The sequence below is a fragment of the Muntiacus reevesi genome, chromosome 6 (assembly GCF_963930625.1).
Source record: "Muntiacus reevesi chromosome 6, mMunRee1.1, whole genome shotgun sequence".
In the NCBI taxonomy this organism is placed as follows: domain Eukaryota; kingdom Metazoa; phylum Chordata; class Mammalia; order Artiodactyla; family Cervidae; genus Muntiacus; species Muntiacus reevesi.
The window spans coordinates 93,203,679-93,275,767 of record NC_089254.1 but is presented as its reverse complement, the minus strand read 5'-3'; the positions used below and the strand labels follow the sequence as shown (position 1 = coordinate 93,275,767).

Below are 72,089 nucleotides of genomic sequence, written 5' to 3'. Positions count from 1 at the left end.
CTTAAAATGAGATAAAAAATAGCACACAGTACAAACACGAGTTGAGAAAGGGGTAATCAGAGTTAAAGTATTTTAGAGTTCCTATGAGACCCCATGAGAGCCACTGACATTCAAGTGTTTTTGACTGTAATCCACAGTTAGAAATTGCTACCCAGTGCACACACATATGTATATGACTGAAACAAAAATTTCACAAAATAATACTGGTTGAATGTGTTATATGCTGATATTTTCTAACCTAATTAATTTCACTTTTTAAAATGCTAATCATGTCCCATTAAGTTGATTTCATGACCCATTAAATGGATTATAATCCACCATTTGAAAAAAATTAGTGTAAAAAGCATGTGGTAACACCCAGTGAAGGCTTCCCTGGGGGCTCAGCTACAGAATCCACCCGCCAGTGCAGGAGATTCGGGTTCCATCCCTGGATCAGGAAGATCCCTTGGAGGAGGAAATGGCAACCCACTCCAGTATTCTTGCATGGAAAATCCCATGGACAGAGGAGCATGGAGTGTTACTGTTCATGGGGTCATAAAAGAGTCAGACATGACTTAGCATCACAACAACAACAAAGAAGAGAAAATAAGAGAAGAAAGGGTCTTGAGCAGTTCAATGTTGACTACAATGCTGTACCACAAGCATCAGCAGAGGATGAACTGCCAGTATTTTTCAAAATCTTTTGATGATCTCACCCTATTCTAGGATTGGAATCTCTTTAGGGCAAAATGTTTCTACTAATGTATTGGAAACCTTTTGAAAAATCCTACATTTGTATAGTATTCAATGAATTGCCAAGATAATGTTCTCTTGAGTTATTCAGTATGGATTTCTACAGCTAATGGAAAGCATTTCATATCCATGAACATTGCAGAACAGTCTCCCTCACTTTGAGGAAATCAGAAGATCTGAGTGGTGGTCTTATCCCTTGTTACCTTAGACAAGTCATTTCATTTCTCCTGGTTTCAGTTCCCTTATTTGTAAAATTGAAGGGAAATTTGTTTTTCCTAAAAAGAAATCTGTATTCACTCTAACAAGTCTATGGAGACCCCTGATTTCATGCACTTACACATAAACATGTACAAATGCATTGCATCTAGATGAAGGAAATTTAATGTAGACTCTCAGGAAATACCAAAAAAAAAAAAAAAATTGGCATTAATCTATTTTAAAATAGAAAGTGATATATGGAGCATATTTTTATATATTTTCAGATATAATTGTAAATTTATAAGACATTCATACTTTTTTCTTAATTAGTTGTTGATTGGGTGTGGTGTGTTTTAGTTACTGCCACTTTGGGAGTTTTACTAAGTTAAGAAAAGGGATTACACTGGTCTGAGTATGTACCAATAAACATACCCATATTCCATGGCAACTAAATGGCTCCTGTTTTTCCAGTTAGTGCAAGGTACCTCAGGGAACAATATTTGGTAAACTTTATTTACACATGAGATACACGTGGCTGTTTTTACCACCACAATTATTTGTTTGTTAGTTAGTCATTATAACCTTCCATTGTCTCCGATGAAGTGTGACTAAGAGATTTGGTGTCGGCAGTCTACCACTGTCTGGGAAGATTCCTATGAAATGAAACAGTGGAAAAGACACTCCCCATACCAGCTGTACTAAACTATTTTTAGTTCACCAAAAGCATTTTGATAATTTTTGCTTACTGTCTTTTTTGAAAAGTCATTCTTTGTGTGTGGAAAATTTCAAACATAGATAAATAGCATAGTATAATGAACCCCACTAATTCATCACTCAACTTCAACTATTAATGTTCTAGCACTCGTTTCATCTGTACCATCCACTACCAACTCCTCCATTTGATTATCATTATTTTCACAGTTTTTAAGATGAGATTTACATACTGAACAATTTTAACAACTAGACATACTTGTGTACTCACACCCTTACAAGATCTCCTGAATTTCCTGAAAAAAAGAGTACTCCTCCCTTCCCAGATGGTCCCCCTGCTTCCACAAAGCAACCACTAACTTTGTTTGACCTTGGTTTTGCTTTTTCTGTTTAAGTGGAAACATACAATTTTCTACATTTTTTTTGTGCCTAGATTTTTCTCTCAGCATTATGTTTATGAGATTCAGTAATGCTATTGCATGTATTGGTACAATAATTCATCCTTTTTACTGCCAAGTGGTAATATACCACAACTTGTTTAGCCATCCTCTTGTTGATGGATTTTGGGTTGTTTTCGATTTGGGGCTATCATGAATAAAGCTGTTATAAAATTTTTATTTTATATGTATATGTATTATACTTTATATGTATATGTATTTTCACTTATCTTGGATAATTACCTGTGACTGCAATTGCTGGATCACTGGGGTCAGTTCAATTCAGTTAAGTCAGTTGTGTCTGATTCTTTGCGACCTTAAGGGCTGCAGCATGCCAGCTTCCCTGTCTATCACCAATTCCTGGAGCTTGCTCAAATTCTCATCCATCGAGTTGGTGATGCCATCCAATCATCTCATCCTCTGTCACCCCCTTCTCCTCCTGCCTTCTATCTTTCCCAGCATCGGGGTCTTTTCCAATGAGTCAGTTCTTCACATCAGGTGGCCAAAGTATTGGAGCTTCAACTTCAGCATCAATCCTTCCAATGAATATTCAGGACTGATCTCCTTTAGGATGGACTGGTTGGATCTCCTTGCAGTCCAAGGGACTCTCAAGAGTCTTCTCCAACACCACAGTTCAAACTCTTCAATTCTTTGGCACTCAGCTTTCTTTATGGTCCAACTCTGACATCCATACATGACTACTGGAAAAACCATAACTTTGACTAGATGGACCTTTGTCAGAAAAGTAGCATCTCTGCTTTTGATTATGCTGTCTAGGTTTGTCATAGCTTTTCTTCCAAGGAGCAAGCATTTTTAATTTCATGGCTGCAGTCACCATCTGCAGTGATTTTGGAACCCAAGGAAAAAAGTCTCTGTTTCCGTTATCTTCCCATCTATTTGCCATGAAGTGATGGGACCAGATGCCATGATCTTAGTTGTTTGAATATTGAGTTTTAAGCCAGCTTTTTCACTCCTCTTTCACTTTCATTAAGAGGCTGTTCAGTTCCTCTTCACTTTCTGCCATGAGGGTGGTATCATCTACATAACTGAGGTTATTAATATTTCTCCTGCAATCTTGATTCCAGTTTGTGCTTCATCCAGCCCAGAATTCCACATGACCTATAACTCTGCATATAAGTTAAATAAGCAGGGTGACAATATACAGCCTCGATGTACTCCTTTCTCGATTTGGAACCAGTCCGTTTTTCCATGTGCAGTTCTAACTGTTGCTTCCTTACCTGCATACAGATTTCTCAGGAAGCAGGTCAGGTGGTCTGGTATTCCCATCTCTTGAAGAATTTTCCACAGTTTGTTGTGATCCACACAGTCAAAAGCTTTGGGCATAATCAGTATGCCCAAAGTCAGTAAAGCTTTGGGCATAGTCGGTATGCCCAAAGTCACTAAAGCAGATGTTTTCTGAAACTCTCTTGCTTTTGCTATGATCGAAGAGATGTTGACAATTTGATCTCTGGTTTCTCTGCCTTTTCTAAATCCAGCTTGAACATCTGGAAGTTCTCGGTTCACATACTGTTCAAGCCTCACTTGGAGAATTTTGAGCATTACTTTGCTAGTGTGTGAGATGAATGTAATTGTGTGGTAGTTTGAATACTCTTTGTCATTGCCTTTCTTAAGGATTGGAATGAAAACCAACCTTTTCAGGTCCTGTGGCCACTGCTGAGTTTTCCAAATTTGCCGGCATATTGAATGCAGCACTTTTACAGCATCATCTTTTAGGATTTGAAATAGTTCAGTTGGAATTTCATCACTTCCACTAGCTTTGTTTGAAGATGCTTCCTAAGGCCAACTTGACTTCAGACTCCAGGATGTCTGGCTCTAGGAGTGATCACACCATCATTGTTATCTTGGTCATTATGATCTTTTTTGGTCATAAGCCATTAAGATCATAAGCCTCTTATCTTTATTCATCAGGGGGCAGACAGAATGAAAACAACAATCACAGAAAACTAACCAAACTGATCACATGGACCACAGCCTTGTCTAACTCAATGAAACTATGAACCATGACATGTAGGGCCACCCAAGACGGATGGGTCATGGTGGAGAATTCTGGCAAAACCTGGTTCACTGGAGAAGGGAATGGCAAAACACTTGTGTATTCTTGCCTTGAGAACCCCATGAATAGTATGAAAAGGCAAAAAGATATGACAATGAAAGATGAGCTCCCCAGGTCAGTACGTGCCCAATATACTACTGGAAAACAGTGAAGAGATAACTCCAGAAACAAGAAACAGAGTCAAAGCCAAAACCACCCCCCACCCCCCCCCACCCCCGTTGTGGATATGACTGGTGATGGAAGTAAAGTCTGATGCTGTAGAGAACAATATTGCATAGGAACTGGAATGTTAGGCCCACAAATCAAGGTAAATTGGAAGTGGTCAAACAGGAGATGGCAGGAGTGACCATCGACATTTTAGAAATCAGTGAACTAAATGGACTGAATCACTGGCTTAGGATATGTTTATAAGAAACTACCACGTTCTTTGCTAAGGTGGTTATACCATTTTACTCTCCCACTAGGAATACATGTGACCTCTAATTGACTTCTAACTGTTCCACATTCTCACAATACTGGGTATTGTCTGTCTTAAATTTTAGCTGTTCCAGGGAGTACAGAGCACGGAGCTGTGCTCAGTTGTTCAGTTGTGTCCAAGAAGTTGTGACTTTTTGCAACCCCAGGGACTGTAGCCCGCCAGGCTCCTCTGTCCATCGGTATTCTTCAAGTAAGAATATTGGAGTGGGTTGCCATGCCCTCCTCCAGGGGATGTTCTCAACCCAGGGACTGAACAGGGTCTCCTGCATTGCAGGTGGATTCTTTACCAGCTGAGCTACCAGGAAAGCCCGAGTGTAGAGTAGTTTGTCAGTTTAATATTTATTTGAATTTCCTTAATGACTAGTGTGGAGCACATTGTCAGCGGCTTGCTACTTTGGCCTAATGTATTTTTCACATGCAGTTCTCTTGCCCACAACACTTACTGCCATTCTTGTCTAGTTAACTACTTATTCCTTATCCTGTGAAACTGAAAGTGTTAGTCGCTGAGTCGTGTCTGACTCTTTACAACCCCATGGACCATAGTCTACCAGGTTCCTCCATCCATGGGATTCTCCAGGCAAGAGTACTGGAGCGGGTTGCCATTTCCTTCTCCAGGGGATCTTCCCAACCCAGGGATTGAACCCAGATCTCCCACATTACAGCCAGGCTCTTTACCATCTGAGCCACCAGGGAAGCTCTCCTTATCTTACACTTCCCACTAATAAAAGGAATCCTTCCTCCGGGGAAGTTAAGAAAAAAGAAAATCAGCTTCATGAGAACTGGTTTTCTAAAATCAGTGTCAACCATTGTCTTTCTGGAGTGCCCTGCAATGTTAGGCCTGGGGAGGCTGTCCTTTCCTGCACCTCCCTCTTTTTCCAGCTCAAGGACTACAAACAGCCCAAGTCTTAGTTACACATTCAGTTTGATTTTAAGAGGTACAAAAAGCTCATATAGCTGGGACTTACTTGGAGACTGAGGCATATCATAAACTCTAAGAAGAAAGTACTATGTGGAAGTTATATTGAAGAATGGTAAGGACCTCAGCTTCAATCTTTCCCTTTGGAGGGAAATAATCCTGTGGCTGTCAAGCCTGTACAGTAATAGGATGGTTCAAATCTACAGCATGAGAAAGAAATATTACTTTCTTGGAATATAGGCATGAAGTTCCTGTTGATGAGAAAGGCACTGTATTCTCTTGCTGGCTGTGCTCTGTAAAACTCTTCCTCTGAACTGTTTCCAGGGTCTTCTAAGAAGATAGGCAGAAATTTTCTCAAGCCTCCCTTAGCCTGACCTTCAGGGACTGCCTGGGGGTTGAGGAGAAGAATGCAAAGATCCGTCTGGGAAGAGAATAGGGCTGCTACCAGAATGGTTACAGTTTATACTTTCCACATCTTGCCACCTTTGGTTGCTGATCTTTTGGTTTCCTCCCACTAAGAGGAAGCTTCAGTAGTGTCTGTATAGTCAGTTATGCCTCTGAAGTAGATACTTTTGGCACCACTCATAACGCCTTGGCACTCAACATTCCTGTACACACTGATAGCTTTCTGTTGCACATACCTGCCTCCCTTTACCCGAGAGCTTTCTTTGACCACAGGAGCATGCTGGGTGCCAGGCTGACTGGAAGTGCCGGGGAGTTAACATCTCTGGGAACAGCCCCCAAGCTAATGACAGATGGGAGTCAGTAGCCAAATTCTCCATCGTTCTCCTCCTCTGGGTGGGACAATTCTCAGGCGTGCTCTCCTCCTCCCATGGCTGCGCAGTAGAGATGAGCCCAGGGTCCCCACCACAGTCACATACTCAATACTCCTTTGTTGGCTGCCTTCCTTTCCCTGGCTCCTTGTGCCTTCCTCCTCTACTAATGCTTCCTGAGGTCACCTTCCAAATAAGCTAGCCTCAATCCTAGTCTCAGGGTCTGTTCCGGAGAAACCTGTTCTAGGCTAGTTTAATATCAAGCATACTAATAAAATTATATTAAAATAAACATACTGTTAATAAATCTTCTAACAATTTAAATGCTTCACTTCACATCCAACAAAAGACCTGGAATTCTAAAGACCTAGAATTCACTTCTTTTGAGTTTACCTGGTGAAAGTTTGCTGCTGGGAGCCGTGTGTAATGCCAGGATTCGTTACCTCAGGAGGAGAGGATTTCCATCCGGGGTTAGAGATGAGGCTTGAATATTTGGAGCTTTTTGTGTAGCAAAGTTTTATTAAAGTATAATAGAGATAGAGAAAGCTTCTGACACAGACATTAGAAGGGGACAGAAAGAGTGCCCCCTTGCTAGTTTTTAGCAAGGTGTTTTATGTCTGTTTAGAAAGCTATTAGTCAGATAAGAGACAACCTCAAGGCTGAGGGAGTTTCACCAGGCCCCTCTCCCACAATATGCAATTTTGAGATAGGATAGCATGAGGTGTGTCATCCCCCAGCCGTAAAACAATTGACAGGAATACTGGTTTGTTGAACCATTGGCAGCCCAAGGTTTGAGGAAAGAAAAAAGTTAGTCTTATGTGGAACCTTTCTGAAGAAAGGCAAATTCCAGAGGAAGGAGCCAAGATGGCGGAGGAATAGGATGGAGAGACCACTTTCTCCCCTACAAATTCATCAAAAGAACATTTGAACGCTGAGCAAACTTCACAAAACAACTTCTGACCACTAGCAGAAGACATCAGGCGCCCAGAAAAGCAGCCCATCATCTTCAAAAGGAGGTAGGACAAAATATAAAAGATAAAAAGAGAGACAAAAGAGCTAGGGACAGAGACCTGTCCTGGGAAGGGAGTCATAATAGAGGAAATTTCCAAACACCAGGAAACCCTCTCACTGGCAGGTCTGGGGGAAGTTTTCGAATCTCGGAGGGCAACTTAACTGGGAGGAAAAATTAATAAAACCCACAGATTACATGCCTAAAAGCAACTCCCAGCAGAAAAGTACCCCAGACTCCTGCATCTGCCACCAGCAAGTGGGGGCGGATTGTAGAGGAGTGGGTGGCATTGCTTAGGGTAAGGACCAGGCCCGAATGCCCTGAGGGCAATCAGAGGGAGCTAACGTGAGATAGCAACTTAAACTGTGGGATAGCAAGAGAGAGAGAGAAAATTAACCGGCCTGAACGCCCTGCAGGCCCATTCGCAGAACAAAGGGACCGAGCAATTCCAGAGAAGAGCTAGCCGGCAGTGGACCGACCCATCCCCGGCCAGAGGCAGGAGGCAGCGGGGAGGGGAAAGGGGCAAACTTGGCGCCAGAGATGGCACTCCCTACCAAACTGCAAACAAGCCTCCAGTTTCTAACCAAAGACTTCCTGAGATGGTTGACAACCGCTGGGAGGGTTGCGGCTAGAGGCCAGCTCCACAGAACAGACACAAGGCGCACCTGACTGGCTTGGGTGGAAACTGAGGCTGGGACCGCGGAGGGGAGAAGGTGCACTGCACCCGGGGAGAGTGTGCCCGTCAAGCTCCTGGCTGCCTGAGTGGCTCGGGTGGGGAAGGCACAAAACGCGGGCCCAACCGAGTCGGCGCTTTTGTGGAATACTCGAAAACTGGAACCACCTGCCATGCAGGGCCCGCTCCACATAGAGCAGCCGGGAGCCTGAGCAGTATAGATGGGGAGAGCACACACACCCGTGAGCGGGGCACACCCAGTGTGGCCGGGACACTGCGAGTGCTCCCCACACAGGCCAGTGATATCTGTCTGCAGCGCCCCTCCCTCCCCGCAGCACGACTGAACCAGCAAACCTAAACAAGAGACCACCTCTGCCCGCCTGTCTCAGGGCGGAAATTAGACACTGAAGATACCAGCAAACAGAAGCCAAATAAACAAAGGGAATGGCTTCAGAAGTGACTCCTGCAACAGATTAAAATCCCTGTAGGTAACACTGACTACACCAGAAGGGGCCAAAGATACAGAGAAGTGTAAGCTGGAACAAGGAGCTATCTGAAACTGAACGGAACCCACACTGACCGCAACAGCTCCAGAGAAATTCCTAGATATATTTTTACTTTTTTTTTTAATTAAAAAAATTTTTTTTCTTTTCTTTTTTTATTTTTTCTCTTTTATTTTCTTTTAAAATCCCCTATTACTCCCCCATTACTCCTTAACTTTCATTTTCATATATTTTTACTATTTTTTTCATTAGGAAAAAAATTTTTTTTCCTTGTTTCATTTTTTTCTCTTATTTTCTTTTAAAGTCCTCTATTACTCCTTAATTTTCATTTTCATTTCACTATAACCTTGCAAAAAAAAAAAAAAAGGTGAAGCCCTATTTTTAAACTGAACTTCATATATATTTCTAAAATTTTTTGTGTTTTTGTTTTTAATATTGTATTTTTTTTGGGGGGGTTATTTTTATTTATTTTATTTTTTATTTTTTATTTTTCAGTGGGTTTTGTCATACATTGATATGAATCAGCCATAGAGTTACACGAATTCCCCATCCCGGTCCCCCATCCCACCTCCCTCTCCACCCAATTCCTCTGGATTTAATATTGTATTTTTAAGAGTCTAACCTCTACTCTAGATTTTTAATCTTTGTTTTTCAGTATTTGATATTTATTTTGGACATTTAAGAATCCAATATTCAGTACCCATTTTTACTCAGGAGTGTGTTGATTACTCTCTCCCACTTTTGACTCTCCGTTTTCTACCTCAGAACATCTCTATTTCCTCCCTTCCCCTTCTCTTCCCAATCCAATTCTGTGAATCTCTGTGGGCGTCTGGTCTACAGAGAACACTTTGGGAACAGAGAACTGGGTAGATCTGTCTCTCTCCTCTTGAGTCCCCCTTTTTCTCCTCCTGCTCATCTCTATCTCCCTCCTCCCTCTCCTCTTCTTCATGTAACTCTGTGAACCTCTCTGGGTGTCCCTCATGGTGGAGAACCTTTTCACCATTAACCTAGAAGTTTTATTATAAATGCTGTATAGTTGGAGAAGTCTTGAGACTATTGGAAGAATAAAACTGAAATCCAGAGGCAGGAGACTTAAGCCCAAAACCTGAGAACACCAGAAAACTCCTGACTACACGGAACATTAAGTAATAAGAGACCATCCAAAAGCCTCCATACCTACACTGAAACCAACCACCAACCAAGAGCCAATAAGTTCCAGAGCAAGACATACCACGCAAATTCTCCAGCAATGCAGGAACATAGCCCTGAGTGTCAACATACAGGCTGCCCAAAGTCACTACTAACACATAGACCCATCTCAAAACTCACTACTGGACAAAACTCACTACTGGACACTCCACTGCACTCCAGAGAGAAGAAATCCAGTTCCACGCACCAGAACACTGACGCAAGCTTCCCTAACAGGAAACCTTGATGAGCCAATCGTCCAACCCCACCCACTGGGTGAAACCTCCACAATAAAAAGGAATCACAGACCACCAGAATACAGAAAGCCCACTCCAGACACAGCAATCTAAACAAGATGAAAAGGCAGAGAAATACCCAACAGGTAACGGAACATGAAAAATGCCCACCAAGTCAAACAAAAGAGGAGGAGATAGGGAATCTACCTGGAAAAGAATTTAGAATAATGATAATAAAAAGGATTCAAAATCTTGAAAACAAAATGGAGTTATAGATAAATAGCCTGGAGACAAAGATTGAGAAGATGCAAGAAATGTTTAATAAGGACCTAAAAGAAATAAAAAAGAGTCAATTAAAAATGAATAATGCAATAAATGAGATAAAAAAACACTCTGGAGGGAACCAACAGTAGAATAACGGAGAGAGAAGATAGGATAAGTGAGGTAGAAGATAAAATGGTTGAAATAAATTAAGCAGAGAGGAAAAAAGAAAAAAAAATCAAAAGAAATGAGGACAATCTCGGGGACCTCTGGGACAATGTGAAATGCCCCAACATTCAAATCATAGGAGCCCCAGAAGAAAAAGACAAAAAGAAAGGCCATGAGAAAATACTTGGGAGATAATAGCTGAAAACTTCCCTAAAATGGGGAAGGAAATAGTTACACAGGTTCAAGAAACCCAGAGAGTCCCAAACAGGATAAACCCAAGGAGAAACACCCCAAGACACATATTGATCAAGTTAACAAAGGTCAAACACAAAGAACAAATATTAAAGGCAGCAAGGGAGAAACAACAAATAACACACAAAGGGATTCCCATAAGGATAACAGCTGATCTATAAATAGAAACCCTTCAGGCCAGAAGGGAATGGCAGGACATACTTAAAGTAATGAAAGAGAATAACCTACAACCTAGATTACTGTACCCAGCAAGGATCTCATTCAGATATGAAGGAGAATTCAAAAGCTTTATAGACAAGCAAAACTTGAGAGAATTCAGCACCACCAAACCAGCTCTTCAACAAATGCTAAAGGACCTTCTCTAGACAGGAAACACAGAAAGGTTGTAAAAACGTGAACCCAAAACAACAAAGTAAATGGCAACGGGACCATACCTATCAATAATTACCTTAAATGTAAATGGGTTGAATGCCCCAACCAAAAGACAAAGAATGGCTGAATGGATACAAAAACAAGACCCCTATATATGCTGTCTATAAGAGACACACCTCAAAACAAGGGACACATACAGACTAAAAGTGAAGGGCTGGAAAAAAATATTTCACGCAAACGGAGACCAAAAGAAAGCAGGAGTCTCTATACTCATATCAGATAAAATAGACTTTCAAATAAAGGCTATGAAAAGAGACAAAGAAGAACACTACATAATGATCAAAGGATCAATCCAAGAAGAAGATATAACAATTATAAATATATATGCACCCAACATAGGAGCACCGCAATATGTAAGGCAAACGCTAACGAGTATGAAAGAGGAAATTAATAGTAACACAATAATAGTGGGAGACTTTAATACCCCACTCACAACTATGGATAGATCAAGTAAACAGAAAATTAACAAGGAAACACAAATTTTAAATGACACAATGGACCAGCTAGACCTAATTGATATCTATAGGACATTTCACCCCAAAACAATCAACTTCACCTTTTTCTCAAGTGCACACGGAACCTTCTCCAGAATAGATCACATCCTTGGCCATAAATCTGGCCTTGGTAAATTCAAAAAAATTGAAATCATTCCAGTCATCTTTTCTGACCACAGTGCAGTAAGATTAGATCTCAATTACAGGAAAAAAATTATTAAAAATTCAAACATATGGAGGCTAAATAACACTCTTCTGAATAACCAACAAATCATAGAAGAAATCAAAAAAGAAACCCAAATATGCATAGAAATGAATGAAAATGAAAACACAACAACCCAAAACCTATGGGAGACTGTAAAAGCAGTGCTAAGGGGAAGGTTCATAGCATTACAGGCTTACCTCAAGAAACAAGAAAAAAGTCAAATAAATAACCTAACTCTACACCTAAAGCAACTAGAGAAGGAAGAAATGAAGAACCCCAGGATTAGTAGAAGGAAAGAAATCTTAAAAATTAGGGCAGAAATAAATGCAAAAGAAACTAAAGAGACCATAGCAAAAATCAACAAAGCTAAAAGTTGGTTTTTTGAAAAAATAAACAAAATTGACAAACCATTAGCAAGACTCATTAAGAAACAAAGGAAGAAGAACCAAATTAACAAAATTAGAAATGAAAATGGAGAGATCACAACAGACAACACTGAAATACAAAGGATCACAAGAGACTACTACCAGCAGCTCTATGCCAATAAAATGGACAACTTGGAAGAAATGGACAAATTCTTAGAAAAGTATAACTTTCCAAAACGGAACCAGAAAGAAATAGATCTTAACAGACCCATCACAAGCAAGGAAATCGAAACTGTAATCAGAAATCTTCCAGGAAACAAAAGCCCAGGACCAGATGGCTTCACAGCTGAATTCTACCAAAAATTTAGAGGAGAGCTAACACCTATCTTACTCAAACTCTTCCAGAAAATTGCAGAAGGTAAACTTCCAAACTCATTCTATGAGGCCACCATCACCCTAATTCCAAAACCAGACAAAGATGCCACAAAAAAAGAAAACTATGGGCCAATATCACTGATGAACATAGATGCAAAAATCCTTAAAAAAATTCTAGCAAACAGAATCCAACAACATATTAAAAAAATCATACATCATGACCTAGTGGGCTTTATCCCAGGAATGCAAGGATTCTTTAATATCTGCAAATCAATCAATGTAATACACCATATTAACAAATTGAAAGATAAAAACCATATGATTATCTCAATAGATGCAGAAAAAGCCTTTGACAAAGCTCAACATCCATTTATGATTAAAACTCTCCAGAATGCAGGCATAGAAGGAACATACCTCAACATCATAAAAGCTATATATGACAAACCCACAGCAAACCTTACCCTCAATGGTGAAAAATTGAAAGCATTTCCCCTAAAATCAGGAACAAGACAAGGGTACCCACTCTCACCACTACTAGTCAACATAGTTTTGGAAGTTCTGGCCACAGCAATCAGAGCAGGAAAAAAAGTAAAAGGAATCCAAATAGGAAAAGAAGTGAAACTCTCGCTGTTTGCAGATGACATGATCCTCTACATAGAAAACCCTAAAGACTCTACCAGAGAATTACTAGAGCTAATCAACGAATATAGTAAAGTTGCAGGATATAAAATTAACACACAGAAATCCCTTGCATTCCTATACACTAACAATGAGAAAACAGAAAGAGAAATTAAGGAAACAATACCATTCACCATTGCAGCAAAAAGAATAAAATACTTAGGAGTATATCGACCTAAAGAAACAAAAGACCTATACATAGAAAACTATAAAACACTGATGAAAGAAATCAAAGAGGACACAAACAGATGGAGAAATATACCGTGTTCATGGATTGAAAGAATCAATATTGTCAAAATTACTATATAACCCAAAGCAATCCATAGATTCAATGCAATCCCTATCAAACTACCAACGGTATTTTTCACAGAACTAGAACAAATAATTTCACAATTTGTATGGATATACAAAAAACCTCGAATAGCCAAAGTAATCTTGAGAAAGAAGAATGGAACTGGAGGAATCAACCTGCCTGACTTCAGACTCTACTACAAAGCCACAGTCATCAAGACAGTATGGTACTGGCACAAAGACAGAAATATAGATCAATGGAACAGAATAGAAAGCCCAGAGATAAATCCACGAACCTATGGACACCTTATCTTTGACAAAGGAGGCAAGGATATACAATGGAAAAAAGACAATCTCTTTAACAAGTGGTGCTGGGAAAACTGGTCAACCACTTGTAAAAGAATGAAACTAGAACACCTTATAACACCATACACAAAAATAAACTCAAAATGGATTAAAGATCTAAATGTAAGACCAGAAACTATAAAACTCCTAGAGGAGAACATAGGCAAAACACTCTCTGACATAAATCACAGCAAGATCTTCTATGACCCACCTCCCAGAATATTGAAAATAAAAGCAAAAATAAACAAATGGGACCTAATGAAAATTAAAAGCTTTTGCACAACAAAGGAAACTATAAGTAAGGTGAAAAGACAGCTCTCAGATTGGGAGAAAATAATAGCAAATGAGGAAACAGACAAAGGATTAATCTCAAAAATATACAAGCAACTCCTGAAGCTCAATTCCAGAAAAATAAATGACCCAATCAAAAAATGGGCCAAAGAACTAAACAGACATTTCTCCAAAGATGACATACAGATGGCTAACAAACACATGAAAAGATACTCAACATCACTCATTATCAGAGAAATGCAAATCAAAACCACAATGAGGTACCATTACACGCCAGTCAGGATGGCTGCTATCCAAAAGTCTACAAGCAATAAATGCTGGAGAGGGTGTGGAGAAAAGGGAACCCCCTTACACTGTTGGTGGGAATGCAAACTAGTACAGCCACTATGGAAAACAGTGTGGAGATTTCTTAAAAAACTGGAAATAGAACTACCATATGACCCAGCAATACCACTTCTGGGCATACACACTGAGGAATCCAGATCTGAAAGAGACACATGCACCCCGATGTTCATCGCAGCACTGTTTATAATAGCCAGGACATGGAAGCAACCTAGATGCCCATCAGCAGATGAATGGATAAGGAAGCTGTGGTACATATACACCATGGATCATTTGAATCAGTTCTAATGAGATGGATGAAACTGGAGCCCATTATACAGAGTGAAGTAAGCCAGAAAGATAAAGAACATTACAGCATACTAACACATATATATGGAATTTAGAAAGATGGTAACGATGGCCCTATATGCAGGGCAGAAGAAGAGATGCAGAAGTACAGAAGAGACTTTTGAACTCTGTGGGAGAAGGTGAGGGTGGGATGTTTCGAAAGAACAGCATGTATATTATCTGTGGTGAAGCAGACCACCAGCCCAGGTGGGATGCATGAGTCAAGTGCTCGGGCCTGGTGGGCTGGGAAGACCCAGAGGAATCGGGTGGAGAGGGAGGTGGGATGGGGGACCGGGATGGGGAATACGTATAACTCTATGGCTGATTCGTATCAATGTATGACAAAACCCACTGAAAAATAAAAAAAAATTAAAAAAAAAACAACAACAACAAAAAAAGAAAGCCCAGAGGTAAAACCACGAACCTATGGACACCTTATCTTTGACAAAGGAGGTAAGAATATACAATGGAAAAAAGACAACCTCTTTAACAAGTGGTGCTGGGAAAACTGGTCAACCACTTGTAAAAGAATGAAACTAGAACACTTTATAACACCATTCACAAAAATAAACTCAAAATGGATTAAAGATCTAAATGTAAGACCAGAAACTATAAAACTCCTAGAGGAGAACATAGGCAAAACACTCTCCAACATAAATCACAGCAGGATCCTCTATGACACACCTCCCAGAATATTGGAAATAAAAGCAAAAATAAACAAATGGGACCTAATGAAAATTAAAAGCTTTTGCACAACAAAGGAAACTATAAGCAAGATGAAAAGACAGCCCTCAGATTGGGAGAAAATAATAGCAAACGAAGCAACAGACAAAGGATTAATCTCAAAAATATACAAGCAACTCCTGAAGCTCAATTCCAGAAAAATAAATGACCCAATCAAAACATAGGCCAAAGAACTAAACAGACATTTCTCCAAATAAGACTTACAGATGGCTAATGAACACATGAAAAGATGCTCAACATCACTCATTATCAGAGAAATGCAAATCAAAACCACAATGAGGTGCCCTTACACGCCAATCAGGATGGCTGCTATCCAAATGTCTACAAGTAATAAATGTTGGAGAGGGTGTGGAGTAAAGGGAACCCTCTTACACTGTTGGTGGCAATGCAAACTAGTACAGCCACTATGGAGAACAATGTGGAGATTTTTTTTAAAACTGGAAATAGAATTGCCATATGACCCAGCAATCCCACTTCTGAGCATACACACCGAGGAAACCAGATCTGAAAGAGACACGTGCACCCCAATGTTCATCACAACACTGTTTATAATAGCCAGGACATGGAAGCAACCTAGATGTCCATCAGCAGAGTAATGGATAAGGAAGCTGTGGTACATATACACCATGGAATATTACTCAGCCATTAAAAAGAATTCATTTGAATCAGTTCTAATGAGATGGATGAAACTGGAGCCCATTAAACAGAGTGAAGTAATCCAGAAAGATGAAGACCAATACAGTATACTAACACATATATATGTAATTTAGAAAGATGGTAATGATAACCCTATATGAAAAACAGAAGAAGAGACAGATGTACAGAACAAACTTTTAGACTCTGTGGGAGAAGGCGAGGGTGGGATGTTTCGAGAGAACAGCATCAAAACTTGTATATTATCTAGGGTGAAACAGATCACCAGCCCAGGTTGGATGCATGAGACAAGTGCTCGGGCTTGGTGCACTGGGAAGACCCAGAGGGATCGGGTAGAGAGGGAGGTGGGAGGGGGGATCAGGATGGGGAATACATGTAAATCCATGGCTGATTCATGTCAATGTATGACAAAAACCACTACACTATTGTAAAGTAATTATCCTCCAACTAATAAAAATAAATGGAAAAAAAAAGAATGATATTTTCTGGGAACTGAAACAGAACTGGGGAAAATCTGGTCATTTGTGGAACTATTGGGATATATATATATATTGGTTAGCTATGGTCCCCCCTATTCTATGTAACAAACCACTCCAAAACTCAGTATCTTAAGATGATAATCATTTAATCTCGCAAAACTGCAGGTCAGCTGGGCAGTGGCTCTTCATCGTCCTTAGATGAGTCACTAGTTAAGACACGTTCTTCTCACAACGATGACAGAGGTGCAAGAGGCAAGTCCAACTACTCAAGCAAGTGTGAAGCCCCTGTTTGTGTCACATCTGCCAAAGCAAGTCACATGGCCAAGGCCAAGGTCTAGGGGTGAAAGGGAGAGTGGGTAAATCTTTTTGAAGATCTAACACAGCAGGTAAACTGCAGAAAACTCACTCAAAGGCAGGTTACAATTTGTTCAATAAAATGGAGGAGAATTTGGGTTTGTTTACCTCTTATGCATCAAAAGTGAACTAGAGTGACTTTTTTAAATAGCAGGCTAAATTTCTTGGCATCTTGAAAGTTTCTTTTTTTTCTTTTTAAATTTATTTATTTTTGGTTGGGCTGAGTCTTCATTGCTGCATGGGCTTTCTCTAGTTGCCGTGAGCAGGAGTTACTCTTCACTGTGTTGTAAGACCTTCTCACTGGGTTGGCTTCTCTTGTTTTGGAGCACTGGTTCTAGGTGCTCAGGCTTCAGTAGCTGCAGCCCTCTGGCTCAGTAGTTACGATTTGCGGGCTTTAGTTGCATGCAGAATCTTCCCAGACTAGGGATTGAACCTGTGTGTCCTGCATTAGTAGGCAGATTCTTATCCACTATACCACCAGGGAAGTTGTAGAAAGTTTCCTAATGCAGAGATGATATTGCCTTAGAAACAGAGGCATTTGGAGTTTCCAAGTATTAATGTTATGGAGATTCAATATTATGTTATTGTTATGGAGATTCCATGATCTGTTCATGACTAAACTGGGATTACCAGACTTGACACCTGAATCTAGCCTTGTCTATTTTTTTTTTCCTTGCAAGTTTCAAATACCAAAAGAATTACTCTCATTGTGAATCCTGGAATGAGAATCAGCACATCCTACTGAATATGCTTGCTAGTAATTCCATAATCTGGATATCCAAAAAAAAAGGTCAAAGGGTCTAAAATGAATACTTCATTATCTGCACAGGCTCTTCTTAATTAGTGACTGATTTGTACTTTCAGATTTATTCAACTTGGAAGGGGTTAAAGTTGAAGATTCTAATAGCTCTCACCAGTTTAATATCTACTAATCTTTTTAGCCCAGGGAGGCGGGCAAGTGCATCCCTTGCATAGGATTGAAATGGAGCAAAATGTCCTTAATTATCTTGGTCATCTTTGGGAAGGAAAGCATTGTTTAAAATGGTGAACCCAGCAAAGAAAAAACAGCTAGAAAATCAGCAAGAAATCTTCATTATTCTGCTAGCACAGTGTGTCAACCCAATGAGTATTTATAAATGATGAGTTAATTTCAAAAGAAACTTTAGCTTGGTATTCTAGCTATCAAGGGTCAGTATAGAAATTGACAGTAGAGAGATACCAATATAGCTTGCAGTCACGGCAAACCATGCAGATGAGATGATACTGGGACTGCATTTGAAGAATAAATCAGACTGAATAGATAAAGGAAAAGGAGAATGAACTAGGAACCAGAGTGTGAGTAAAGTTTGGAGTGAGGAATGAACAGGATATGTGGAGTAGTCTGTAGGAGATAGTGAGAAGACCATCTTGATCAAGACGGGGAAGTTGTCATGAATTAGGTGAGACAGAGATTGTACTACCAGGTTATGAGGGTCTTAATAGGCAAAGGCATTTCGATGTTATGCGGTGGATGTTGGAAACTGTTGGATTTCTTGGTGGGGAAATTATTTTAGTGCAAACATCTCTGGTGTTTTCCTTGTGACTCTAGGACAGCTTTTGACTTGATAGTAATGACTGTGGTTGATGAAAGAGGAGATGATTCATGTGTATTTTGACTTCTTTACAAATTTGTTTTGAGCCTGAATCACAGGAAGAGTCTGAAGCCTTTTCCCATGATTTTTGTTGGCAGCAGCTGTACGTTCCCATGGGAACGCACATACTTACCTGTCCAAATCTTCCTCTTTTATTTATGTCCTCAGCTTTGTTCACTTGGATGTTTTCATCTTTTCTATGGAGCATATTCACACAAAAGCTTAGAGCACAGCCGAGGATTCACATCTTCAAATGCATAAAACTCCAAACCAAATATGATGGAAGGAGGCATTTGGATAGACCGTGGAGTGATAATGTCACTTTGAAGACCATCTTCGGTAAACATTTTAGCTTTCTGCAGTGATCAGGTGAAGGAAAGATGGCTCAGTGAGCTTCTTTGGTAACTAATTCTGGAAAGCCTTTGCTAAATTCTAATCCAAAATAGAAAGAATCTCCCTTGCTTGTGAACTAAGCTTGCAATGCTGGGGGTAACACTGCCCTTTTCATTTCCTGGAGGGAAGTTCTCCTCTGATCATAACAAATCAGCAAACACTTACTGAATTTTTCACTCATAGAGGACACATTAATTTCTATGTCACTTTGTTCCTTTGCCAAATTCCAGTGGCTTGAAATACAAAATAGATGAGGTTAAATAAGAGCAGTTGTATATTTTTGAGAAACTCTGAGTTTAGCTACTATAGATTTTCTAAGCTATTGCTTTCTTTAGTTCATATTTAAAAAAAAATTTCTACTGAGCTAGTTTCCAGACTAAGTGCAGATGATTCAGACATGAATAACACTTCCTCTGGAGTGTTTCAGGTAAGACAAATACATAACAAATAAGCCATAATAAAATTTAAAGAGTCCTTTGAAGTGTGTGAGTTCTGTGGTAATGGTGAAGAAAACCACTCTGTGGTTCCAGGGTGGCTGTCACAGAGCAGAAGCCATTTGGGCAAGCCTCAAACGGGGAGCAGGGGCTCCCTAAGTGGAGTAAGAGCACTTAAGGTGAGAACAGAATGAGTAAAAAACACCGGAACATCAAAGTGCAGTGCTGGCTGTTATTTTTTTTCATTCCAGAAGACATGGGTCAGAAATCCAGGGAGAGACAAGTGTCTGGGAGTTTGCCCTCCTCAAGGATGCTCTTCTCAGCTCAGACATGCTGCAAGCAGAAATTTCAGGGCTGCAGAACCAGGCTGATTAAATCATAGGTCAGGACTTCCCGGGGAGCAAAAAATTTGCAAACACTTTCATAGAGATGGGACAATGGTCTCAAAATAACTGCAGGTTCCCCAGACTATCAGGAAATCTGATTTCTGGAGGAGGAACCATATTCTTCTAGAAAGAACCTAAAGGAAATGCCCCAAGGTTTTAGGAACTTTGAGTGGTCCCAGCCTCCTTCTATAGCCCTTTGTGGTTTTCCTGACCACGCACTCTTCCCTTTATTAAATTGCGAGTTCACTCCCCGTGTTGGTTTCCTAGAGCTACCACAACAGGTTACCACAAACGAGGCTTAATACAAGAGAAATGTATTATCTGGTAGTTAAGGAGACCTGAAGTCTGAGACAAGGGTGTCAGCAGGAGTGATTCCTTATGAACACTCTGAGGAAGAATCTGTTCTGTGCTGCTCCCCTAGTTTCTGGTAATTACCAGAAATCCCAGCACTCCAGCCTCTCCCTCCACCTTCAGAATGCCTTCTTCCCTATGTCTCTGTGTGTCTCTAAGCTCCTTCTCCCCTCCCTTTATCTGGATACCAGTCATTAGCTTTGGGGCCCATCCTAAATCCAGGATGCTCTCATCCCAAGATTCACAATTACATCTGCAGAGATCCTATTTTCAAGCAAGGCTGCATTCACAGTTCCCAGGAATCAGAACCTGGACATATCTTTTGGGGGAACAGTATTCAATTTACTATGTCTTCCCCTTTTATAGCCCACATCTGATGTCTTCTGAGCACTTGTTTATGAGATGTTAGACCCTGTGCAGAAACTGGGCACTGGGAAGGAAAGACACAGCATCATAACTCCCACTGGCAAAGAGTAAAACAGAGGTCCAGATTATCCAGCTCTAGATCTCCAAGAGTTTTCTTACTAGAATCTTAGACCAGAGGCTCATCCAAGATGTGAGCACTAACTGCAAAAGGTTCAGAGTAAAAATTTCTATTGGAAAAATGTGGGGCTACTTCAAACACACCATTTTTTCCCTCCTTTTTTTTTTTTTTTTACAATCTCTATGGTTGTCATATATTCAACCTCTTGTGAATGAGAACAGACTATTTACAACACTAACAGTTAAATGGCAAGTTGGGTTCTGATCCCTTAGCTAATCAGTAGCTACACAGTCTCCCAGAGCCAAGAGGCTCAGCAAGGAAGATCAGTTCACAGCTTTTATTGAGGGTAGAGGGGTTCGCTAATTGTTTCCTGCTAAATCCCTGATGAGTTTTTGCAGAGCAACCCTTTCTAAATGGATTAAGTAAAGCTACTTCTGCTTTGCTTCCCCACAAATCACTTTTTTTGTTGTTGGCTTTTAACGTATTCCCAAGAATTTTGGAATTTAGGATGACTTTCCCAAGAAAATTTTATTTCTTAGCAAATTACTATTTAATGTCTTCCAGGAGCAAAATTACAGGTTTGGGATTGTAAATAAAGCCTACTCAAGCTTGGTCAAATCTAATTTCTCCTACGCCATGCCTGCATGCAAGCAGCTGACCACGGCTGGAGAAAGACTGCCCCGTGCTGACTGCTCCGACTTTAAATTAGTGATCACTAAGCTCAAGCGGTCTTTAGGTGCTACTTGGCCATTTCTCTCCACATGTCTCAGCTACTCCCAATCCTGAATGACTATTTCACACCTTCTTCTCTCTCCGCAATTCTTCAACAGCTCTTTCTCCTCAGTTCTCAAATAGCAAATGACTTCCTTGTTTCTGTGAAAAATACTGCAATTCAGAAGAGAATTTCCACAGACTCCCTCGCTACCCACACCCATGACCATACCCTTTGCCTCTCTCTGTTACTCTAGAATGTGTGCTCCCAAGGAAACTCCCTCCAGTTGCGCCCCAGTACCACTCCCTCTCACTTACTGAGGGCATCACGTCTGTCGTTTTCCCTCCTAGCCCTGCATCACCAGCTTTTACCTCTCGACTGGATGTCCCGTCAACCTGCAAGCCTGCTGCAACACTTACCATCTTAAACACATATACCTCTATTTTGACACCCCACCCCACCCTCCAGACACTGTTCAGTGTTTCTACACAAAACTATTTGAAAAAGTTGTCTATACAGGCTGTGTCCTATCTCTCTTTTCTTTTGAGCTCACTCTGTCCTGAACCACACCTCCAGAATTGATCCTGTCAAGGTCACCATGGCCTGCAAATTGCTGAAGCCAATGGGCAATCTCCAGTCCTCACTTTAGTTGGCCCTTCTACAGTATTTGACACAGTTACTATCTTCCTCCTGTTAGGAGCACTTTTTAAAAATGTTTTATAACTTTTAATTTTATATTGGATTATAGCCCATTAACAGTGCTGTGATAGTTTCAGGTGGATAGCAAAAGGACTCAGCCATACACATACATGTATCCATTCTCTCTCAAGGGCTTCCCTGATAGTTCAGCTGGTAAAGAATTCACCTGAAATGCAGGAAACCCATTTGATTCCTGGGTCAGGAAGATCCTCTGCAGAAGGGATAGGCTACCCACTCCAGTATGCCTGGGCTTCCCTTGTGGCTCAGCTGGTAAAGAATCTGCCCGCAATGCGGGAGACCTGGGTTCAATTCCTGGGTTCGGAAGATCCCCTGAAGAAGGGAAAGGCTACCCACTCTAGTATTCTGGCCTAGAGAATTCTATGGATAGAGGAGCCTGGAAGTATAGTCCATAGGGTCGCAAAGAGTCAGACATGACTGAAGCGACTTAGCACACACACTTCCAGGGGAACCCAAACTAAGACGAATACTAATTATGTGTCAGCGACTCTCATATGTATATCTCCAGTTCAAACATCTCTCAGATTCCAAAATCACTATATTCAGTAGCCTTCCCCCGCAGCTCTGTGTGGATGTCTAATATCCATTTCACACTTAATGTGTCTCCAAGTGAGTTCCTGATTTCCCCTCCAAACCTGCACTGCTGAAGTTGAGGTCACTCCTTCTTTCACCTGTACATACAACCCAACAATGTTGTTTGTTGGCTCCACCTTATGTTCAAATCCTACCTCTCCTGTACCTATTGAGCCCTCATGAAGCTGCCTTCCCTGTTTATTGAGATAATGTCCGAACTGTTTTCTCTCTTGGCCTCTTGCCCTGTTAAGGTTTCTTTTGCTCAGCAGCCACAAGGATCCTTTTAAGCCAGAGTCAGATCATGTCACTCTGATCAAAACTTGCCAATAACTTCATCTCAGGGCAAAAGCCAAAGGCTGTCATATGGCGTAGAAAGCCCTCTGTGGTCTGCTGCCTGTCTTTCCCTCTGATCTCATCTCCTACCACTCTCCCGCTCTTTCTGCTTTAGGATCAGTGATTCCACGTGCCCCTATACATGCTCCTTCCTAGGACCTTGGCACTTTCCCCCCCTGAAATCTGGAACATTCTTATTCTGAATAACTGCATGGTTTGCTTCTTCTTTAAAATCCCTTCTGAAATGTCAGAGGGGCCTTATTTAGAAGGGCCTTCTTTGTGGAGTGTGAGGTACATGTTATCTGATCATGACCTTGCCCGACTCTGCTTTCTCCTGCATGCTGCTTTTCTCACCCTCCAGTGTTAGTTGGCTTCTGGTTGGATTCAGTCAACTCAGGAGACTGGATGGCTAGAAGAAGGAAAAGAGAAAGTGAAGTCGTGTCTAACTCTTTGCGACCCCATGGACTATACAGCCTGTGGAATTTTCCAGGTCAGAATACTGGAGAGGGTAACCTTTCCCTTCTCCAAGGGATCTTTCCAACCCTGGGATCAAACCCAGGTCTCCCACATTGCAGGGGGATTCTGTACCAGCTGAGTCACAAGGGAAGCCCAAGAATACTGGAGTGGGTAGCCTATCCCTTCTCCAGTGGAAAAGAGAGGGAGGGATATATTCTCTGACCTCAGGCTGCATTTCCAGGCAGCAGCAAGTCTCTCTATGGCTCCTGTTCCCTTTGAACTGGCTTCTAGCCTCTTGCAGGTCTTCCAGCCTCCAGGATATGACAGCACAGAATCCTTGTGCCCCCATCATAGGAATGGTAGTGGCTTCCAGCAGTTGCTGATTTCTGGGTTCCTTTGCTGTTACTTATTTGGCTTCTCAGATCTTCAATATCCATATAACCAGTTCTTTTCATTAAACTTCTATCTTTTAAAATGCTCAGACCTATTTCTGTTTTATTCATTGAATCCTGACTGAAAACTTATATCAGTTTCTGTTCCAAAAGGAAATGTGTAATTTGAAAAGATTTTAATAAAAAGGATTCTTTACATAAGTGTTGGTTTGGTTTTAGAAAAACAATAATGGGTGTACAGTAACTGCTGGCTAGTCACAGAATCTACAAAAAAAAAAATTCACACACACACACACAAAGCTACCAAATCTAATAAATGAAGCAAAGTTGCAAGGTACAAGATCAACACTAAAAAATTAGTTGTGTTTCTACACACCAGTAATGAACAATTTGTAAAAAAAAAAAAAAATTAAAAAAACAATTTTACTTACTATAGCATCCAAAAGAATAAAGTATCTAAGAGAAATTAAAAATTTGCACACCAAAAACTATAAAAATTGTTGAAAAAAATAAAGAATACTTAAATAAGTGGAAAGACATGTTCTGTGTTCATTGATAAATGACAATCAAGATGGCATAAATTTTTTTCTTTTTTTTTTCTTCATTTATTTTTATTAGTTGGAGGCTAATTACTTTACAATATTGTAGTGGTTTTTGCCATACATTGACATGAATCAGCCATGGATTTACATGTGTTTCCCATCCAGATCCCCCCCTTCCCGCCTCTCTCCCCATCCCGTCCCTCTGGGTCTTCCCAATGCACCAACCCTGAGCATTTGTTTCATGCATCCAACCTGGGCTGGTGGTCTGTTTGTTTCAATGCTGTTCTTTTAGAACATCCCACCCTCGCCTTCTCCCACAGAGTCCCAAAGTCTGTTCTGTACATCTGTGTCTCTTTTTCTGTTTTGCATATAGGGTTATCATTACCATCTTTCTAAATTCCATATATATATGCGTTAGCATACTGTATTGGTCTTTATCTTTCTGGCTTACTTCACTCTGTATAATGGGCTCCAGTTTCATCCATCTCATTAGAACTGATTCAAATGAATTCTTTTTAATGACTGATTAATATTCCATGGTGTATATGTACCACAGCTTCCTTATCCATTCGTCTGCTGATGGGCATCTAGGTTGCTTCCATGTACTGGCTATTATAAACAGTGCTGCGATGAACATTGGGGTGCACGTGTCTCTTTCAGATCTAGTTTCCTCGGTGTGTATGCCCAGGAGTGGGATTGCTGGGTCATATGGCAGTTCTATTTCCAGTTTTTTAAGGAATCTCCACACTGTTCTCCATAGCGGCTGTACTAGTTTGCATTCCCACCAACAGTGTAAGAGGGTTCCCTTTTCTCCACACCCTCTCCAGCATTTATTGCTTGTAGACTTTTGGATAGCAGCCATCCTGACTGGCGTGTAATGGTACCTCATTGTGGTTTTGATTTGCATTTCTCTGATAATGAGTGATGTTGAGCATCTTTTCATGTGTTTGTTAGCCATAAGATGGCATAATTACGCAAAGCAATCTACAGAGTCAATGCAATCTCTATAAAAATTTTAAAGATGATTTTCACAAAAATGGAAAATCTAATTCTCAAATTAAATGGAATTTAAGGAGTCCCAGATAGCCAAATTAATATTGAAAGAGAAGGATAGAGCTGGAGGACACACATTTCCCAATTCCAAGACTTTTATAAAGCTACAGTACTCAAATCTGTATTATTGGGATAAATATAGACAGATAGACCAATGTAATAGAATTTAGAATCCTTAATAAAACCCATACATCTATGGCCAGTCTATTTTAGACAAAGGTACCAAGATCATTCAGTGGGGAAATCTCTTCAACAAGTGGTAGGGAAGTAATTTGATATCCACATGCAAAAAGATCAAAATTGGACCATATACATCACACCATATACAAAACTTTAACTAAAAATGGATCAACAATCTAAGTAAAGAGTTAAATCCATTAAACTATTAGAAGGGTATAAACCTTCGTGACCTTAAATTTGGCTAGGGACTGGGGTAGGACATCAAAGGCGTAATAATAAAAGAAAAATATAAATTGGACCTCATAGAATTAAAAAACCTTTGTGCATCAAGTGACATTATCAAGAAGTGAATGACCAACATATTTATCATTTATCATTTATGTTGCTAATGATACAACATAACTTATTTGGGATAATTTATTTGCTAATGATACAAATAATAAAAATCTAATATCCAGAATATACAAAGAATCTTTACAACTCAACACCAAAAGACAACCTAATTTAAAAATAAGTTAAGGACTTGAGTAGACATTTCTCCAAAGAAGATATACAAATGGGCAACAAGTAAATGAAAATAAGCTCAGTATCATTAGTCATTAGGGAAATGCAAATCAAAACTGCAATGAGATACCACTTCACACCCACTAGGATGGCTATAACTTTAACATATTAATAATCAATGTTGGCAAAGATGTAGAGAAATTGAAACCCTCTTGCCATATTGGTGGGAATTTGAAATGGTACAGCCACTGTGGAAAACAGTTTGGTGCTTTCTCAAAAAACCAAACATAGAATTACCACATGAAGCTGCAATTCCACTGCTGGGTATATACCCCAAACAATCAAATGTACTCAGATGCATGTGCATACATGTTCATAGCAGCACCATTCAGAAGAGCCAAAAGGTAGGACAGTCTGGTTTCCATCACTGAATGACAAATTGGAGATAAACAAATTGTGTCATATTCATATAATGGATTAACATTCAGCCATAAAAATAATGAAGTTGATACATGTTACAACATGAATGTACCTCAAAAACACTATGCTAAGTAAAAGAAGTCAAACACAAAAGGACACATTATGTGATTCCATTTATATGAACTATCCAGGACAGGTACATCCACAGTGACAAAAGGCAGGTTGGTGGTTGCCCAAACCTGGCAGGAGAGGGGTTTGGGAGAAACTGCTTATTGGGTTGGAGTTTCCTTTTGAGGTGAGGAAAATGTTCTGGAACTAGAGAGAGGTGATAACTGTACCGCAGCATGAGTGTATTAAATGCCACTGAATTATTCTCTTGGAAGGGGAAAATATATATTTGTTAATGTAAGATAGGAAGAAGGTTGGATGAGGGGTAATATAGGGATAGGAGAAAAAAAGGGTTATTATGGGATTATATGAAATCATCTGTGTGAAGTTTTTGAAAATTATAAAACACTGTAGAATTTTTCAAATCAATTAATAAAAAATAAATAAATGAAATATATAAGTACTGGGCTGTAATAAGAAATCATATGTTCTAGGGATTTAGTATATTCTCCTGAAAAAAAAAAGGTTTTGAGTCTAACATGCTGGAAACTTAACAGAAACTAACACTGGTAAGTTATATGACTTGTGGCTCACTTTTGTTAAGAAAACTAGAGTGTATGTCTTTGCTATGGTGTTTTGTTTTTACTATACTCTGCTGCTAGAGTTTGATGTTTTGAGCTTTGGTCTGACAACTGTATGACAATGCACTGCATTTATTTGTTCACTTATTGAAGAATTTTATATTGCGATAGGATAGAATGGAGAAAATTAATCTAACAAGATGGAACATAACAGACATGAGAAGTCCTTCCCTCAGATCTAGAACAACAAACATCCATCCAAGATCTGGCTTGAGGAAAAATGGTTTAACAGTATCACACGGGGAAAAATAAGGCTCTGGGGTTTCCGTTGGCTAGGAGCTGAATATGAGTCAACATCAAGTTGTGGCTTCTTAACAAAACAAAACATAGCAAAACAAAACCCTAAAGACATCTTAGCTTGGGAAAACAGAATTGTAGTACCTGGGCCAAGATAAATCGTTTTGTTTCTCCTTCACTAATCAGCCCATACCTGGGGACCTGAGTACTGCCCCAGGCATTGCACCACAGGGGGACAGCGTCAAGCCACAGGTGTCCAGAGGAAAGGGATAGGAAAGTGCAAGGCTGAAACCATCCACTTGAAGTGTGCCTGCAAGAATGGGGAATATAGTGAGGGGTGTATCTGTGCTGGACAGGGAGATTCAAGGAGGGAGTTTGGAAGAGATAAATTACTTACTCTGTGCCACCCCCTTCTATATAAAAATGACCAAAGGGGAACTTAATATTGAGTGTCTCCTCTGGGCCAGTAAGTGATAACCACTTTACATGTGTTGTCACATTACTTCCCTGCACCAACTCTCTGGGCTTCCCTGGTGGCCTAGGTGGCAAAGAATCTGCCTGCAATGCAGAAGACCCAGGGTTTGATCCCTGGGTTGGAAAGATCCCCTGGAGAAGGGAATGGCTATGCACTCTAGTATTCTTGCCTAGAGAATCCCATAGACAGAGGAGCTTGAGGGTCTACAATCCGTCGGGTTGCAAAGAGTTGGACACAACTAGCTGACTAATACTGCATTTTCACCAACTCTCTGAGACAGTTATTGATGTCTTAGCAGCATTCTAATAACTTGCTTCCATTTGAAGATCAGACATATGCTTGCTAATGTAAGCATAGTCTTTTGATACTGGGCTCCAGTATTCAACTTGAAGGTCAAGCAGTCAACTTCAGAAGAAGGCCCTTTGCTCCCAGGGTCTGACACAGTGGTGTATCATTTACTTTCTGTACTCAGACCAAGAGCAGACTGGGGCAGGGCAGTAAGTGGACGTTAAGGAACAAAGGGTTTATCAGAAGTTGCCAAAGCTAGAAACGGTGCTTGAGTAAGAGGCACTTGTCTCTTTCCACTTCTGCTATTGCTGGCTGGTAGTCAGAGTAAGATCTTTAAGGTTTTCTCTGTTTGCCAAGTCAATCCCCCCAAGTGTATGATATAGCTAGTCGCCCTACCCTTCACTGTCTTCTTCAGCAATCAACTGTTCATTGGTTCCTTAGCAGAGTCTTACTCCCACTTGCTTTATCTTAGGATTCAGCTTCTAAATAAGAGCTTGAAGATCATACTCAGGAAATTATTTGAAAAATACTGGGGAAAGTATGTGAATTTCAGTCAACCGCACCTATGCTTCCATGTGAAATGTAAGTCCTGCTACCTGCTGTCCAGGGCATTTCTTTTTTTTTTTTCCTAATTCCTCCTTCTCCCACACACCACCTATGGTAACTACAAAATTGATCTCTTCTTTCTATGACTTATTTTTAAATTAGATACCCCATAAAGTGAGATCATACAGTATTTGTCATTCTCCATTTCACTTAGTATAACGCAGGGCATTTCTGAATGTGGTGTGCCTAATTCAGGCAATGAACACATTACAACATCACGGATGCTTTCCCACACTAGGAGGATATGAATGAAACTGTGAAGTACCAGGAATGGGGAGATTTTTCACAATGGCCATATGTTGAAGCAGTCACTGAAAGGTTGAAAACAGCTTTATAGCTTGGGAAAACCAAGTACTTGAAACTATATCTTGTTTAAAACTATAGCTCAACCAGTTCCTAACTGTCCTCTCCACTCCTACCTCCTACCACTCCTGTCATCTCCACTTCTATATCCTACCATCACCATTTCTGATTTTCCAACATCCAAACTAATACAGCCAACATTTAGTAGACAACTGTGGTATATGAGAATCCTTAGAAAAAATGGAGCAGCCCACATAGTCAACAAAAGAGTCCAAAATGCAGTACTTGTGTGCAATCTCAAAAATGACAGAATGATCTCTGTTCATTTCCAAGGGAAACCATTCAATATCACAGTAACCCAAGTCAATGCCCCAACCACTAATGCCAAAGAAGCTGAAATTGAATGGTTCTATGAAGACTTACAAGACCTTCTAGAATTAAAACCAAAAACGGATGTCCTTTTTATCATAGGAGACTAGAATGCGAAAGTAGGAAGTCAAGAGACACCTGCGGTAACAGGCAAGTTTGACATTGGAGTACGAAATGAAGCAGGGCAAAGGCCAACAGAGTTTTGCCAAGAGAATGCATTGGTCATAGTAAACACCCTCTTCCAACAACACAAGAGATGACTCTACACCTGGACATTACCAAATGGTCAATACCGAAATCATTGACTATATTTTTTGCATTCAAAGATGGAGAAGCTCTACAGAGTCAGCAAAAACAAGACTGGGAGCTGACTGCGGCTCAGATCATGAACTCCTTATTGCAAAATTCAGACTTAAGTTGAAGAAAGTATGGAAAACCACAGAACCATTCAGGTATGACCTAAATCAAATCCCTTATGACTATGCAGTGAAAGTGAGAAATAGATTCAAGGAATTAGATCTGATAGACAGAGTGCCTGAAGAGCTATGGATGGAGGTTCATGACACTGTACAGGAGGCAGTGATCAAGACCATCCCCAAGAAAAAGAAATGCAAAAAGGCAAAATGGCTGTCTGGGGAGGCCTTACAAATAGCTGAGAAAAGAAAAGAAGCTAAAGGAGGAGAAAAGGAAAGATATACCCATCTGACTGCAGAGTTCCAAAGAAAAGCAAGGAGAGATAAGAAAGCCTTCCTCAGTGATAAGTGCAAAGAAACAGAGGAAAACTATAGAATGGGAAAGACTAGCGATCTCTTCAAGAAAATTAGAGATACCAAGTGAGAATTTCTTGCAAAGATGGGCACAATAAAGGACAGAAATGGCATGGACCTAACAGAAGGAGAAGATATTAAGAAGAGGTGGCAACAATACACAAAAGAACTATACAAAAAAGACCTTAATGACCCAGATAACCACAAAGGTGCAATCACTATCCTAGAGAGTCAGACATCCTGGAATGTGAAGTCAAGTGGGCCTTAGGAAGCACCACTACAAACAAAGCTAGTGGAGGTGATGGAATTCCAGTTGAGCTATTTCTAGTCCTAAAAGATGGTAGTGTGAAAGTGCTGCACTCAATACGCCAGCAATTTGGAAAACTCAGCAGTGGCCACAGGACTGGAAAAGATCAGTTTTCATTCCAATCTCTAAGAAAGGCAAAGCCAAAGAATATTCAAACTACTGCACAATTACACTCATCTCACACACTAGTAAAGTAATGCTTAAAATTCTCCAAGCCAGGCTTCAGCAGTACATAAACCGAGAACTTCCAGATGTTCATGTTGGATTTAGAAAAGACAGAGGAACAAGAGATCAAATTGCCAACATCTGTTGGATCATCTAAAAACCAAGAGAGTTCCAGAAAAACATCTATTTCTGTTTTATTCACTATGCCAAAGCCTTTGACTGTGTGGATCACAACAAACTGTGGAAAATTCTTCAAGAGATGGGAATACCAGACCACCTGACCTGCCTCCTGAGAAATCTTTGTGCAGGTCAAGAAGCAACAGAACTGGACATGGAACAACAGACTGGTTACAAATTGGGAAAGGAGTACGTCAAGGCTGTATACTGTCACCCTGCTTATTTAGCTTATATGTAGAGTACGTCATGAGAAATGCTGGACTGGAGGAAGCACAAGCTGGAATCAAGATTGCCGGGAGAAATATCAGTAACTTCAGATATGCAGATGACACCACCCTTATGGCAGAAAGTGAAGAGGAACTGAACAGCCTCTTAATGAAAGTGAAAGAGGAGTGAAAAAGCTGACTTAAAACTCAACATTCAAAAAATGAAGATCATGGCATCCGGTCCCATCACTTCATGGCAAATAGATGGGGAAACAATGGAAATAGTGACAGACTTTACTTTCTTGGGTTCCAAATCACTGCAGACGGTAACTGCAGCCATGAAATTAAAAAACGCTTGCTCCTTGGAAAAAAAGCTATGACAAATCTAGACAGAAAACTAAAATGCAGAGATATTACTTTGCCACCAAAGGGCCATCTAGTCAAAGCTATGGTTTTTCCAGTAGACATGTATGGATTTGAAAGTTGGACCATAAAGAAAGCTGAGTGCCAAAAAATTGATGCTTTTGAACTGTGGTGTTGGAGAAGACTCTTGAGAGCCCCTCGGACTGCAAGGAGATACAACCAATCAAGCCTAAAGGAAATCAGTCCTGTATATTCATTGGAAGGACTGATGCTGAAGTTGAAGCTCCAATATTTTGGCCACCTGATGCAAAGAACTGACTCACTTGAAAAGACCCTGATGCTGGGAAAGACTGAAGACAGGAGGAGAAAGGGATGACAGAGGATGAGATGGTTGGATGGCATCACTGACTCAATGGACATGAGTTTGAGCAAGCTCTGGGAGTTGGTGATGTATAGGAAAGCATGGGGTGCTGCAGTCCATGGAACTGCAAAAGAGTTGGGCACAAATGAGCCACTGAACTGAACTGCAGTGGATGAATATATTACTAAAATATGGACTCTATCACAAGAATAATCACTCTAAGTGGGGAATGTGAATGGTGCTTGCAAAAATCTGGCCCTGGATTCCCTGACTCTCAACTTTATTGTCTTTCTTCAGAACATTTTTAGCTCTACACAGCTATGACCACTCCTTTGTACTGATCCTCACTTAATTGTTGTTGCTCTTCAGTTGCTAAGTGGGGTCTGACCCTTTTTGATCCCCTGGACTGCAGCATCCCAGATTTCCCTGTTCTTCCCTATCTCTGGAGTTTGTTTAAATTCATGTCCACTGATCTGGTGATGCTATCTAACCATTTCTTCCACTGATGCCCTCTTCTCCTTTTGCCTTCAATCTTTTCCAGCATCAGTGCCTTTTCAATGATTTAGCTGTTCACATCAGGTGGCCCAAGTATTGGAGCTTCAGTTTCAGCATCAGTCCTTCCAATAAAGAGTCAGGGTTAAGTTCCTTTAGGATTGACTGAATTGATCTTACAGTTCAAGGGACTCTCAAGAGTCTTCCCAGCACTACAATTCGAAAGCACCAATTCTTCAGCACTCAGCCTTATTTATGGTCCAGTTCTCACATCCGTACAAGACTCCTGGAAAAACTGTAGCTTTAACTATATGGACCTTTGTCAGCAAAGTGGTGCCTCTGCTTTTTAATGTGCTGTCTAGGTTTGCCATAGCTTAGCTTCTAAGGAGCAAGCGTCTTTTAATTTCTTGGCTGCAGTCACCATCTGCAGTGATTTGGAGCCCAGAAAAATAGTGTCACTCCTTCCACTTTTTCCCCTTCTGTTTGCCATGAAGTTATGGGCCTGGAGGTCATGATCTTCATTTTTTTGAATGTTGAGTTTTAAACCAGTTATTTCACTCTCCTCTTTCACCTTCACCAAAAGCCTTTTTAGTTCCTCTTCACTTTCTGCCACTAGATTGGTATCATCTGCATATCTGAGTTTGTTGATATTTCTTCTGGAAACCTTGATTCCAGGTTGTGATTATCCAGTCCAGCATTTTTTATGATGTACTGTGCATATAAGTTAAATAAATAGGGTGACAAGATACAGCCTTGATGTACTACTTTCTCAATTTGGAACCAGTCTGTTGTTCCATGCCCACTTATGTTGCTTTTTGACCTGCATACAGATTTCTCTGGAGGCAGGTCAGGTGGTCTGGTATTCTCATCTCTTTAAGAGTTTTCCATGGTTTGTTGTGATCCACACAGTCAAAGGCTTTAGCCTTTAGTCAATGAAGCAGAAGTAGATGTCTTTCTGGAACTCCCTTGTTTTCTTTATGATTCAACAAATGTTGATAATTTGATCTCTGGTTCCTCTGCCATTTCTAAAACCAGCTTGTACATCTGGAAGTTCTCAGTTTACGTACTGCTGAAGCCTAGCTTGAAGGATTTTAAGTATAACCTTGCTAACATGTGAAATGAATACAATTGTATGGTAGTTGAAATATTTTATTCCAATATTTCCAGTAAAGAAATATTTTCTATTTCTTTGCATTGTTCATTTAAGAAGGCCTTCTTATCTCTCCTTGCTATTCCCTGGAACTCTGCACTCAGTTGGGTATATCTTTCCCTTTCTTTTGCTTTTTGCTTCTCTTCTTTCCTCAGATATTTATAAAGACTCCTCAGCAACCACCTGGCCTTCTTGCATTTCTTTTCTTGGGAATAATTTTGGTCACTGATTCCTGTACAGTGTTACAAACCTCTGTCCATAGTTCTTCAGGCATTCTGTTTATCAGATCTAATCCCTTGAATCATTGGCTCCACTGTATAATCATAAGGGATTTGATTTAGGCCATACCTGAATGGCGAATTGGTTTTGTCTACTTTCTTCAATTTAAGCCTGAATTTTGAAATAAGGAGCTGATGATCTGAGCCACAGTCAACTTCAGGTCTTGTTTTCTCTGATGACTGTATAGAGCTTCTCCATCTTTGACTACAAAGAGTAAATCAATCTGATTTTAGTATTGACCATTTGGTGATATCCGTGTGTAGAGTTTCCTCTGTGTTGTTGGAAAAGGGTGTTTGCTATGAACAGTGTGTTCTCTTGACAAAACTGTTAGCTTTTGCTGTGCCTGCTTCATTTTGTACTCCAAGGTCAAACTTGCCTGTTCCTCCAGGTATCCCTTGACTTCCTACTTTTGCATTCCAGTCCACTATGATGAAAAGGACATCTTTCTTTGGTGTTAGTTCTAGAACATCTTGTAAGTCATCATAGAGCTGTTCAACTTCAGTTTCTTCAGCATTAGTGTTTGGGGCAAAAACTGAATTAATTAATGTGATGTTGAATGCTTTGCCTGGGAAATGAACTGAGATCATTCTGTCGTTTTTGTGTACTGCATTTCGGACCCTTCTGTTGACTATGAGGGCTACTTCATTTCTTCTAAGGGATTCTTGCCCACCGTAGTATGCATAACGATCATCTGAATTAAATTTGCCTATTCCCATCGACTTTAGTTCACTGATTCCTAAAGATGTTCATGTTCTTGCCATCTCCTGCTTGACCATGTCCAATTTACCTTGAATTATGGACCTAACATTCCAGGTTCCTATGCAATATTGTTTTTCATAGCACCAGAATTTACTTTCACCACCAGACACAATCACAACTCGGTGTTTTTTCTGCTTTGGACCTTCCACTTCTTTCTTTCTGGAGCTATTAGTAATTGCCTTCCACTATTCCCCAGTAGCATATTGGATATCTTCCGACCTGGGGAATTCTTCTTCTGGTGTCATATCTTTTTGCCTTTTTATACTGTTCATGGAGTTCTCAACGCAAGAATGCTGGAGTGGTTTGCCATTCCCTCCTTCAGTGAACCATGTTTTGTTCAGAACTCTCCACCATGACCTGTTGATCTTGGGTGGTCTTTTCATGGCATGGCTCATAGCTTCATTGAGTTATGCAAGCCCCCTCACCAGAACAAGGCTCTGATCCATGAAGGGGACCTCATTTAATACTCAAAAATTTCAAACTCTGAAATTCTCTTAAACCACAAACTCTTATTCCTCTGTCTTTCTTATACCTACTAATATTTTCCTTACCCTCGTCATGAACTCCCGACCTCTTGAATGCTCATACCCAAGTGTTCAACTCTGTCTTGGTTTTTCACTTGGCCTCTTTCCCGGCTTGGATCCCATGGACATCTGAAGTGACCAATGACCACCAGGTGGCAGAAGAGTCCCAACTGTCCACCAAACTGGACACCAAGTAGGGTAGGGTAACCGTTACTTATAACGGGGCCCTCAAGTTTGATGGGGCAGTGGAATTAAACAAAGAAAAGATCATACCAAAGGTCAGTCAGCGGGGGACAAGAAGAACTTGAGCTTCATATAACTAAACCAGCGAAGTGGCCAGACTTGAGCTATGATGGAGATGGCAGGGTTCTCCCAGATTCATTGTCTGTATTCATGTCATACCTGTTCACATGGGTAGTCTCCTCCTGCTTTGAGACATCCCCTGCCCGATGGCTCTGAAGCTGCTTCTAGTTAAGAGTTAGTTACTTAATGCCAACAAGCCTCTGGAATTCTTTGTTCTTAACTGCCTTTCCAATCCTCATTGCTAGGTGGAATCAACCCTCTTGTCTCTCTCCTTTTGGACAGCCAGGTGCTCCTGCAGAAAGTTATAAAAGTCTACACAATGAATCAACACTAAATCCATGATGTGTAACTTCAGTGGCAACCTCAAGGCTGCTCAAGTTTGCTTCTTTCATCCTTTGTTAACTGCTTGGGGCACCGCTCATAGGAGCAATTGCAAGCCTTCGCCACTCCCGGAAATCCTGTTCTGCATTTCGGCTCCTCAACCACAGCAGGTGATCGCACATCCTCCCTTGTCTGGAGGACTAGGACCATCCATCCCACCCTCTTGTGCAGGCCCTCTCTGCAGCAGGCAGCGCACAGGACCAGCAGAGTTCTCTGTGGTACATTTCTTGAGTTGAATGGAAAAGATGTCAGAAATCCCATCTCCTTCAAGGTAAAGTAAGAAAACAGACCACCTACATCTCATCTCAGAATTAACTTACTCCTCTGAATGGTATGTTGCTCTCTTAGTCAACTCAGGCCGACAGAACAACACATCTGGGTGGGTGAATCAACAGACAGTTATTCTCACAGTTTTGGAGGCTGGGAATTTCAAGAGGCGGGCACATTGAGTCCCGGTGAGCACTTTCTTCCTGGCTTGCAGAGAGCCACCTTCTCCCTACAACCTTATGTGGTCTTTCATTTATTTATTTTTGGTCTTCATTGCTGTGCTTGGGCTTTCTCTAGTTGCAGTGAGCTGGGGCCACTCTTTGTCCACAGGCTCCTCATTATGGGGGCTTCTCTTGTTTAGAGCACCAGCTCTAGAGCACAGACTCAGTAGTTGCAGCTCAGGAGCTTAGTTGCCCCACAGCATGTAGACTCTAGACCAGGGATCGAACCTGTGATCCCCACAGTGGCAGGCAGATTCTTAACCGCTGACAACCAGAGAAGTCCCATGGTCTTTCCCTGAATGCACGAAAGGGATCTCTTTCTTCTTACAAAGCCAGCAATCCCATTATTGCTTCAATGTCATGATCTAATCTGCTGGGGTGGTAGCTTTTACAAATCTCATCTTCAAAACAGTGTTTTTAAACTATTCGTTGAAAAATTCACAAACCAACATAAAATATATTCTATTCTCTCCAGTTTTAATTTATGTTGTTCTTGCTATCCAATGATTTTTGATTCATTTATTCCATCATTCAATTAACAAGTATTGACTTAGCCAAGACTTCTACCTGCATCACACTGCCAAGTAAAGACATGATGATGGAGCACATTTGAGACAGATAAAGAATATTTAAAAGGCTTCTGCTCCTCCCGCCGCCGTCCTGAGTCACTGCCTGCACAGCTTGGGCCGCCCGGCTCCCCGCGCTCGCCACCGGAGAGCTGAGCTGGAAAAGGAAATCTGTCATTTTTTAAAATATTTGGCATTTGTACAACATGGCAGACATCGACAACAAAGAACAGTCTGAACTTGATCAAGATTTGGATGATGTTGAAGAAGTAGAAGAAGAAGAGACTGGTGAAGAAACAAAAATCAAAGCGCGTCAGCTGACTGTTCAGATGATGCAAAATCCTCAGATTCTTGCAGCCCTTCAAGAAAGACTTGATGGTCTGGTAGAAACACCAACAGGATACATTGAAAGCCTGCCTAGGGTAGTTAAAAGACGGGTGAATGCTCTTAAAAACCTTCAAGTTAAATGTGCGCTGATAGAAGCCAAATTCTATGAGGAAGTTCATGATCTTGAAAGAAAGTATGCTGTTCTTTATCAGCCTCTGTTTGATAATCAATTTGAGATCATTAATGCCATTTATGAACCTACAGAAGAAGAAAGTGAATGGAAACCAAATGGGGAAGATGAAATTTCGGAGGAGCTAAAAGAAAAGACCAAGATTGAAGATGAGAGAAAGGATAAAGAAAAAGAAGATCCCAAGGGAATTCCTGAGTTTTGGTTGACAGTTTTTAAGAATGTTGACTTGCTCAGTGATATGGTTCAGGAACATGATGAACCTATTCTGAAGCACTTGAAAGATATTAAGGTGAAGTTCTCAGATGCTGGTCAACCTATGAGTTTTGTCTTAGAATTTCACTTTGAACCCAATGAATATTTCACAAATGAAGTGTTGACAAAGACATATAGGATGAGGTCAGAACCAGATGATTCTGATCCCTTTTCTTTTGATGGACCAGAAATTATGGGTTGTACAGGGTGCCAGATAGATTGGAAAAAAGGGAAGAATGCCACTTTGAAAATGATTAAGAGGAAGCAGAAACACAAGGGACTTGGGACAGTTCGTACTGTGACCAAAACAGTTTCTAATGATTCTTTCTTTAATTTTTTTGCCCTTCCTGAAGTTCCTGAGAGTGGAGATCTGGATGCTGATTCTGAAGCTATCCTCACTGCAGACTTTGAAATTGGTTACTTTTTACATGAGTGTATAATCCCAAGATCAGTGTTATACTTTACTGGAGAAGCTATTGAAGATGATGACGATGATTATGATGAAGAAGGTGAAGAAGCGGATGAGGAAGGGGAAGAAGAAGGAGATGAGGAAAATGATCCAGACTATGACCCAAAGAAGGATCAAAATCCAGCAGAGTGCAAGCAGCAGTGAAGCAGGATGTATGTGACCTTGAGGATAACCTGCACTGGTCTACCTTCTGCTTTCCTGGAAAGGATGAATTTACATCATTTGACAAGCTTATTTCAAGTTTTTTATTGTTTGCTTGTTTGCTCATTTTTGTTTTTGCAGCCTAAAATAAAAATATCATATAATTTTTAAAAAAAAGAATATTTAAAAGAAAGAGTCATCCAGAATTTGTCAAACTTACCCTCCAGCTTTATGGAAAGAGGATCCACCCACTGGCCGGCAGGCATAGGTCAGTGTGCTCAGCTCGGGTCTTAGTTGAAAAGCAAGTGCTGGCTCAGTAGCTCTGGCTCATGGGCTTAGCTGCCATGCAGCATGGGGGATCTTCCTGGAGCAGGGATCGAACCTGTGTCCCCTGCATTGGCAAGTGGATTCTTAACCACTGGACCACCAGGGAAGCCCCTTACTCAGATTTGGATACTAGTTTCTTTTATAGATTAAAGAGGGGGAGGTGAAGAAAGTAAAGTTAAAAAAAAGGCAAAAACTATTTACAAATATTTCCTGGTTCTGGCCAGACTGCAGAGGGATTGTGTTAATTTCTTTGCAGCCATTCATAAGTGGGCCTGGTCAGGATGTTTCCCGTGAGCTAAACAACAGTATTTTAGCTTAATGCTCAGGCCTGGGAGGCAGGTGTCCCAGAGATGAGCCATTGTGTATACTTTAAGCTATAGGCAACATTTCTTTGTGATTAACTTGCAGCAAAAACAATAGAATACAAAGGTTAAAGTAAAAGAAACAGATTCAATATGGAGTCAGATTTGTTTTTCCCTATTACAAAAGGATCAGAATGCCGTGTGATCACAGTATACAGAACTGAGACCTATAGGTAAAAGACATATACTGATAGCCGTGTCCAGCTCTTTGTCACCCCACAGACTGTAGCCCACTGACTGTGGAATTCTCCAGGCAAGAATATTGGAGTGGGTAGCCATTCCCTTCTCCAGGTGATCTTCTCAACGCAGAGATGGAACCCAGGTATCCTGCATTGCAGGCAGACTCTTTACCATCTGAACTACCAGGGAAGCCCTCAGAAGATATAGGAAGGCATATTATGCCTCAACATAAGAAAGACCTCTCTTAACACAAGATTTTCCTGAATACTAGTTGTCAGAAGTGAATTCCTGGCCACCAGAGGAGGCTGGGCATTAGCCAGACTGTGATGTTGAAGGCCTGTAAGATGTTCAGTGCTTCTAAAGCCCCACCAGCCTTGATAGCCTGTGAGTCTAGTCTGGCTGGCACCAGGTGAACCTCTTAAATCAGTCCTATCGTTTCTGCCACAGCCCAAAACACACAGATGCACTTTAGCCTTGGGGCTCCCTCAGCTGCTGGCTCTGGCCTACATCATACAGAGAAGCAGGGCATAGCTCCAGGGAAACAAACCTATTTGTTCAGCAGAACTTGTAGAGCGTACAGCTGTGAATAGACTGCTTATCGTCTGGTAGATTTGCAAACAGAGGAAGAGCAAAGACCGTTTGGGTCACCAGGTCACCAGCCAGTTCTACAAAGATTAACCCCCTGCAGTGGCTGACCAACAGTGCATCCTATACTTCAGACAGAAGAGATCAAGACAATAACAGGAGGACGCAATCTGTGCTCCAGACGGAGGAAACGAAGACGATAATAGGATGTCCCGTGCCTCCAACAAGCGGGCCCCTTAGAGAGTTAGATGTATATCTCAGGAAGAACTTTGATGAATCCGGCTTCTTGCATGTTCCCATACATAATAAAGCACTAAAATCACTGACTTGAGATACCTGTTGTTTGGACTGGTGTTGCTGCCAAAATTTTGGCTTTCTCTGCCCACCGGAGCAGAATAAGAAAATATGAAGACAGAGTCTCAAGGAAGTAGGAAGATAGCCTTAATCCTCAAGCCAGCAGAGGAGAGAACACAGTAGCTTTCTGCCTCAAGAACTGTGTCTCCCCTCCTTGGGGAATCCAGGGGATCATATAGTTGGGACTCACAGTCAGGGGTTGGCAATAAAGAGCCAAGGTGTAAGGTAAGGATCCTGTGTTCTTCTTTATTTTTGAATTGTATCAAAACAATCAATACACTGGCATCAGTTAGCCTGGTAATTTGAGTCTGGCAGTTGGTCCCGATAGTAAGTCCATTGTCCTTTGTGGCTTGCATTGCAACTTTTTTTCTGTAATGCCAAAAGAGGGAAAAACAAACTACAAGGCGGGGTTTGCAGAGAGAGTGCTATCAAGTCCAGCATCAGGATGTGACTAGCATAAAGTTAGAAGATAATAGATGCGGAGTGTGGCTCATGCAGAGTTAGAAGGTGACAGGTACAGAAGTGCAGGATGTAGTTTACACAACAGGTTAGTCTTCTGAAAAGAAGGAAACTTTCTTATCAGTGCAGACAGCAGATCAGGAACAGTTAAAGTAGAGAAGGACTCAAAAGGCAAAAGAGAAAAAGAAAATTGTTTTCTTATTTCACTGCAACACTAGCGGCAATCTTTTACCAAGATGCATACTTGACTGCATGGATTCCCCTGTCAAAAAAAATATATATATATGAACTATCATCCCTCCTACCTCTTAGAAGTAGTTTCTCAGAGCTATGAAGAGGCCATAGTCTGCTGGGCTATAGTCCTCAGTAAGATGCTGAATATAACTTAACTTACAAACCTCATGTTGCACAGTTATTTTTCAGTTTACAGATTTGCGAGGTTGATAATTAGAATGAAGCAAAGGTGCCTCAGTGGTAAAAGAATTTGCCTGCCAATGCAGAAGTCCCAGGAGATACCAGTTGGATCCCTGAGTTGGGAAGATCCCTTGGAGAAGAAAGTGGCAACCCACTCTAGTATCTTTGCTTGGAGAATTGCATGGACAGAGAAGCCTGGCTAGATACAGACCATGATGTCATAAAGAGCTAGACAAGACTGAATATGCACACAAAGTGAATATTTGGGTTTCCCAAGTGGTGCTAGTGGTAAAGAACCTGCCTGCCAATGCAAGAGACATAAGAGACTTGAGTTTGATCCCTGGGTTGGGAAGATCCCCTAGAAAAGGGCATGGCAACCCACTCCAGTATTCTTGCCTGGAGAAATCCATAAACAGAGGAGCCTGACGGGTTACAGTGTACAGGGTGGCAAAGAGTCAGACACTACTGAAGTGACTTGGCATACAGCACACAAAGCAAATATTTAAGTTTCAGTCTGGGTGCTTGGCTTCTAGCTTATAGGTAGAAAAGAAATAAATTACAAAAAAATTAGAAAATAGCAATTGCAGCAGTATTTTCCACTTTTGAATATCACCAGTTGGTTCAAAAATAGGTCAAGCAAATCTGAAAGAAGAGGCACATTTAAAGTTCTGGAATCAGAGAAGAAAGGAGTAGAGACATGTATTTTCCTGAGATAATTTTTTCCCTCTGAACTCTCAAGCAGAAATTAAGGAATTTGTTCAAGAGTTCAAGAGCCCTCAGGACTAGCTGGTTTTCAAATTGTTGCCAGGAAGTGGAAAGAGTGGGTCTAGGAAAAGCCACGTGTTCTGAGAGGCAGGCAGAAGGGAAGGAGCTTTATTTTGGCACATGTGCAATTATTAATACTTTCAGAAGAGCTGTAGGTTCTAACGTCAATCTACTAACCTCTTTCTGGACTTACACGAATACTTGGTGTTTGATTTATTCTGCAAAATATATTTAGGTGATGTGTGTGTCACTTTATTATGATAACTAACACCAGGAAAAAGAAAGGTTGTAAAGAGAAAGGAATGAGCTGGGGGTTGTGGATATTTTCGATTTTCAGAAGCCTTCCCCTCTAACTCCACCGCCCTTCCCTTGGTGGGAGAGAAAGACAGTGATACGTGTTTTGTCAACAGAAGGCCAAAGCCCAGATCCAAAGACGGGATGAGGAGGATGCTATGCAGAGTCATGGTGCAGGGAACTTGGACAACCATGTAACAATTGATAAGATTGTATTTGGACATGGTAGTGCCAAGTGCGGAGAAACAAACACATAGAAGGCAGTGGGGCTGCTCAAAAAGTGGAAACTGCTGACCTTGTTTCTGGTTATGTCCAGAGACTGATGTTTGTAAGTTTGTTAAGACAACTAATTAAAAAAAAAAAAAGTCCAGGGTGATTTTTTTAAAAAACAGAAACCAAAATGTAGGCCCTCTGTATTTACTGCTTGCTGAATTCTAGGAGAAACATGTAAAATTAATTGGCAAATATTAATTCTTTTTAAAATTAAAGGGAAACTATTAAAAACCCTGCTTATTGCCATATAAAGAAATGGCCTGGGACCTTGACAAAACCCTTGGCATTTCTGTGTGCTTTAAAAAACTTTAATTACATTCTTAATACACTATCGAAAGGAACACTCTTCCTGTCCCTTTAAGCTTCAGCTTTGCCATTTTGATACATGACCACTAATTTTGTCAAACAGCTCTTATGATAGGATTGTCTGATGTTTCCTCATACAAACAACAAATAAATAAAATATGTAATGTGTTAGATAAATAAATGCCACAGGAAAAAGAGAAAACAGAGAAGAGAAAGAGGGAATACCAGAGACGGATTAATTTTAAATAGTGTGGTGAAGGAAGGCTTTCAAAGAAGATAACAAGCAAAGACCCAAAGAATCTGAGACAGACAATCGCTCATACTGTCTGAGGGTAGATAGAACATTCCAGGCAGTGAGAAACACCAGGACAAAGGCCCTGGAGCACACACTCAGTGGTAATCTCAAACCACCCCTCTTGTGTAATTTTTATTTTATTTTTATTTATTTATTGGTGTGTGTAATTTTTAAACAATGGTCAAATTCTTCTTCTTGGTCCTTTCTGCCTATGTGGACCCTGACCGTTTTGAACTAACAAAAGTGCTGAAAGCCAGCACGAATAGGTGAAAGGTGAAAAACTTCCCCGGAATTGCTGGGAAAACATTTACCCTGATGACAACAAATGAGAAAATACAAACTGGATATAATTTTAAACACAGTGTAATCAAATTTATAAAGCTTTTGCATTCATTCTGTCAGCAAATCTGGGAGACCCAGCAGGGGCCTCAGGACTGAAAAAGGTCAATCCTCATCCCAATTCCCAAGAAGGGTAGTACCAAAGAATGCTAGACATTGGACAGCTGCACTCATTTCCCATGCTAGTAAGGTTATACTTAAAATCTTGAATGCTAGGCTTCAGTATTATGAGAACCGAGAACTTCCAGATGTCCAAGCTGGGTTTAGAAAAGGAAGAGGAACTAGAGGTCAAATTGCCAACATTTGCTGGATTATAGAGAAAGTAAGGGAATTCCAGAAAAACATCTATCTCTGTTTCATCGACTATGACTGTGTGGATCATGACAAACTGTGAAAACCTCTTAGAGAGATGGGAATACCAGACCGTCTTACCTGTCTCCTGAGAAACCTGTATGCGGGTCAAGAAGCAACACTTAGAAACCTGTATGGAACTACCAGTTGGTTCAGAGATCAAGAAAGGAGTATGACAGGGCTCTCTTCTGTTACCCTATTTAATCAATATGTTGGGCACGTCATGAGAAATGCCAGGCTGGATGAATTACAAGCTGGAATCAAGATAGGCATCAACAACCTCAGACATGGGGATGATACCACTCTAACAGCAGAAAGTGAAGAGAAACTAAAGAGCCTCTTAATGAGGGTGAAGGAGTTAAGTGAAAGAGTTGGCTTAAGACTAAATATTTAAAAAATTAAGATCACGGCATCTGGCCCAATTACTGCATGGCAAACAGAAGGGGAAACGTGGACGTAGTGACAGATTTCCTCTTCTTGGGCTCCAAAATCAACGCGGGTGGTGACTGCAGCCATGAAATCAGATGACTGCTTCTTGGCAGGAAAGTGATGACAAACCCAGACTGTGTGTTGAAAACCAGAGACATTGCTCTGCTGACAAAGGTCCGTATAGTCAAGGCTGTGGTCTTCCTAGAGGTCACTACAGTTGTGAGAACTGGACCGCAAAGAAAGCAGAACACCAAAGTATTGATGCTTTTGGACTGTGGTGCTGGAGAAGGCTCCTGAAAGTCCCTTGGACAACAAGGAGATCAAACCAGTCGATCTTAAGGATGATCAATCCTGAATATTCACTGGAAGGACTGATGCTGAACTGATGCTGAAGCTGAAGCTCCAGTATTTTGGTCATCTGATGTGCACAGGTGACTCATTGGAAAAGTCCCTGATGCTTGGAAACATTGAGGGCAGAAGGAGAAGAGGGCATCAGAGGATGAGATGGCTGGACAGCATCACCAATGCAATGAACATAAACTTGGACAAACTCTGGGAGATGGTGAGGGACAGGGAGGCCTGGCCACTGCAGTCCATGGCATGGCAAAGAGTTGGACAAGACTGAGTGAGTGAACGACAACAATCAAACTCCACCTGTAGTACATTAAGTATGTTTGTTTTCTAAAGTTGAAAGGCCAATTGAATGAAAATAATCTAAATTATAAGTGTTTCTTTAATTTGACTTTCCCAATAAGTGTGGGAAATAACTAATTGAGTTGGATGTTTGTTATTTTTATAATACTTAATACACCTCTGATTATAAACATGAATTTTTTACTTTAGAAAATGTGAAAATTATGTAAGAGAATAACAAACATGAAATTCACTGGTTACCACGTAGGAAAAAATCTTATATTTTTCTAGATGGACTTTACTTTGAAAGTGAGATGACAGTGTTAGTCCCTGAGTTGTGTTCAACTCCTCGCGACCCCATGGACTGTAGACCATCAGACTCCTGTGTCAGAACACAGGAGTGGGTTGCCATCCCCTTCTCCAGGGGATCTTCCTGACCCATGGATCGAACCCACATCTTCCGCAGCTCCTGCATTGGCTGACAAATTCTTTACCACTGAGCCACCTGGGAAGCCCTTACCAGATCCTACTTAAATACTAATGAGTCCCGTCTGGTCCTGAGAGTCCCTGGGACTTGTAGGACTGCAGCAGTGATTTTGCAGATCTCCATATTGGCTGGTACCCATCTTCCCAACTCTGCAAAAAATATGGGTGGAGAGACACTTGGGACACGAGGACCACTTCTTGTTCACCTACTTCCTGTGGCAGTCTTCCTTCCTTTCCCACATCCTGCCTCAGCATCCTCCCCTTCCCTTACTCCTCATCCTCTCTCCCCATAAGAAAAGGAAAATTCACTACATAATGACACAATCATAGAGTAGACAGAGTTAACACACCTATAGTGTATACATTAGACTGGATGCAGCATGCTCAGTTGTGTCTGACTCTTTGCAACCCCATGGACTGTAGTCCTCCAGGTTTCTCTGTCCACGGAATTTTCCAGGAAAAATACTGGAGTGAGTTGCCATTTCCTCCTCCGGGCGATCTTCCCGACCCAGGGATCAAACATGAGTCTCCTGCCTTGGTAGGCAGATTTTTTACCACTGAGCCACCTAGTTGATGGCTAGTGTGGCTTTATTCCCAGCAATCCAAAAGCAGTGAAAAAAATATTAAGATGGACTCATTGTATTGGTTAGAAATGTGAAATTGAAGAATCCAAGGCCTGCAAAGTTCTCCTTATTTGAGATCTAGATGTGAAAAATAAAATCAGAGAAAACTAGGAAGTTGCTTTTTAAAGTATTTCTCCATATCCACATTTTAATTCACCTCTGGTTAAACTCAAGTGAAACAAACAATGTCATATAACTTGCTAATAGGAATCTAATCTTTTTATCCTGTACCTAAGATTTTAAATTAAGGAAATCATAATCACATGAAGGAAAAAAATGTTTTTAATTTTTAAAAGCACTCAAAACAATCTCATAGATTATGAATGTATAATAGCAAGACTGTAAAAATATGGATGGGAAGTGTGATACCATACTCTGTAACTTACAAGCCTCGTGAAGTTAAAAACAAAATGATGAACCAAGACCCCGAAGCTCTCTAGCAGAGTGCCAGGGAAACCACAGATACAGAAAGTTTGCTCATTCCTCCTTCCATGGATGCCCCAGATGAATGATTGTGGCCAAGAATGACGGGGCCTAAGGGGCTCCCCTAGGAACTACTGGCTCCCCTGACATTTCCCACCTGGAGCCCTGGGTAAAAATGACTGGGGGAAATAAGCTTGTTGAGTTTTTGATTGATACCGGAGCTAACTTCTCTGTGCTAAAGTACTAAATGGGCCACACCTCCTCAGTGTTAATGACTATCTCCTAAACCTCTCCAAAAGCCCTTTTGGAAACCGCAGGAATGTCAGATGAGAGAGACTTATCTGAGGCAGTTTCCTGTACATGCCTGAGTGTCCGATACATCTGCTGGGACGAGAGGCCTCTTGAGTAAACTAAATGCAAGAGGAACTTTTTCCCAAGAAAGGATGGACATGAAGGTGCTGGCAGGACAATCTTACTTGCTTCAAGCAGCATTACTATAGCTGGGAAAGGCTGAATGCCTGAAATTACCTGAAGAGATCCTGCAGAAGGTAAGATGGGATGTTTGGCCAGATGGGAACCCATGAAGAGCAAAGTCAGCAACACCCTGCACAGGCGGAACTCCATCCAAGGTCTAATATTCTGAACTTAAAACAATAGACCATAAGGGAACATGCCAGAGAGGGAATCCAGCCAGTAATATGTGCCTTCCTTGGACATAACCTCATCTGTCTTTGCCAGTCACCACACAGCACTCCCATCCTACCAGTTCAGAAGCCGGAGACCCAAGAATATCACTTTATACAGGACCTGAGAGCAATTCATTCATTCATCTGGTGGATGAGGACATTTGTCTGGTGGCACCCAACCCCTATACCTTACTTTCTCTGGAGATTTCTGGTGGACAGATTCATCTGGTGGCATTCATCTGATGAGGACATTCATCTGGTGGCACCCAACCCCTATACCTTACTTTCTCTGGAGATTTCTGCTGGCTTACAGTTTTGGGTCTACATAGCTTCCCTAGTGGCTCAGATGGTAGAATCCACCTGCAAGGAAGGAGACCTGGGTTCCATCCCTGGGTCAGGAAGATCCCCTGGAGAAAAGAATGGCTATGCACTCCAGTATTCTTGCCTGGAGAACCCCATGGAAGAGGAGCCTGGTGGGCTACAGTCTATGGGGTCACAAAGAGACCTTTTATTGCACATCCTAAAGTCCTGAGTCACAGGGATTTTTTGCTTTTGCATAGAATGACCCAGAGACCAAATTGAAACGGCAGTTCTGCAGGATTGTGCCTCCCCAGAGATTCAAGAATGCTTCTCCCAGTTTCAGGGAAGCCCTAGCCAAAGATCTAAAGGACTTACAGTTATATGAGGGAGCCTTTCTTCAGTATGTAGATGACATTTTGATTGCCAGTGAAACCAAAGCTCTCCTAGAGACTTTGAAACCTGGTTCGTCCACTTATAACCTGAGTGGCCCTAACCAAGTGCCTTGGCCTGACCATTCCTGCATTTCAGCTTCTGTGAAATGTAAGCATATCTCTCTCCAAGGGGTGGTTGCAGGATTCAGTGAGTCACACATACAAAAAGCACCCAAATAGTGCTGGTGCATAGTAAACTCTCAATACCTGTTGGTTATTATTATTCTTTATTATTTTCAGTCATTGTATCCTCAAGTTTAGCGGAGTCCCCACGATCAGATTAAAGAAGCAAAAAAAAAAAAAAGTAATTGGCTTATCCAACTTGAATCTCCCAGTTGTAATCTGTTCCTTTGGTTGAACAAATCAGTCCAGATACAGTAACTGCCTAACCCCTGGACTTCAGCGGGGCAGGCTTGGTGTGATTTCAGACAAGCTTGGCTACAACAGGACACTGGCGGAGAGAATTACACTTCAGTAAGATGAAGAAGGAGAATGTGCATCAAGAGACTCAGCTTCAATATTCTGCATAGAAGGGATACTCCTCCAGACTTTTCAGCCTGCAGAGAAAACAGTTGTGAAGAATATGCCAATGTTAAACTCTGGGTTAAACAGCATTCTTCTTCATGGATCCTATGAGCTTTGTGCTCCATCAGCCTCTCCCTTTCCCCCAAGATTTTATAAGAACCCAAGTCTTCCTCCACCTTCCATCAAACAGATCTGAATGGTGTGCTAGGAAAGAGAGTGGGGGGACGGTGACCAGGACACCAGAAAGCTTCATAATGGTAGCTAATAAATAATAACCCTGGAAGGAACAATAGAATAACTTGGGCTTGTTATGATCACTGAATGAGTTAATGATACATGCACTGGGCTTAGGATACCTGGCACATTCTAAGCTAACACTCAAGAGATGTTAGCTGTGTTTAATCCTATCATTCCAACTTTGCAAATAAAGAAACCAGCCTGGGAAATTTACCCAAGGTCACAAGTCCAATACATTAAGTGTTAGAGCTGGGATTTGACCTGGGTGGATTCATTCCTGAGTCCCACCCCTCTAATGCCTCCAGGGGAGAAGTAGTTTCCTCTCTAGCAAGGTATTACTTTACTTTTTAAATTTTATTTTATTTAGTTGTTCTGGTCTTAGTTGCGACACATAGGATCTTCAAACTTCATTTTGGGATGTGGAATCTTTGTGGCATGTGGGATTTATTAATAGTTGTCCAACCATGGGTAGAACCCAGGTTTCCTGCATTGGGAACATGGAGTCCTAGCCACTGAACTACCAGGGAAGTCCTTTATTTTACTTTTTTTTGGGGGGGGGGTTGGCTGTTTTTACTTTTTTTTTAATTGGAGGATAATTCCTTTACAATGTTGTGTTTGTTTCTGCCATACAACAAGGTGAATCAGTCATAAGCATACATATATCCCCTTCTTCTTGAGCCTCCCTCCCACTTCCCTCATTTTACTTTTGACACTTCTTTTCATTCTAAGTAGCTGCTGCTTGTTGCTCTCCAACAAAAGCAAGGGCTTCCCAGTTGGCGCGGTGGTAAAAAATCCACCTGTCAATGCAGGAGACTCAAGAGACTCAGGTCCAATCCTTGGGTCAGGAAGATTCCCTGGAGTAGGAAATGACGGCCCACTCCAGTATTCTTGGAGAGTTCCATGGACAAGGGAGCCTGGCAGGCTACAGTCCATGGGGTTGCAGAGAGTTGGACACGACTGAGTGACTAGCACTTTCACTTTTCACACACTTAGAACTTTAGTGGATATTGCAAACATGTCCCAAGGCAAACTCCTGATTTCTTCCCTCAAAATGGCGATTCCATCTTGTGTGTGATTCAGTCAACACCAGAACCAAAGACTTGGAGCCTCCTTTGAATCCTAATGGGTTAGCAGATCCGATTGGCTCTGCGTTCCCAATGTATTTAGAATTGGATGGCTCTCTCTACTCACCATCACCCAGGTCCAGCCACTGTTGCCTTTTCCCTGGGTTATCACAGCAGTCTCCCTGTATTCTCTCAATTCAGAAGTCAGAGTGGGACTTTTAAAGCACAAGCCCCATCATGCCACTCCTCAGCTCAGAATCCTCTACTGGCTTCTCAGCGCCCTCAGAGCCCGAACCAAAAGCCCTCCTCACAGTGTCTACATGTCTGCTTGCTCTGAGCCCCTGACACTGTTGACCTCACCTTTTCTCCCTCTGCCGCTCACTCGCTCTGCTCCAGCCCCACTCGACCTCTTACTCCAGCGCTCTAAACACAGTTCCACCTCAGGGCCTTTGCGCTTGCCATCCTCACTGCCTAGAATGCTCTTCCCCAGGTATCCACATGGCTCATCCCTCACTTCCTTCAGGTTTCTGCTCAACTGTCACCAATCAGCAAAGCTTCCTCTGACTCCTCCTTTTTAAGGGATCACTCCCCCAGCACCCTCCATTCCCTATTCCCTTACTACCCCTTGGTTTTTCTGCATAGCCTTTATTGCAGTCTGATGTGTGTGTGTGTGTGTGGAGAGAGAGAAGTTATTTCTGTATTCTCTCAATAGAAAATAGAGAAGTTAGAATAGAATAGAGAATGGAATGGAGTAGAGAAGGTAGACAATGCCTTCCTACAATTCACTTTCTTTGTCAGTTGTAGGATTCACTCTCAATCAACATATCTGTGAGTTTATTTCTGTACTCCCTTACTAGCATGTAAGACTGTGAAGGCAGGAACTTTGTCTAGATGATACCCCCAAGCACCTAGAGAGTGCCTGGCACATAGTAGATGCTCAATAAATACTTATGGATGAAAGGATGAATGACTGCCTCTGCCTTCTACCTACTAACAACATGTTCTCTCTTAAGATTTCAGAACTACATCCAGGAGCCCCAACAATATGCAGCAATTAAGGATATGTCTACCCTGGTGCTTCAGAAGGTAAAGAATCTGCCTGCAATGCAGGAGACCCAGGTTCAGTCCTTGAGTTGGAAAGATCCCCAGGAGGAGGGCATGGCAACCCACTCCAGTATTCTTGCCTGGAGAATCCCCATGGGCAGAGGAACCTGGTGGGCTGCAGCCCATGGGGTAACAAAGGGTCAGACGCAACTGAGTGACTGAGCACACACACCCGCTCTTTCCTCATAATGATTCTAGATATTCCAGTTTTGATTTTCAACACTACCAGAAAATGGCATATGAAGTAAAAGCAGTTCCAGTTATCTTTCAATCCTTCTAGCTAAACTTCTACCAATTTAGACAAACACCTGGCAATCCTCCTAATTAACTCAGCCCAGCGCCACTTATGAGTTAAAGGTGCAGTACCGCCAGTTTCTGTTGAGGCTGAGTAGGGTCGCCATCTCCTCATCACTCAATTTAAAGTCAAAGACCTAGAAAAGTGAGAATTCCAGAACATCATCAGCAAACCAGTTCCTGGTGCAATTTGAGATCTCCAGCCACACTAGTAGGGAGCAAAACTCGCATCCACAGCAGTAACTAGCCAAGGGAATTTCTCCCATTATGTCCTCCAGACACGAATGGCTCTAAATTGGGTGCTACACAGAGACTGCCGTGTCTCTGAGGTTTTGTGTTCCAAAGCCTTTAAGCCTCCTTGCCTTACAGGCTCTGAACTGCACAGTGTGCGAGCCCCCTGATGGACACATGGGTTCCTCCAGAAAGGCAGGTCTTCTAGTACGATCTATCTCTCTCCTGCTGCTGGGAGGCAGAAGCGTAGGCAGGACTGTCTGCTGCTGTGTGTGGCCCACGACATAACTGCTTAGGGACAGCCAAGACCTTCTCAGGCAGTGGTGAGAGGTACAGCTGTGCTCTGTGTTATGCCCGATGTCTGAATCCCCGAGCGGGAAGAGAGAAGGCCTCCAAGACAATGCAACTCGCAGGAAGGGAAGTTTATTACTGACTCAAGTCAGGACTCCCTGCCGCAACCAATGCAGTGATGCGGGTCAGAAAGCCCCGAGCCCAAGCTGTTACACAAATTTATAGGGTGAGAAGCAGATTGGTTACACATTTGCAAAACAATTTCATTGGTCAATACTTTCGAGCGCGCGGGACTTTCCTAGGGGTTCCCCCCCCCACCCCCGTTCCTAATTTCCTAATTGGCAAACAGTGGTCATTGTTAAGCGAAAGCTAATTGGTTCTAATTGGCAAACAGTGGTCATTGTTAAGCGAAAGCTACCTGATAATCTTACCAAGTAGGAAGGCCTACTCCTAATCTAAGTTGCGTTACTTCTGCTCACCTCACACTCAGACCTGACAGGATATCACTGGCTGCTCCCCCAACCCACCCTCGGTCATGGGTCATTCATCTCAGCCCTGAGGTCAGCTCCCTGGCCTGAGAGATGGCAGGGTGGCGGGAAGGTGGTGGAAGCCCACAGAAAACACAAGGACAGCACGAGAAACTTGGTGAAGGAGTCTCTGCCATCCCCTCCTCCACTGAGAAAACCAGTCTGCTCCTTGGAAGGAAAGCTATGACCAACCTAGACAGCATATTACAAAGCAGAGACGTTACTTTGCTGACAAAGGTCCATCTAGTCAAAGCTATGGTTTTTCCAGTGGTCATGTATGGGTGTGAGAGTTGGACTATAAACAAAGCTGAGCACCGAAGAATTGATGCTTTTGAACTGTGGTGTTGGAGAAGAGTCTTGAGAGTCCCTTGAACTGCAAGGAGATCCAACCAGTCAAGCCTAAAGGAAATCAGTCCTGAATATTCACTGGAAGGACTGATGCTGAAGCTGAAACTCCAATACTTTGGCCACCTGATGCGAAGAACTGACTCTTTGGAAAAGACCCTGATGCTGGGAAAGATTGAAGGCAGGAGGGGAAGGGGATGACAGAGGATGAGATGGTTGGATGGCATCCACTGACTTGATGGATAGGAGTCTGAGCAAGCTCCGGGAGCTGGTGAAGGACAGGGAAGCCTGGTGTGCTGCAATCCATGGGGCTCCAAAGAATTGGACACGACTGAGCGACTAAACTGAACTGAACCAGCCAGAACCTTACCTGAAAGTTCTCGGCGATGCGTGCGAGCGTCACAGACTTGGGAATTACAATCACATGCCTCTGGATATGGAACCGGATAAGAACCTGTGCAAAAGGGGACTTCTCATTTACACTCAACTGCAACGACCACTCCCTTCACTTTTTCAGAAAATGAAACGTCTCTGCCATTCACTGTGTCTTTATTAAGTTACAATAGCTAATATACACTGAGCACTTTTTAGCTATCAGATAACTTATCAATCCTCTGCTCAGCTCTCTCCCTTAATCCTCACAACAATCCTATATTCTTCCTTTTTTAAAAATAAAGTGACCTGGGATAGTGTTTGAGATCGTGAGGCTGATATGTAGTGGAGTTGGGTTCTGAACCCAAGTCTTTTGGCTGCAAAGCCATGCTCTTGTTCTTGGTCCTCCAGTCTCAACAGAAGTTGTTAGAGGCCATCCCTGTTTCAGTGATAACCATGCTATTTCCTGGAGGTCCAAACAAACAGACTTTCAAGGAAAAGCCTTAGAGGGCTTCCTCTCTTGTACCCTTTCCCTTCAAGGAGTTAAACAGGTGCTTCCCCAATGGTCCAGTGGTTAGGAGTCCTCCTTGCCATGCCAGGAATACTGGTTCGATCCCTGGTCCAGGAAGATTCCACATGGCTCAGAGCAACTAAACCCAGGCACCACAATACTGAAGCCTGAAACAAGAGAAGCCACTGCAATGAGAAGCCCCCACTCACCCCAACGAGGCAAAGCCCTCTCGCAGCAATGAAGACCCAGCATAGCCAAAAAATAAGATAAAAGAAATACAGGAGCTAAATGAAGGCAATATTAAGAATTACACAAGTCTAGTTTGCGGCAGGTAAAGAAACTGTACACTTTATACCTGGGCTGTGGATTTTTTGTGCTTTGCAGCAATCTCATTAATCTTGGGATCCTCCAGTAGAGAAGGGTCCTCTGGTTTGGCCCTAGAGGGAGAAGATGGTTGGTGTGCATAATCACCATGGCTACCATATGTAGATGAATACTACTCCGGTGTGGGCCCAAGGCTGATCGTCAGTCTTCCTCATGTGGTAGATAAGGCAAAAGGATTTGAAAGCTTCATGTCTTACCCAGGGGTCCACCCATGGGTTCTGAAGCCTCAGGAGTTTTTGCAAAGGCTTGTCCAGTGCTAGGTGGCTAAACTGGAGTATTCCCAAGGGGTTGCTGGTTTTTGTTTTTTAAGTTCCCATATTTTCCCCACTGTTTGAGTATGCCGGGCACATTGCCTTACACGCATTTTTCTTTCTGATGGCTTTCTTAAAAGAATGTTGAGAGAAAGATCAGATGCCTCACCCAGATCTATTTGGACAGCCTAGCGGGCTGTAAGCTGTGACACTGATGCCTTTGGACTGACAGTACTGGATCAATTTCTCCTGCGTGAGGTATGGGTGACATTCAATCTGTAAAAGCAAGCAATTCTCATCACTGGGAAAGTCCACCTGCTCTTTGAGCTACTCATTGGGAGTTCTACACACAGAAAAAGGCCTATCAGCAAAGACTAAATCCTGCCCCCTGCTAGGCTGGCTAAACCAGACTCCAAGACCCGTCCCCCATGACCCACGAAGTACGTGATGCCTGACCTTCAAGATGAGACTTAGTGCAAAGCATTGAACTTGCCTCCAGACGTCTAAGAAATAATAGAGCAGAACCCTTACTCTTTACTAAACAATTTACCTGGTTCATCACTGGTTTGTATTTCAGTCCAGGTTTGTTCAAGAGTCTCTCGATCTGAAAGTGGTTGAAGTTGGAGATCCCAATGTTTTTCACCAGCCCCTCGTCCACCAGCTCCTCCATGGCCTGTCATAGAAAGGGACGACTTTGGTCGCTGCTAGAGGGATCTCAAGGACCCTAGTTTGGCTTAGTACTCTCTGGGACAACAGCATGTGTGCGGATTAGCCAAACTAATAAAAAAGATTTGACTTCTAACATAAAGCCACAGTGATAAGAGAACAGACTCTGCATGATTTCAATACCTTTAGACCATGAAATTTTTGTACCTAGTTTTATGTCCCTGGATATATTCTGGTGTCTCCTGGTTTATAATCTGTGGGAACTTGAATAGAATCTGTATCCTGCTGTTGTGTGAAAATTGTATGAATCTTAATTACATTGAATTGGTTGATTGTGCTTTTCAGGTCTACTATAGCCTTCTACTTTTCTATCTATTCATTCTATCAATTTTTGAGAGCTTGATATTGAAATTCCAACTAAAAATCTTAATTTATCTACTAAAAAGATAATTGTAATATGGAGTGGAACTATATGTAACCTTGTTCTGTATTTTCCAATTCTCCTGTAAATGTGTTATAATACTTCCATAATTTAAAAAATAAGAATGAAGGGGGAAAAAGAAATTTTCCATCCAGCCCATGAGTAGAGAGGAAAGCAGGAGCAAAGACTTTGAAGTGAAGACAAGTACGAGGTGTTTGGGGGACAGTTGAGCCAGTGGTTCTCAAATGTGGCTGCAATTCAGAATCACCTGGCTGCTTTGAAATATACTGAAGCCTAGAGTCGTCTCTGGTGGTCTCATGGTTGAAAATCCACCTCCCAGTGCAGGGAGCACGGGTTGGATCCCCGGTCCAGGAAGATACCACATGCTGCATGTGGAGCAACTAAGCCCGTATACCACAACCACTGAGCCCGTGCACCCAGAGCCTGTGTCCACCGGAGAAGCCACCACAACGAGAAACTGGTGCGCTGCAACTAGGGAGGAGCCCGTGCTCTCCACAACTAGGGGAAGCCCAAGGGCAGCTATGAAGACCCAGGGCAGCCAAAAATAAATAGTCAAAAATACATATATATATAATATATGCATATATTATATATATCCTGATGCCCAGATTCTACCTCCAGAGTTTCTAACCAAGTCCATGTAGCATGTGCCCTCAGCACTGGGATTGTTAAAACTCCCCAGGTGATTTTAATGCATAGAGAGATCCAGTAGGGTAGATGATGTAGTCTTTCAATTGGGCAAAAAAAGTTTAGAATTGATGAGACTGCAAAGTCCCCAAAGCACCTGAGTTGGGCCGTGAACCAATGTAAACTGTTTCTGTGTACCATGGAGCAGGTACAGGTGGGTGCATGATACATCTTGACATTGTTTCAACTCTTTTTCTCACATCTGCTTCAGGGTGTTCAAGAAGGTTTCTGTTGAACTGGTTATGGGTCCACATAAACATTGATTGCTTCAGTCCTGCCTTTTCATCCTAGATTCTTTGAACTTGATCATCAAAATCTTTCATTTAGTAATCATTCTCAAATCTATTCTAAGAATACAGCAATGTGAAAATCAGGGTACTTTTTACAGAGAGCAATGACATGGTTGTCACAATGAATAGTGTTACGTATTCGTTAAGAATGATGGCAACATCATTTAAAAGTGGACATTTAATTTCCAAATACATGGAGTTTTTAAAGTATCTTTGATATTAATTTCTCATTTAAATGCTTTCTTCCATGCACTTGCCCTCTCTGTTCTTTCCATCTTCTAACCTTATTGAGGCTTTCAATGGATAAGTCAAAGATCTTTCTTGATAAATGTCACACTACACTTGAAAATAGGTGGGTTATTTTCATCTATCTTGATTTCTAACATAAATCCACAGAGATAAAGAGAACAGACTCTGTGTGATTTCAATACATTTAGACCATAAAATTTTTGCAACTTGTTTTATATCCCTGGATATGTTCCAGTGTCTCCCAGTTTATTGTCTATGAGAACTTGAATTTGTATCCTACCATTGTGTGAAAATTCTGCAAATCTTAATTATGTTGAGTTGGTTCGTGGTACTTTTCAGGTCTACTATTTCCTTATACTTTTCTGTCTATTCATTCTATTAATTTTTGAGAGTTTGATATTGAAACTCCAACTAAAAATCTCAATTTATCTACTAAAAAATCATAACATATAGTGGAACTATATGTAACTTTGTCTTGTATTTTCCAAGTCTCAGGTAAATGTGTTATCATAATCTCATAACTTAAAAAAATAAAAAAGAAAGAGAAAATAAGAATAAGGTCAAAACTCTGGTGGAAACAACACTAGAGGTGTCTCAGTCTCCATATCTCACAAAGAATAATCCCTAAGATATTTCAGAGGTCTTGTTTTACCAAGGTAATATATATGACAGAGCCCTCTTGTCAAATTTAATGCAAAAGCTTAGTCTATTGAAATCTTAGGCTCTGTTGTAGGTTTTACCATAACTTTCATTCTCAGGAATGAAACATTCACTGAGTTGAGCCCATGCACATAAAACATTCAATTCAGTTCAGTTGCTCAGTCATGTCTGACTCTTTGCAACCCCATGGACTGCAGCACATCATGCTTCCCTGTCCATCACCAACTCCCGAGCTTGCTCAAACTCATGTACATCGAGTTAATGATGCCATCCAACCATCTCATCCTCTGTCATCCCCTTCTCCTCCTGCCTTGAATCTTTCCCAGCATCAGGGTCTTTTCTAATGAGTCAGTTCTTTGCAACAGGTGGCCAAAGTATTGGAGCTTCAGCTTCAGCATCAGTCCTTCCAATGAATATTCAGGATTGATTTCCCACTGTTAGATGGTTCATTAAATCATCATCCTGAAATATTTCTCTCACAGGAGTTTGTTTGTGGTTGGAAAATAAATATGTTGACATTTTAAAAAACTAGTTAAGTACCAGAATTCATGTTTCTCTTTATGGTTACTCTTTTGGCACTAGCAGAAAGAAAGTACTATATTTTCTTGAAAATTCAGGCTTCATAAATTTGTTTTAGTGAGTATATCAAACAAGTGTTTAAGATTATGTAGTTGGATAAAGACTTGTGTGGTTATTAGATTAAAAAGAATATGTAAATCTAAGAAAAACAGCATTTTTAAACTTGAAGTTTGAACCCACCTTCATGTATGTGGGCTCAACCAGCTTTTGGCTTGGACAGCAGTGATGTTCTGTCACATTTACCATGGATTTATATTTAATTATATGCTCAGGATAGCAGAATGTTTGACAGAATGATGCCTTCATAAGCTTTTCCCAAGAGAACTTGATTTACATATATAAATATGTATGTGTGTATATATATATACACACATACACACACACACACACACACACACACACACATACACACACATAACCCTGGAGGAGGGCATGGCAACCCACTTCAGTGTCCTTGCCTGGAGAATCTCATGGAGAGAGGAGCCTGGTGGGCTACGGGCTACAGACCATAGGGTCGAAAAGAGTTGGACACAACTGAAGCGACTGTGTACACACACAGTGTGTGTATATACTGCAGGGAGATCCAACCAGTCCATCCTGAAGGAGATCAGTCCTGGGTGTTCATTGGAAGGACTGATGCTGAAGCTGAGACTCCAATACTTTGGCCATCTCATGTGAAGAGTTGACTCACTGGAAAAGACTCTGATGCTGGGAGGGATTGGGGGCAGGAGGAGAAGTGGACGACAGAGGATGAGATGGTTGGATGGCATCACCGACTCAATGGGCATGAGTTTGAGTAAATTCTGGGAGTTGGTGATGGAAAGGAAGGCCTGGTGTGCTGCGATTCATGGGGTCGCAGAGAGTCGGACACAACTTAGCGACTGAACTGAACTGAACTGATATATATATATACGTATATATATATATGCGCTCTTGCTCATGAGATATGATATAGACAATGATTTATTATTTAGAATATCTCTTAATCACCTAATCATTGCTCTTTTATTATTGCTAACTTTTAAATGTCTTTCTGTTGTTTTTTGATTAATTCACTTTTATTTTTGGTCACACTGGGTCTTCATTCCTGCACGAGGGCCTTCTCCAGCTGTGGTGAGCAGGGGCTGCTCTTTTTTTGCAGAGCGCAGACTCTAGGGTGCATGGGCTTCGGTAGTTGCTGCCCCCTGGCTCTAGAGTACAGCCTCAGTAGAGTTGGGGCACCGACTTAGTTCTTCCCAGGCATGGGGGATATTCCTAGATCAGGGGTGAAATCCGTGTCCCCTGCATTGGCAGGCAGATTCTTCACCACTGAGTCACCCAGGAAGCTTTATATTATTAGTATCTATTGGAAGATTTTTTTTTTTTAAAGAAGCAGAAGAAACTGAGGTTTGGAGGAGTTAAATAACCTGCACTAAGTTACTTTAATCAATACCTGCCATCCCAGGGCAATACTCTGTTTCAAATCCCTCCCCCTGGTTTAAGAATAAACCGGGTATCCTCTGAAATCAGATATGTCGTACTCCCAGTCTCCTTTGAGGATTCGGTCTTAGTTTTCAAAAATATAAGAAGTGTCAGGTGAACCCCAAAAGTCAAAGGTGATTAGGAAGGAGTTCAAAGAATTAGAAAATGATGATGAGATAAAACCTCATTGAGCACCTGGGCTCCTTCACACTGGTGTAGACCCTTGTAGGTGACTGAAGACAAGTTTTCACTCCTAGTCCACTGAGAACAAGACGCAACCTACCTCCCAGGTGTCCAAGAATGTTGCTTTACTGATGATAATATTGCCTTTATCGTTTTTGAGAATGAAGTCCTCCCCAGGCTGTAAATGCAAAACAAGAAGCTTAGCTCAGTGTGCATCTAAACACCTGATTCTGTCAAGTGAGGTTTCAGGATCCTAACTCGTCCTAAACACCCACATCTGCATACAATTTTTTTTTCAAGCTCCACAGTATAAATTTCAAGAAGCTGAGTTGAAATAAAATCTCTAAATCAATCTGCTAGAGTAAAAAACACAAGTTCTTATATTTTAGAAATTATTGGACTTTTTTTTTTCTTTTGGCCATGCCACACAGCTTCTGAGATCTTAGTTTCCTAACCAGGGATTGAACCCATGCCCTTGGCAGTGAAAGCATGGAGTCCTAACCATTGGACCCTGAGGGAATTCCCAGAAACTGCTGGACTGATTTTAAAGTCTATCAGAAGCACATCCAAAAGCCACCATTAGCCCCGTGGACATTGATTTCTCACATGCACTTGGGGACAAAGTTCAATTTCAAGAGGTGAGAGAGCTGGGAGTTCATGTCCCTCAGGCTCTCTGGCAAAGGCAGGAGCAAAGTCCTATTTCCTCACTGAGCACTGGCTACCTTTCAGCACGATCATACTTGAGTTCCTCTCCAAAATGGAATTCCCAGTGCATCAGTTAAAGAGAGGATTGAGCCCTGAAGCAGCGTTATGTAAGAGCTGCCCTGGGAGGAGAGCCCTTGGCATGGAATCAGGACCAAAGCAGCGTGGAAGTTGCAGCTTGCCTGGGCTGCTAGAAATCATAATTTTCTCAAACGTAATAGAGAAAGCCAAGGTGTGTGGTCACCACCACATTGGTCCATGGGCTTGGACTCCTTTTCAAGTGTCTTTCTGCTCCACCATCTCATCCTGAAAACTTTCCTGTGGAGTCCTGAAGTGCAAGGCCTCTTGCTTCAGCTCCCCTTGGTCCCCAGCCTCCAGCCCCAACCCTCCCCTCCCTCCCCACTCCTGACACAGCCGCTATCTTGCAACATGTGTCCAGGAACCAGAGATTGGAACGGGGAGGAGCTTCAACCTGTATTGCCTGAGGAAAGTGAATAAGGTAGAGGTCCAGATAGTCCAGTCTCAGATCCTTGAGGGTCTTCTGACAGGATTCCCTCACTAGATGCTTCTCCATGAAGGTGGGCCATAACTGCAGAGAGCAGAGCAGGGAGAAGTCAGCAATGGACAGAGAAGGGGCTACCTTTCTCTGCTTTCCCTGCTTTTTGACCCTCAGCTTGAGCTAACCCCAGGGGCAGGCCATTTACAGCACAGGGGGTTAAGATGCATCATCCAGGGATGCAAGGTCACCAGGTTTCTCTGGAAGTCACTGACAAATCTTAAGTGTCAACGGCAAGTTATCTTTTTGACTCACCTGGTGTTCTGTGTATTTGTTACATCAGGTACCATATTTGGGCACAGACTCAGCATCTGTTCACATGTGCCTTTCTCTTCCTCAGCAGTAGGCTTTCTGAAGGTATGAATTGTGACCAGCATTTAAGTTCTTAAGCCTTTGGGAACAGGTGATCCTCTACTACTCTCCTATGTCTCCAAGCCCATGGGCCACAAATGATAACTCTACAAGGAATTTATCCAGATGCAACCAATGGGGTCTATTTGTCCCACTAGGTACAAGCACATTCCAAGTACCTATAACTAGTTGCTTTTAGCAAATTGGGTATAATGTATATTCAGTGATTCTCAACCCTCTCAACCTACTCCGGTACTCTTGCCTGGAAAATCCCATGGATGGAGGAGCCTGGTAGGCTGCAGTCCATGGGGTCACTAAGAGTTGGACATGACTGAGTGGCTTCATTTTCACTTTTCACTTTTATGCATTGAAGAAGGAAATGGCAACCCACTCCAGTGTTCTTGCCTGGAGAATCCCAGGGACAGGGGAGCCTGGTGGGCTGCCGTTTATGGGGTCGCACAGAGTCGAACATGACTGAAGTGACTTAGCCACAGCAGCAGCAACCCTCTCTCACTCCACCCCTCTTTTTATAACATTCTGTAGCTTGCCTTTTACTAGACTGAACTGAAGTGAAATTCATATATGACAATAAGTATGTCCCACCATTTTCCAAAGTACCTGCCAGCTGAGAACCTCTGGGCTACAACCACTGAGACCACAGTGCTGAAAGGTGGAGCTTCAGAATCCAATTGCAGTCTCAGCTTTTGGCTGCCAAGGGGAAGATGGAGCCCACCAACAGGGAACAGGGACATCATTGTGGCTCAATGGAGACTTCTCCTCTAGGGGAAAATCCACTGAAGACAGGTGGGTAGCAGCAGCATCTTTGCACCAACATTGGACGATAATGTGGATTTTTGTGTCCAGGGATGTTATAAAGACAGTGATGAAGATGGCTGGGGGAAGTGACCTGAATTGTTCTTGGTGTTGTTCAGTCACTCAGTCATGTTCAACTCTTTGTGACCCAATGGACTACAGAATGCCAGGCTTCCCTGTCCTTCACTGTCTCCCTGAGTTTGCTCAAACACATGTCCATTGAGTCAGTGATACCATCCAACCATCTCATACTCTTTCACCCTTTTCTCCTGCCCTCAATCTTTCCCAGCATTAGGGTCTTTTCCAATGAGTCAGATCTTTGCATCAGGTGGCTAAAGTATTGGAGCTTCAGCTTCAGCCTCAGTCCTTCTAATGAATATTCAGGGTTGATTTCCTTTAGTATTGAATAATTTGATCTCCTTGCTGCCCAAAGGACACTAAAATGTCTTCTCCAGCACTACAATTTAAAGCATCAGTTCTTCAGTGCTCAGACTTCTTTATAGTCCAACTCTCACATCTGTACATGACTACTGAAAAAAACCATAGTTTTGATTATATGAACCTTTGTTGGCAAAGTGACATCTCTACTTTTTAATATGCTGTCTAGGTTTGTCATAGCTTTCCTTCCAAAGAGCGAGTGTCTTTTAATTTCACGGCTGCAGTCATCATCCATAGTGATTTTGGAGCCTAAGAAAATAAAGTCTTCCACTGTTTCCATTTTTTTCTCCATCTACTTGTCATGAAGTGATGGGACCAGATGCCATGATCTTTGTTTTTTGAATGTTGAGTTTTAAGCAAGCTTTTTCACTCTCCTCTTTCACCTTCATCAAGAGGCTGTTTAGTTCCTCTTCTCCTTTTGCCATTAGGGCTGTATCATCTACATATCTGAAGTGGTTGATATTTCTCCTGGCAATCTTGATTCCAGCTTGTAATTCATCCAGTCCAGGATTTCACATGATGTACTCTGTATATTAGTTAAATAAGCAGGGTGACAATATACAACCTTATCTTACTCCTTTCCCAATTTTGAAACAGTCCTTTGTTCTATGTCTGGTTTTAACTGTTACGTCTTGATCTGCATACAGTTTTCTCAGGAGGCAGGTAAGGTGGTCTGGTATTCCCATCTCTTTAAGAATTTTCCACAGTTTGTTGTGGTTCACACAGTCAAAGGCTTTAGTGTAGTCAATGAAGCAGAAGTATATGTGTTTTTGTTTTTGTTGTTTGGAATTCTGTTGCTTTTTCTATGACCCAACAGTTGTTGGTAATTTGATCTCTTGTTCCTCTGCCTTTTCTAAATGTAGCTTGCACATCTAGAAGTTCTTGGTTCACATACTGTTGAAGACCAGCTTGAAGGATTATGAGCATTATCTTGCTAGCATGTGAAATGAGCACAATTATATGATAGCTTGAGCAATCTTTGGCATTGCCTTTCTTTGGGATTGGAATCAAAAGTGACCTTTGCCAGTTCTGTGGCCACTGCTTAATTTTCCAAATTTGCTGGCATGTTGAGTGCAGCACTTTAACAGTATCATCTAGGATTTGAAATAGCTGAGTTGCAATTCCATCACCTCCACTAGCTTGCTTGTAGTAATGCTTCCTAAGGCCCACTTGATTTTGCATTCCAGGATGTCTGGCTCTAGGTGAGTGATCACACCATCATGGTTATCTGGGTCATTAAGATCATTTTTGTATAGTTCTTCTGTGTATTCTTTCCATTTCTTCTTAATCTCTTCTGCTTCTGTTAGTTCCTTGCCATTTCTATCCTTTATTGTGCCCATCTTTGCATGAAATGTTCCCTTGGTATTTCCTCTTTTTTGGAGGTCTCCAGTAGCCCTTCCAACAAATGTTTATCTAGTCAAAGCTATGGTTTTTCCAGTAGTCATGTATGGATGTGAGAGTTGGACCATAAAGAAAGCTGAGCACTGAAGAATTGATGCTTTTGAACTGTGGTGTTGGAGAAGATTCTTGAGAGTTTCTTGGACTGCAAGAAGATCCAACCAGTCCATCCTAAAGGAAATCAGTCCTGAATATTCATTGGAAGGACTGATGCTGAAGCTGAAACTCCAATACTTTGGCCACCTGATTCGAAGAACTGACTCATTGGAAAAGACCCCGATGCTGGGAAAGACAGAAGGCAGGAGGAGAAAGGGATGACAGAGGATGAGGTGGTTGGATGGCATCACTGACTCAATAGACAGGAGTCTGAGCAAGCTCCAGGAGTTGGTGAAGGACAAGGAAGCCTGACGCACTGCAGTCCATGGGGTCGCAAAGAGTCAGACACAGCTGAGCTAAACCAAACTGAGGAGCCCTACCATAGAGCATGTAGACTCCAGGACTGGGTTGCCCTAGGCCAAACGACTAATAGGAAAGGAGCACAGTCCACCCACCAGCAGGCAACTGGATTAAAGATTAACTGAGCGTATCCCTGCCCACCAGAAGAAGACCCAGTTTTCCCCACAGCCAGTCCCTCTCATAAGGAAGCTTGCGCAAGCCTCTTAACCTCATCCATCAAAGGGCAGACTATAATTCCAAAGCCTCCAGAACAAAAACCACAATCACAGAAAGCTAACCCAAATCATCACATGGATCACAGCTTTGTGTAACAAAGCCATGCCATGCAGGGCCACCCAAAATGGATGGGTCATAGTGGAGAGTTCTGACAAAATGTGATCCACTGGAGCAGGGAATGGCAAGCCACTTCAGTATTTTTGCCTCCAGAACCCCCTGAACAGTATGAAAAGACAGAATTCTGGATGCTGACTAGATCCAACACTGCTGCCTGCTTTGAAGTGTAGTCCTCCCACCAGGTGAGCCCTTGGTACCTTGCTCACTATGAAGAGATCCTCCCGCTTCACAGCCTTCTCTTGGATCTTCTCTTGGATGGCTTCCCCCACCTCATGCTCATTCTTGTAGGCATAAGCACAGTCCAAGTGGAGATATCCTATGTCAATGGCCCCCTTCACAGCCTCTCTGACTTCTCCTAGGCCAGACTGGAAGTAAAAAGAAAAATCCATCTCCCCAGACCACCTTCAACAAGCTGTCTTATTCAGCCCAGCTTCTCCAAACCAAGATCTCCCTGAGACCCCCTTTCCTAGGGGACACCTGGGAAAAAAGCATGCTTTGGAAAACTTTTCAAAAGAGAAGGAAGGAAAGCAAATTAATTTTCTGATTACAGCATCACATCCCATCCTAGCTCAGGTGTATTCCCTTCTGATTCAGGTTCATCCTCCAGCCCAGAAGTATATCCAGGTATGTAGAAGTGAAGTGAAGTGAACTGAAGTCACTCAGTCGTGTCCGACTCTTTGCGACCCCATGGACTGTAGCCTAAAGGCTCCTACATCCATGGGATCTTCCAGGCAAGAGTATTGAGTGGGTTGCCCTTTCCTTCTCCAGGGGTCTTCCTGACCCAGGGATCGAACCCAGGTCTCCCGGATTGCAGGCAGACACTTTACTCTCTGAGCACCAGGGAAGTCAAATTATGTAGAAGAGACTGCAAACCCTCTGTAATGACCAGGCTATACACTGGATTTTGAAATAAACCAAAGGAATTTTCAGAGAGAAAATAGTTATTACCTCATAAATTCAGGCTCATCTCATGTTAGGTGTGTGACCTGAGCAGATTGCTTAATTTCTCTAAACCTTACCTGCAAAATGGGAATAATGACAACAGCATCTGCCTCATGAAGCCATTGCGGCTTCCCAGGTGATGCTAATGGTAAAGAATCTGCCTGCCAATGCAGGGGATGTAAGAGATGAGAGTTCAATTCCTGGATCAGGAAGATCCCCTGGAGAAGGGCGTGGCAACCCACTCCAGTATTCTTGCCTGGAGAACCCCATGGACAGAGGAGCCTGGTGGGCTACAGTCCATAGGGTCACAAAGAGTTGAACATGACTGAAGTGATTTAGCATGTACATGCATGAATGAGGTCACTGTGGTAAGTGCCTAAGAGTGGATAAAAGGCATTATATAATTATTGTTTCAGAAAAGGAGAAATAGAAAACTGTAAAAATGGAATGTCTCCCTTCACTCAAAGGCAGAAAGCTTTTCTTTCTTTGAAGAAAGGAGAGAAGGAAAGAGAGAAATGGAGGGGGTAAGGAAAGGAGGAAGAAAAAAGAGAGAAGGAAGGAAGGAAGGGCATTAGAAATGCCACATTCTGTCTAATCTAGCCAAGCCAAACAATGAAAGAAAAAGAAGCATTTACTACTGATCTTCTGGTGGGCTACAGTCCATGGGGTCACAAAGAGACAGACACGACTGAGCAACTAACATTTTCACTTAAACTGCTTAAAACTTGATACCTGCTAGGAAAGCTCTCACCACTGCTGGAAAAAGTCAGTCTTGGAGCCCTACAGCTGAATCAGCCCTGAGAAAGCAACTTCAGTCCTGCCTCCAGCGCCCAATATTTACCTCCCCAAACCCTTTGCCTCTGGGCTTTCCCTCAGGACAGGAGAAAATGCCCAAAGCCCCTCAAGGGAAGAAGGTGTCCAAATATTTGCATACTTACGTTCCAGGTGCCCAGTCCCAAGATGGGCACTTTAGCCTTGGTACTGAGCTCCACAAAGTTGGCCATAGTGCGTGCAGAAACAGCCCTGAGGGTGCAAGTTAGACGTCTTCTGCCTCACGGAAATGTACTGACTGCAGAGGAAGCAGCCTGCCCTGGCACGAACAGGAAAGTCCTTTCAGCCTTTTGTAAGATTCAGGTTAATGAAAACCGAACACTGTTAGCTCAAGAGAGTTCTCCCTGAATAAAAAAAAAAGCATGATTTTTTTATGAGTGAAATTTTATCAACAAATTAAAATACATGCACATGGAAAATAAAAATGTGTATCTATTTTAATTGTTCCTATCTTATTACTCAGCTGTTGTAAATTTCTTTTCCCCTCGGAGCATGGAAACTATCGACGTATAAGAATATATTTGTCTGTTAACCACCTGGATAGGATCCTTGTATGCAAATATTCATCATATATTAGTGATTCTTGTCACTTTCTTGAAAAACAAACTTTATGATTGAAAAAAAATGCTATGTACTCAAGTCCTAACAAGCCCTAAACTTTTAGGCTTCTTTTCCCTTAAGACAATGTTCATGTGAGATTCTTCTTTTTTTTCTTTTCATTTCAATGTTTTTATCCACATGAAAAAATTGGAAATATAGAAAACTGATCAAGAAATTAATTTGGGTTAGTGAAATTGTTAAAGTAATTTCTTATCAAGAAAAAATGATATATACTCATTCTCACCACTCATAATACCATTACAAGAGTACTGTTTCATCCATTTATATGTGTAAATGTGTGTTCATGTTTGTGTATACACATTCAAAATATATATTTAATACACTGCATATGTTACTGAACTCAGGTTTGACTGCTAGTCACCTAAGTAGTATTGATTTGGTGGAAAAGAAAGACAGCTTTATTGCAGAAGTCCATAGTCCTGCGGAGAAGGTGGACTCATGTCCCAAAAAACCAATTCCTGACTCCCCAGGTTTTGCTCTGAGATAACAGAGGGAAAAGAGGAAGAGACCCCAAGCTTAGGAGAGGGTTATGGGGTATGTGATCTCAGTTCACGGACAGTCTTCTGATTGGTGGGTGGTGAGGTAATTAGAAGTCAATATCATCAGACTTCTGGTTCCAACTAATCTGAGGTCTCTGTGCTTTTCTCCAGAAAGGGGAATATGTGGTCAAAGGAAATCTGCTTTTGTTTATCATGCGAATTGTGGTTCAAAATTGAATTTTTTAAATAGTGGTTTTTTAATTAATTAATTTTTGACTATGCTGGGTCTTCATTGCTGTGGGTAGGCTTTATCTAGTTGCAGTGAGCAGGGACTCCTCTTGTTGGGGAGCATGAGCTCTAGGCACTCAGGCTTCAGTAGTTGTGGCACATGGACTCTAGAGCACTTGGGCTTCAGTAGTTGTGGTGCAAGGGCTTAGCTGTTCTGCTGCATGAGGATTTTCCAGGACCAGGGGTCGAATTTGTGTCCCCCTGCACTGGCAGGCAGGTTCTTAACCAGTGGGCCACCAGGAAAGTCCCAAAACTGAGGGGTATTTTTGCAACACCATTTACAGAATGACACACTCCACCATTTGTGATGTTTCAGTAATTATTTACAACTTTCATTTCTTAAATATAAAAAGAAAAATCAGTAGAGAACACAGAATAGATTAAGAAAATAAAACCCACACACAGTCCCACATCTAGAAATGATTATTGTTAATATTTTGGAGCATGTCTAAGGATACCCAGTTGAGTTCGGATGCCCCAAAGTGGAGAACTGTGCCTCATTTCCCAGGGTGAGGCTGTGGAGAAGGCATCAAGTCTAGGATGGGATCTCTTGGTTCCCAAAACTGTAGGGTCTTCATGACCACAGGAGGTGTTCAGAGGAGTGGCTAAACGCAGTCTCAGGGTGTCCCATGAGCCCCAGGGGCTGGGAGAGCAGCCCGATCACTTACGTCCACTGGCAAAGCTGGCTGAAAGGAGGTGAAACAAAACAAGTGAGACCGTTGCCCTGCACAAGACCAGAAGAGGCAACAGTCTTTTGCAGAAGGAGAAAGGCTTTACTGCAGGACAGCCAAGCAAGCAGACAGGAGGCAAAGCTCAGATCTGTCTCCCCGACAGGCTTTCGTGTGGGGTATTTATTGTGGAAGCAGGGAGCAAGATGGGGAGGCAGCTCTGAAACATTTGGTGGAAATGAAGGAGAAGTTTCAGGAATTCTGTGCCCAGGGGTGACTGTCCTTCATGCCTCTTCACGGGTGGTATGTGCAGTATCAGGATAGTCCCACATGTTGTACACGGTAGATTTTTGGCGAACGGTGTACAAAGTTCACGATTGATCATTTTAGTCCCTCAATGTGCCAGTGGGAGAGGCTGCTAGCAAGTGTTTCCATACCTAGCTTCCCTGGTGCTCTGCAAGACAAGCTTGGGGGGAGGTCTCTGTTAATTGTCTTGTTTCTACCTTATGGCCCTTGAGTGTGTGCATAACAGGGTAAGGTTTCAGAAGGATTGGTGAGCCCCTGAGCATCTCAAGTCAGAAACTGTGAAAGTTGTGACAAACACAAGTTCGTCATGCATATGATATTCAGGGGAGCTGGATGGAGGTTGTAGAGTGGGCTTTATAACTAAGGATTTGATGGGAATAAGGACATCTCAGATAGCTACGCAAAAGGATGGATGATCACACCTAAGGACCAGATATATGAATCCCAGTTCAGGGAATGTCAATGTATAGATGGTGATTCACACCAGGTACTTTCCCCACACTGCTTGATTTTGCAAGTCTCTTCTAAACCCTGCTGATACCTACAGGAAGGAATCCTAAATGTAGTGGATTTTAATCCTGAAATACTAGAAAGTCAAAGCAAAGACTTTGGCAAAGAAGAAAGGCAGTGTAAGCTGAAAGTGTAACACAGAACATTTTCAGAAGTGTATATCATCAGCCAGAAGCAGTTGCATGCAGCCCATTTTTTCATTCATGCCATCAAAAATTAATTTCAGTCTTACTTATAAACCAAAGCAAGCTTTAGTCTCCTGATGAACTGAGGAATATCTGGTTCAGAATTTATCTCACAGGAAGAATGATCCAGCCAGAAGTCTTACTCAGCTTAAAACAAACCAACAAAAAGCCTTCATTGTCAGATGAGAAGAGAGGTAATTCTGATTCTGATTTACTATTATTATTACTACTAGTAGCCATGTGCAATACCCAATAGTGCGTGTATTAACACATTTTCTCATTTATTCAGGTAGCCTAATGAGGTAGATACTATTACTATCCCCATTTCATAACAGAGGAACTGACACATTGAAATGTTCAGTAGTTTGTTCAAGGTAAATGCTAGAGCTAGACTACGAATACAGGTTATTGGGCTCTAAAGACAAAGTCAGTGTGACAGAGGAGCCTGGCAGGCTTCAGTCCATGGGGTTGCAAAAGAGTCAGATATGACTTAGCAACTAAACATAAGCAAACACCAAAGCAGGAGAGAGGCTGTAGCATCTGGTAGGGGATGACAGTGGGGATTTTCGGGGACACTGGCAACCAGTGGAGGTGGCTGACACGTCCAGAAATGATGCCAGTATCTGTAGGTCTTCCACACTCATCAGATGGGGTGGTGGGGCCAGCACATGGCAGACAATGGCCAGCAGGCTGCGTCCACGAGCATGAGAAGGCTGTTCTCTGGTGTATTGGTTACCTACTGCGGCATGATAAATTATTCCCAAAATAACAGTTTAAAACAACAAACATTTATTTTCTCATAGTTTGTGTGGATTGATGACTCACAGTGACCCATGACCAGCAAACCCAGACGTCCAGACTGATCAAGCATGTATTCAGCTATGTAAATTAAGGAAATGTGAGTCATCTAGAGCATAAAAGAAAACATATTTTGAGGAAAGATTGCCAGAACAGGCGAAAACTCTCAAGTTTCATTTCTGCTGCCCAGAAAACCATGTTCTCACGAGAAAGGGTCCTCAGGTACAGGGGTCCCTGGAGTGTAGAAGGAAGTCAGATGGAGTCTTGTCTTTGTTTCCATAAAAATACATGTTTCTAGATATCAACGTGTATGTTTTACATTCATGTACTTGGGGAGTGGTCAGGTGCATGAACTGACTCCATCCATGGCATATGAACTTCATTGCTTCACACAATGTTTGAGGATTAAAAAAGTGTAAAGTGTTAGTCGCTCAACTGTGTCTGACTCTTTGCGACCCCATGGACTGTGCCCACCAGGCTCCTTTGTCCATGGGATTCTCCAGGCAAGAATACTGGAGTGGGTTGCTATTCCCTTCTTCAGGGGATCTTCCTAACCCAGGGATTGAACCCAGGTCTCCCACATTGCAGGCAGATACTTTACCATCTGAGCCACCTGGGAAGCCCATGGATTTATGTGTTCCCCTTGTTTTATTTCTGTTCCTCATGCTGAGGCCATATGCTAGCATTTTGGTGAATTGCCTTCATGACACCGCTGTGAAATCTGCCTGAGTTTGGAGTTTGTATGAACAGTGCTGTGCTATGAGCATTTAGTCCATAGGTTCCACACAGTGCTCTGCGCTGTGCATTCTGCTTACAATCTCCGTCTTTATCCAGGTAAAGAGACCCTTCCTTCTCAAGAAGAAGGACAGGATTCCCTGAGAAGTATAGGATCCCCTGAGACAGTCTGTCAGGCAATGGAGAGATCAGGTAGAAGAGGAAACACACTGCAGAAGGAGAGAGGGAAAGGAAGGATGCTGTCGCCATGAGGCCAAGCGCTTGTGTGCTATTTTCCCATTTCTCATCCTAGGTCACTTTACTGAGTGGAGATCACCATCCTCCTCCTATGGTGGAGGAAAAGCTTCAGAGAGGTTAGGTAAACTATTCAGGTCAGTCATCTGAGGGAATGTTGGTCACCTTAAAGGTCACACATAGACCCAGATCAGGCTTTTCCTCAAGCAGTGGTTCTCAACCTTACCTGTACACTAGCATCACCTGGGGAACTTATAACCACTGACATGCGGGACCGCCCATCTATACACACCCACACTCACTCAAGTTCAGATTTAGCTGGGCTCCAGGAGAACCCAGACACCAACTGAACTTAATTTTTAGTCTTTAAGTATGGGGCTTCCCAGGTGGTGCTAGTGGTAAAGAACCTGCCTGCCAATGCAGGAGATGTAAGAAAATAGGGTTCGATCACTGGGTCAGGAAGATCCCCTGGAGGAAGAAATGGCGACCCACTCCAGTATTCTCACCTGGAGAATCCCATGGACAGGGGAACCTGGTGGGCTACGGTCTATAGGGTCGCCCAGAGTTGGACACAACTGAAGCAACTTAGCATACAATTATTTGGTTGCAGTTTAACAAGCCCCTCAAAGATAAGTGCTCTGAACCTGAGCAGAGGCTGATGAATTTCACATAGTGAACACACACATGTAAACACACCCAGAACAAGAAACAACGTTACAGACACAGAAACTCCCTCACTTCTTCTCCCAGTCACTCTCCAGATCCTCAAGGATGACCTCTCTCCTGACTTCTGACACCACAGAGCAGTTGTGCCTGATTCTGAACTAATTGTGTGGGTTTCCCTGGTGGCTCAGATGGTAAAGAATCTGCCTGCAATACGGGAGACCTGGGTTTCATCCCTGGGTCAGGAAGATTCCCCTGGATAAGAGAATGGCAACCCACTCCAGTATTCTTGCCTGGAGAATCCCATGGACAGAGGAGCCTGGAGGGCTACAGTCCATGGGGTCACAAAGAGTCAGACAATGACTGAAGCGACTTAGCAAGCACGCATCCACTGCAGGCTAAAAGTCCATGGGGTTGTAAAGAGTCAGACACAACTTTCATTTTTCATACATTGTGTTTTCTTTTGTACCTGGTCCCTTTCACTGAAAAGTACACTTGTAAAGTTCATCTATGTTGCTAGATGAAGCTGTAGTCTGTTTATTCCTATTGCTATATAGTATTCCACTCTATGACATCTGGTTCAACTATTGATAAACATTAGGATCTTTCCAGTTTGGAGATATTATGAACTAATGATGATATAAACAGTCTTGTATGTATGTTTTGGTGAATATATGTTCATATTTCCTGTGGGTATTTATATGACAGTGGAACTGCTAAGTCTGAGGGTAAAACAGTGGCTTTGTAAAAAGTTTCCTAGGGAGGTCCTTAAGGTGCTCCCAAGGTGGAGACTAGAGAGTATAGTCTAGAGAGTATACTTCCACTAGAGAGTATACCTGGAGCACTGTGAAGATGTTTCTCATAAAACCATTTAC

At 41.9% G+C, this 72,089-nt stretch overlaps 2 protein-coding genes across 5 annotated transcripts; one reads left to right on the top strand and one right to left on the bottom strand.

The window, feature by feature from the left end:
• Positions 1 to 36,961: 36,961 nt before the first annotated feature.
• Positions 36,962 to 38,360, top strand: LOC136170558 (nucleosome assembly protein 1-like 1). Of its 2 annotated transcripts, XM_065938849.1 has the most exons (2): positions 36,962 to 37,092; positions 37,282 to 38,360. In XM_065938849.1, exons 1-2 carry the CDS (start codon positions 37,067 to 37,069, stop codon positions 38,240 to 38,242), a joined length of 987 nt encoding a protein of 328 aa, XP_065794921.1. In that variant the 5' UTR covers positions 36,962 to 37,066; the 3' UTR covers positions 38,243 to 38,360. The 2 variants fall into 2 exon arrangements, with proteins under 2 accessions (XP_065794921.1, XP_065794919.1); XM_065938847.1 differs by having other exon boundaries at positions 36,976 to 38,360.
• Positions 38,361 to 47,770: 9,410 nt separating this feature from the next.
• LOC136171007 (aldo-keto reductase family 1 member B10-like) lies at positions 47,771 to 65,985 on the bottom strand. 3 transcript variants are annotated; one of them, XM_065939704.1, is made up of 10 exons: positions 65,835 to 65,985; positions 64,152 to 64,319; positions 60,082 to 60,198; positions 59,008 to 59,085; positions 54,241 to 54,363; positions 53,860 to 53,966; positions 53,411 to 53,492; positions 52,543 to 52,626; positions 50,833 to 50,915; positions 47,771 to 48,111 (listed from the first exon to the last, which is right to left on the bottom strand). In XM_065939704.1, the coding sequence occupies exons 1-10, from the start codon at positions 65,898 to 65,900 to the stop codon at positions 48,069 to 48,071; spliced, it is 951 nt and encodes a 316-aa protein (XP_065795776.1). In that variant the 5' UTR covers positions 65,901 to 65,985; the 3' UTR covers positions 47,771 to 48,068. The 3 variants fall into 3 exon arrangements, with proteins under 3 accessions (XP_065795776.1, XP_065795777.1, XP_065795778.1); XM_065939705.1 differs by lacking the exon at positions 64,152 to 64,319; XM_065939706.1 differs by lacking the exons at positions 53,411 to 53,492; positions 53,860 to 53,966.
• Positions 65,986 to 72,089: the final 6,104 nt, after the last annotated feature.

Coding starts and splice junctions, on each gene's coding strand:
- LOC136170558 (XM_065938847.1), top strand. CDS start 37,067: ATGGCAGACATCGACAACAAAGAACAGTCTGAACTTGATCAAGATTTG.
- LOC136171007 (XM_065939704.1), bottom strand. CDS start 65,900: ATGGCCAACTTTGTGGAGCTCAGTACCAAGGCTAAAGTGCCCATCTTG. Junction 64,320..65,834: donor TGGGACTGGGCACCTGGAAC/GTAAGTATGCAA, acceptor TTTTACTTCCAG/TCTGGCCTAGGAGAAGTCAG. Junction 60,199..64,151: donor ATCTCTTCATAGTGAGCAAG/GTACCAAGGGCT, acceptor TGCTCTCTGCAG/TTATGGCCCACCTTCATGGA.